This window comes from Nicotiana tabacum, chromosome 21 (genome assembly GCF_000715075.1).
Source record: "Nicotiana tabacum cultivar K326 chromosome 21, ASM71507v2, whole genome shotgun sequence".
NCBI lineage: Eukaryota > Viridiplantae > Streptophyta > Magnoliopsida > Solanales > Solanaceae > Nicotiana > Nicotiana tabacum.
The window spans coordinates 5,939,677-6,011,765 of record NC_134100.1 but is presented as its reverse complement, the minus strand read 5'-3'; the positions used below and the strand labels follow the sequence as shown (position 1 = coordinate 6,011,765).

General features: G+C 37.0%; 2 protein-coding genes across 2 annotated transcripts; both read right to left on the bottom strand.

Annotated features, from left to right (window-relative positions):
- Positions 1–37,630: 37,630 nt before the first annotated feature.
- Positions 37,631–43,910, bottom strand: LOC107809323 (uncharacterized). The gene is made up of 5 exons (XM_016633925.2): positions 43,658–43,910; positions 40,912–42,244; positions 39,695–39,964; positions 38,353–38,508; positions 37,631–38,232 (listed from the first exon to the last, which is right to left on the bottom strand). Exons 1-5 carry the CDS (start codon positions 43,663–43,665, stop codon positions 38,113–38,115), a joined length of 1,887 nt encoding a protein of 628 aa, XP_016489411.1. The 5' UTR covers positions 43,666–43,910; the 3' UTR covers positions 37,631–38,112.
- Positions 43,911–66,763: 22,853 nt separating this feature from the next.
- On the bottom strand, positions 66,764–68,499 carry LOC107809322 (transcription factor MYB102-like). The gene is made up of 4 exons (XM_075242400.1): positions 68,367–68,499; positions 67,781–67,910; positions 66,961–67,429; positions 66,764–66,865 (listed from the first exon to the last, which is right to left on the bottom strand). The coding sequence occupies exons 1-4, from the start codon at positions 68,497–68,499 to the stop codon at positions 66,764–66,766; spliced, it is 834 nt and encodes a 277-aa protein (XP_075098501.1).
- Between the last annotated feature and the right edge of the window lie 3,590 nt (positions 68,500–72,089).

Here is a 72,089-nt window from a genome sequence, read left to right as displayed (position 1 = left end):
ATAATGTACGCCAACCCTTTTGTTAGATCACTTGCTTCTACATAGTTTTGATATGGGCTTCAATATAGATTCATTGTTTCGGAATAATGCGATGACTTTCGAGGAAAACTAATAGGCATTCTCAAATCCAATTAATAGTAGTTTTTCTTAATAAGTAGCCGATTTCATTTATCAAGCCTAATTATAAAGTTCAAATTTAAGGTTTGTTTAATGTTAAACTTAGTATGAGTTATTTGTTGCTTGCAATCTCTCCTATCAAATTAACAAAGCTTATTCACTCTTTGAAGACGAGGCATGAAATAATTCTCACCTCATAAACAACCAATCAGGCAATCAAGCAAAATTCGGATTCGTCACATATAGTAGAGATTTAGTATATTAGTTTGCTTAAATAAGTAAGTTTGGTATTTTCTCTTTTGTTTTTTAGAGACAAATGTAATAGAAATGTAGTCGCTTCAGGATATCCTTTTTCTAAAATAATGAGACGAGCCTCGTCAAGTAAGAATGCGAATTGCGGGGCCCTCAATAACTAACCATAATAAATATTTAGAATCCAGGACAGGCCGTTTAGTGAATCTCACGGCCTTATCCAAAAATAATAACGCATTAGACTTTTTTAGGCACGGTTTAATCAAATTATATTCTTAAACACGGGTGCACATTGATGTGACCCAAATTCAAATCTCAACGGAGTCAAAATGTGTCGACGACCACGGGTGCATTGATTGTGACGTGGTTCGAGATGCATTTTCACAACGTTGCAATTCTATAAAAATAAATGATAATAATAAAAGCGGTTTAAACTTAATAAAAGCACATAAGTCACAATATGTATTTAAATCAGATATTTAGCCATTATAACAATTTAAGCGACCGTGCTAGAACCACGGGATCCGAGGGTGCCTAACACCTTCCCTCGGGTTAACAGAATTCCTTACTTAGAATTTCTGGTTCGCAGACTTAACTTGGAAAAGTCGAAAATTTCCTCGATTTGGGATTCAAGATAAACCGGTGACTTGGGACACCAAAAGCCAAACCTTTCCCAAGTGGCGACTCTGAATTAAATAAATAATCCCATTTCGAATATTTTCACTTAAATTGGAAAAACTCCCCTCGCGCATTCTAACCCTTCGGGGGCGGGCGCGCAAAAAAGGAGGTGTGACAGCTCTGGCGACTCTGCTGGGGAATTAACCCAGAACCACTGGTTCAGGGTTCAAGAATTCGAGCTTAGAATAATTGTTATATTTGGATTTATTATTTGATCTTTATTACATGTTTTGCATAACGTGCTAAATGTTGTCTTTTACCGTTTTGATATTATCTGAACTGTATATAAACTGTGCCGAAACCCTTCTCTTCTTACTTCCTGGGAGAAGCTCGCTGGTCGAGACTCCCTATTCTGTTAGTGTCAATACCTGAAATAAGAAAGAGGTCGGACAAGTTACAAAGCCGGACGATCTCGCGGGTCCCCGGTACGTAGCCCCCTCCTCAACTCGAGTTGTCCGCTCGGGTACACAGTCTAGAACAAATACCCAGGTTACGAACCTAGAATAACTTGACTTCATGCCGGATCCCTAGTAGGAACGCTTATTTGCATCATGTTGCATTTGACTTAGGGACTCAACACAGGGGTTGGGTCCGTCTAGGACTAGCAACCTGAAATGAAAAGACCATCCTGTTGCATCCTATTTGTTTCCGCGCATTTATTTGTCTCGGACATGCATGTTGCCTGACTTTGGAGTATTTGAAAAATATAAACAAAAAAAAATAAAAAAAAATAACAGTGTATTGGACTAATTTTCTACTTTGAAAAATAGCAATGCCCAATTACTGTCAAAACTCTATCGAAATTTTGCGATAATAAAAAGGGAAAATGTTTTGTCTTCAATAATTTGCTTTACTAAGAAAAAGAAAAAACAAAAAGATAGAAAAATAGTCTTTTATTTTTGGAAAGTTGTTTGTTGAAAAGGAAAGAATTTTGTTCTAAAATAATTCGGTTAATTTGACCGAACTACGCGGGTCTGATTCTCACCGGATGTGAGATACGTAGGCAAACCTCATCGGTTCCGGCCCCAATTTTCAAAAATCCAAAAAAATAAATTTCCCTTTAGTTCTTTCTTTATAAATTTTTCCTTAGAAAATATAAAAAAAGAAAGAAACAAAAAATAATATAGAAGTTTTCTTAAACTCAAATAAAAATAGTCTCCTTCTTTCTGAAGTCTTTCATGTGAAATAATGTAATAAGAATTAAGAATCAGCAATAAAAATCCAAAAAAAAATACTCTTTGCTTTTTAGTCTCTCTTTTGTAAAATGTTTTTTAAAAAAAAAAATATATATATATATATATATATATATATATATATATATATATATATATATATATATATATATATATTTGAAAAAATTGAATTTCAAAATATTTGGATTTTTCTTTAGAAGTGCTTTTGTAAATAAATAAAACTCAGAATTTCACATCATTTTCTTAAAAGTCCCTCTTTCAAAGGGGAAACATCATATACATTCTTTCTTCCGTAGAAAAGGTAAAACAAACGGAAAAAAAATCAACCAAACATATTTTCTTTTTTAATAAATTTCCAGAATTCAAGTCAAAAGCAAATAAATTTTAGAAGTCTTTCTTTAAAAAATAAAACAAAAATCAAAATAAACAAAATTTTCTTTCTTCTTTTAAAGTATTTCTTTCAAAAATTCCAAAAAAAAAATAAATAAAATTGAATAAGTAAATAAACAAAGAATAGTCAAATCTTTTGAGCCCTATGCTAAATGAGCACTTGCTTGTTTATTTTTATACTTGTTAGTTTCGAACTACGTAATGATCTGATTCACGTAGGCATCGTGATACGTAGGCAATCCTCATCGGATCCGGTCGCATTTCTTTTACTGCAAAATAAAAAATATATAATAATAAAAAAAAGGGAAAAAACTAATAAAGAGGAAAAATGCCGGAATGACGCATGCTCTCGTAGCAAACATGTAGTCATCCACTTAACTGTATAGGTGCATCATGGCCAACGTGAGATTAACTACCTGTTATTCGCTGCAAATTAACTGTGCGTTTGTCGTTGAGTATCCAGGGTTTTGAAAAAACGGTTGGTTTGGTGAAAGTCTGGCCTCGCACTCATACTTCACGAGGTCAAGGAGAAGTGTTCAACTACCTGTTGTTAAGACCAGAAGCAGTACTCACACTTACTTCACCAGGTCAAAAGGAAGTGTGGAAATGTCTTCAGAAATTCCATTGCAAACAATCTCTGTTTCCGAGGAGAGCACGATCTCAGCCGTCCTCACACCTGAGTCCGCAACTGCGGAGGAAAATAGAATCCTACGGCTCCGCATGTTGGAAATACTGGACGACTGGAATAACGGGAAAGAGCCGCCAAGTGTCGTCCCCGGATTCCCTGAATTATTCTCCAGGTCAAGTGGGACTTCTAATGTCCCCATAAATTATCCTGCTACCCCATTCGGGTACCCAGCCACCTTAGCCTTCTCTGCTGGATCGCCTTCTGACCCTCATCCCCGAGTGTCAGCCACCGATGCAAGCATGAACATCTTTACTGCATCGCCTTGCCCGATTACGGCACAGCCTGCCACGTACAAGCCAAGATTTGACTCATCCTCTTTTACATTCCAAGCACCATCGTTCTCAATGGAACCAACTAGATTCGCTACCAGCACTAATCCTCTACCGCCTCAGTGCGAGCTTGCACCCGGGCAGGATCAGAGCCCCAGAATTGCAGAACAAAATGAGATTGCCAAGAGAATGAGAAGCCTTGAACAAAGTTTGAAAAATATGCAAGGATTGAGCGGACAGAAGAGCGTCTCTTACGCCGACCTATGCATGTTCCCTCACGTGCACCTGCCAGCAGGTTTCAAGACCCCAAAGTTCGAGAAATACGATGGGCACGGTGACCCCATTGCACATCTTAAAAAATACTGCAATCAATTGCGGGGAGCCGGCGGAAAAGAAGAACTGCTAATGGCATATTTTGGAGGAAGTTTGGTGGGAGTCGCTTCAGAATGGTATATGGACCAGGACATATCTCGCTGGCATATATGGGATGATCTTGCCAGAGACTTCGTAGGGCAGTTTCAATATAATATTGACATCGCACCAGACAGAAATGCCTTGTCAAACTTAAAGAAGAAACCCTCGGAAAGTTTCAGAGAATACGCCATCAAATGGCGTGAGCAAGCGTCAAGGGTAAAACCTTCCATGGACGAGATAGAGATGGTCACTACTTTTCTCCAGGCTCAAGAGTCCGACTATTTCCAAAACATGATGCCGGCCATGGGAAAGCCTTTCGCAGAAGCGATTAAGATTGGAGAGATGGTGGAGAACGGTTTGAAAACGGGAAGAATTTTGAGTCAGGCAGCCATAAGGGCAACCTCCCAAGCCGTCCAAAGCGGGTCTAGAGGAATCGCAAGAGGGAAGAAAAAAGAGGAAACATCCATGGCAGTGTCAGAAGTGGGAGAATATCATAATCCCGGGCTTTGTTCTTCGGAAAGAACCTCGCAACATTATTTCCCCCACCAAAATGTGACCTACGCTCCTCAGCCCTACATGGTCATGAGCACCCAGCCTTATATCCAGCGGACACAACCAGTCAATCGGGGGCAGGCCCCACATCCTAGGAATCAGCCTCCTCACCGAAACCACTACAATCCTCGACCTCCTCAAAATAATTTCCGTCCTCGGGAACCACCCAGGAGACCCAACTACACACCAATCGGTGAACCCTATTCCACCCTATTCCCTAAGCTTGTCCAAATGAATTTGTTGCAGCCCATACCACCGAACGGGCAGAACCCGGGATCACCATCATATCAGCGGGGTGTCAGATGTGCATACCATTCAGGGGTAGAAGGGCACGACACCAACGACTGTTGGACATTGAAACAAGCTGTGGAGAATCTGTTAGACCAAGGGAAGATTGTGTTGAGAGACGAGGATATCCCAAATGTGACCAATAATCCACTGCCCGCCCACAACAACGGGCCGATAGTTGGGATGATTTATGAAGACGAGGAAGTTGATCCGGCACTTAAAGCCATAATTGCTATTGCTGATATAGAAAAAGGACCCAGGGTAACTCCGGAGCAAGAAAAAGGAATAAGTGATGTATTCAAGCAGGCCTCCATGGTATGGGGGACGATCAAACCACCTTGGCCGAACGAGCCAGTGTTTGTCGGACGCATACCACAGGAGCCAAAATACAACAAAGAGGGAGATGATAAGGTGTCCCCGCTCGACGAGAGTGAGGAAATATGTGAGGCGACAAGGGAAAAGCTATGCGAAATACACATGGTCCAGCCAGGAGAGGGCACTAGCACCGTTGAAGTATCGTACATGGGACCAAGCACCAAGCTTCAAAACTAGAAGGCTACGCCATTCTTGATCAAACGGAAGTCCTAATGAACCTGTCTTGCCACTTTCTCTGCATCACAAGTAACCCCAGAGGGTGACTCAGATGTTTTTCTTCAGTTTCATGTTTTTAATTTCCTGAATGTCAACCTTTTTCCTTATCTTCCCCAAAATGCCAAGAAATGAAATCATGCTTGATTACTCACTTTCTTCTTCTATGTTTTCTTTTGTGTTCTCTTCAATTCTGATAAATGCAGCTTTAAATAACATGACATGTTTGCGGACTTCATGCCCGGATCACGAGAACTCCGATCAGACTTCAAATAATGAGTCAAAATTTGAGATATAAAGAATTTGAGAAGTAGGAACAACAAAAGAAAATTGGTTCATGGTTTGGAAAATGTCCGTCACTGAAGCAGAGTTTGAGAGCAGCAAATGGGTTTAGACCCGTACAGAATGATAACCTTAATAACTGCGGTTTGTCATGAGCAATTGTACCCAGAAAGAATGGTCCATACGTCATTGAAAAACGTTACCAAATGGAGCATTTGTATCTGGGCGACGTCGAAAGAAACGACGTGAGCCTTGCTTGGAAAGCAGGTGCAGTGATATGTCTAAATCACTCTGGCGATATCTTTGCACAGTTTGAGATGACGAAGGCTTTCATTCTCGCTACCCAAACACTATTAACCCTTTGCAAACCCATTTGAGCAGGTTACTCTTCTTTGATTACCCTCTTTGGAATCTGAAAATATTATTGAAAAAAATGAATGAAAAAAAAAAGAAGAAGAAAGAATTGGAAAAAAAAGGAAAAAAAAAATTGGAAGAATGAGGAAATATATATAAAAAAAACGGTATGAACTACGTCTGACTTGATTCCGAAAGGATACGTAGGCAACCTCTCCTTGGGGTTCAGTCACATCAAAATAAAATCCAGGAATTCCCCCGAAAGTAAAACTGGGGCAGAAGTTATAACGATTCAGCAATAATCCCACCCAAAAGGTTCCAAAGTTGTAGTTCAATCCAAATTCTTTTCACCCCAAACCTTTTTCAAGTCCTTCTGATCAATCAACGAAGCATTCCAAAATAGGAAGATGGAATTATTTGGGTCCGATACAACAAATGAGGAGAATAAAGATAAGAGAGTCTTGTCGGTGAAAACCTTTGGGCATCGTGAGGCGATGCGAGAAGAGAAATTGAAAATGAGAGAGATTGTTTAGTAAAAAACTCGCAAAGAGTACTAGCAGGCGACAGTAAGAAGAGAAATGAGAGAGGTCGACTAGCGAAAACCCGCAAAGGGCGTTGTCGGCCAAAAAAGATGATTCCACCTCAGAAAGTCCTGGCAAGGTTCCCGGGTTTTGAAAAAAAAAATATAGATCTGTTTTGATTCATGAGGAAATGCAAGTTCTCGGAGGTCGGGAATCCAGTCCAAAAGGCATGTCATGTCAGTTTGAAACTGGCATACACTCCAGATAAGTCCTTCTTTTCTCCCCGAAAGGGGCGTTTCTCTTTAAACTCATATGTTCTCCTTTACATAGTATTCTTTGAGTTCTTTTTGATCTAACTCTTAATTCCGTAATAATCGCAAAGAAAGGTGGCAGGACCGGTTTTACAGGGCTCCGTTTGGCAAGAGTCAAATAAAATGTACGACCTCAGTGGTGCGTCAGTCCCATCCCGACTGGCCATGGTAGTTGATTTGCTTCCAAAATCGAGAAATCCCCACAGGGTATCCCTTGTTACAAATCCCCCATGGAGTCTCCCCTTGTACAATTCCCCAAAGAAGTCCACCCCAGCACATCCCCAACAAGTTTGCTACAAAAAAAAAATCCTCGCAGAGTTCGCATTGGACAAATCCACACGGAGTTTCTATTGTACAAATCCCCACAGAGTCTCCCTGATAAAATCCCCACCAAAATCCCCAAGTAGAACGGGACGGAAAAACCAAAGCCTTATAAGGCAAATCATCACAAAATCGGGAAACGCAAGTCTGAGTAGTCCAAAGGGTTTCGCATGTAAATCTAATCAATGGCAGAGTTTTTCAACAAGAATTAGGCTAAGACAAAGCAATTGGAACGGTCAAGGCCCCCAAAACCAACCGCCATTTTCAAACTGACAATGTTTTCTTTGTCCAGGAAATTGAGACAGGTGCGACCCGAAGCAGCCATGCATGAAGCTGGTGTAGCCCAAAAGAAATGGAGCATACAAGCATTGAAACAGCCTTGCAGCGGGAAAATGACCAATGGTAAGTTTCCCCATAATTCTTTCGTGCATTTCTGATAAAAAAAAAAGAAAAAAAAAAGAGAGAAAGGGAGAACCAAAGGAAGGAAAGAAGACAAGGAATAAAAAATGAACATCTCAAAAGAAAAACAAATCATGGTAGCATAGGACCTCGTTCCTCAACTATCCCGGTATAAACCCCGGATCTCCCTGGCATAACCCAAGGAACTTTTTCTACCCAAATTCCCGGCATAACCCGAGGACTCTTTTCCTTTTCGGCATAACCCGATGAATCTTCCCGGCATAACCCGATGAATCCCCCCAGCATAACCCGATGAATCTTTTCGGCATAACCCGAGGAATCTTTTCGGCATAACCCGATAAACCTTTCCGGCATAACCCGATGAACCTCCGGCATAACCCGACGAATCCCTCCGGCATAACCCGATAAATCTTTCGGCATAACCTGATAAATCTCCTCGGCATAACCCGATGAATCTCTCGGCATAACCCGATGAATCTCCCCGGCATGATCCGATGAATCCTCCCGGCATGACCCGATAAATCTCCTCGGCATAACTTGATGAATCTCTCGGCATAACCCGATGAATCTTTTCGGCATAATCCGATGAATCCTCCCGGCATGATCCGATGAATCCCCCCGGCATAACCCGATGAATCTTTTCGGCATATTCCGATAAATCTTCTCGGCATAACCCGACGAATCTTTTTGGCATAACCCGAATCTTTTCGGCATAACCCGAATCCCCTCGGTATAACCCGATGAATCTTTTCGGCATAATCCGATAAATCTTCCCGACATAACCCGATGAATCCTCCCAGCATGACTCGATGAATATTTCGGCATAACCCGAGAACTCTTTTCCATGCAGTCAACATTAGGGTTTTAAACCCTAAACTGAACTTTTTCCATTCAGCCAACATTAGGGTTTTAAACCCTAAACTGAGTTTTTCCATGCAATCAGCATTAGGGGTTTAAACCCTAAACTGAACTTTTTCCTTCAGCCAGCATTAGGGTTTTAAACCCTAAACTGAACTTTTTCCTTCAGCCAGCATTAGGGTTTTAAACCCTAAACTGAACTTTTCCTTTAGTCAGCATTAGGGCCCCAACCCTAAACTGAACTTTTCCCCAGTTGGTCAGTATTAGAGTTTCGACTCTAGGAACTGAACTTCTCCCCAGCTATTCGGTATTAGGGCTCCAACCCTGAACTGAGAATTTTTTCCTTCATCAATTTTATGAACTTTCTGGCGAATAATTCACGAAATTTTTCTAGTGAAACTGGGGCAGAAAATTTCGTTCGTTTGTTTGTTTTCTCCCGCAGGTCTAACCTTGAACCACACGGATCGAAATGACCCACAAGATGAGTCTCAACTCAGAATCTAAAGAAGAAAAAGACAAAAAGAAGATGTCCCGAGATATCGGAGTAAATGGAAGGCAGATCGACTCCAACATTTGATTAAGGTCCTGAACTCTGCCAGTCACGTCTCACTGAGTATCCCAGAGTGAGCAAGCACCTACAACTCGCAAGCATCAAGATTCGGATCGAAGTCTCCAAGCAAAATCAGCTAAGACCCATGATCAAGTCGCAAAAGAATCATAGATAGGGATCTTGTAACTAGCGGTTGACATGCATATAAGTATTTAGTTCAGTTTCAATTTTTCTTTGGTTGTAATAAGGCGGTCAGTGACGCAGCAGTGACAACAGCAACAGCAGTAACAGCAAGCATTGCAATCCCACGGTAGTCCCAGCTGCCAAAATTTTCCCGAACTACATTGACCTGATTCCTGTTTAGCCCAGGATATGTAGGAAATCTTTGAAGCAAGATTCGGTCAGATCTTTCAAAAACATGCTTCGCACGGAGTAGTCCATAGGCAAAAATCGCTCATACACGCTCACTTTATCTTTGCACGAAAACCCTTCGTGTTTCCGAACAAAGAGGGGCAGCTGTGAGCACGTGATTTTTGTTTCGCGCGACAATCGCTCCAAAAGAAATAAAAAAAATAACAATTGGTCCTGCTGTACAATTTTTGGATTTTTACATGGCACTTTGTTAATTATTTATGATTTTTGCCCATTTTATTTTTATTAAAACAAAATACAAAAAATGTATGTGTCATGCGTAATTTGAACCGTAATTTGGTTGTTAAATAGAAAATTAAATAGGCATCTTGGTCCGTGATTTTTGCTTTGTTTGATTTTACCTGCTTTAAATATTTTGATACATGTGTGCAAATAATTGTATTAAGTGTTTATGTAATTTTAATTTAATTTACTTGGGTTTTGTTTTAAAAATAAAATAAAAAAATATATAAAAAATATATAATAAAAAAAAGATGCAGAATTGGGTTTAAAATCAGTTGGGCCTATTTTCATTTTTAATTCAAGGCCCAAACTCAAACCCAAAACCCCATGTGTTACCCGGTCCAGTCCAGTTGATACCCAGGGTGTCCAAACGACGCCGTTTTAATCCAGTCTGATCTGGGCCGTTGATCTCAGATTGATCAACGGCCAAGATCACATTTCCCATACCCACGAACAAACCCGACCCGTTCCACCCAGACCAACCCAAACCCCGTTTAGATGAAACGACACTGTCTCTTCTAAACCTTCAGATCCAAGCCGTTGATCTTGATTGATCCAACGGCTGAGATCAACCCACCCATCCCATATATAACCTTCCAACCATACCCTACCCCCTATCCAATACCCCAGCTTCCGTCTTCATCTCCTTTCCCTTCAAACCCTAGTCGCCCCCATCTCCCTCCACCAGAAACCCGGCGACATGAACGCCGGTGACTTTCACCTTAACACCCTAGGACCACCTTGACACCCTGAGCATGGATCCACCAACCGTTCAGCTCGAATCTCATCCCACCTTCTCGAATCTTCATTTGAAGATTCGAGTCAAAACTCGATCTACACTATTTAACCCGAGTTTCACACCAGACACTCCCCAGACCCCCTCGTGACCAAACCATGCTTGGTTTGGTCCGAATCTAACCAGGGAAACACGAATCCCAGATCTAATTTTTGAACCCTAGTTTTCTCCGTGCATGTTCCGTGTCTGTTCAAGCCGAAGAGATTAAGGTCTAATGGACCTTAATCGAAGTGTTTCTCATCTGAGAAACACTTCGATTAAAGTCCGTTCAGCCTTAAGAAAGGTCTGTTCGAGTCCAAGTTAAGGTTTTGATTTTTCGAGATTTAAGGTGAGTTTTGCTTTTTCTTTTCTTATTTCTGTTAGCCATGTGATTGATTAAAGGTCTGTTCATGTTTTGTTTTAATTTGTGTCTTTGAATTTTTATCAACTCTTGTTTGTCCACTTTACTTGAACCTCTGTGTTTGTTTGAATCCCTCTCCTATTCTGATAATGCGTATGTATGTATGTGCTGTGCGAATAATTGAGCTTCAAATTTTGACTGATCAACTGATTCCTCGAGTACCACTTTGTTTAGTCAGTATAATTCAAATCATGTGTCGATACTGTTAAATGTCTGATTTTTGGTTACGATTGTATGTGTTATAACTAGTATAGTCGAGTCGACATATGTCGTCAATTAGTTTCAGTTGTCCGAACAATAACAAATCGACTTACTTCTGCTAAGCATTTGTTTGAATCAATTAGGAACTGAGTTTGCTTATTTATAATTGGTAACTTGAATCAGAAATGCAAAAATCAATGTTCTGTTTAGTCACAGTTTTGAAAATGGAGGGCATGTGCACTTATGCACAACATGTGCATTTTGTGCACAGCCTGTGCCCTGCCTAAGTGCTTTTGAATTAAATAGTTGGACAGCATGTGCTGTCAGACTACATCCTGCTGCCCATATTCTGCTTTAAGTTTCAGAAGTAATAAACATTACTAAAAAGTTTAAGCCTGCCAAGGGAATGTCATGGGTTTAATACTTAAATAGCTAAGTGGAAACTGAAAAGAAGATGACACATGGGAGGGGTGTTCTTTTGGTCTAACAGGCTGTTAAAGGGTTGGAACTTAGGCTTATAAAAGGCAGACTGCCATCAGTCAAAAAAAAAAAGAGACAGAAGAGAAGGGGATAGAGGGACAGATTTTGATATATACACACACAGAGACAGAAATAGGGAGAAACATAACATAGAAAAGGGACTGCATTTACATCTTGATCTTGATTTTCACTGGTCTGGATTTTCTTGTTTCATATTGTTTTTCTTCTGAGTCTTGATCGAGGTTACTGGTTGTGTGGTAGCATTAGTTCACTTCTGGATGTGTTCTGCCTAAATTCTGGTTCCACACTACTGGGAAATTGTTTCATTTTGCCATTTTTCCATCAGCTCTAACTGCATCTTACACTGGGATTTGTGCTATTGGTTACCTGCTGTTACTGCTGCTGCATTTGTTGCCATTGTTACTCTGCTGACTTCCCTTTTTCTTCAATTGTCAAACATTTCCAGGTACACAACTTCTGAAACCATATGTTGTAGAAAGTTTGAAGTTTGAACCAGAAATAAAAAAACGAAAGTCTGTTTACTTTATAATGCTTGTGATCAAAACAGGTTGAATGTTAGTCTTAGCCTGTATTTGTTTTAAACTGTAAACTGCAAATACTCTGTATAAATCAATATACATTCTAAGTTGAGACGAACAATTAGATAACATTTGCTTGTTAGATCAGATGTGTTTTGATGCATACAACCGTTAGTTTTGTTTCAATTGTGACATCATAACATAGGATCTTAGCAAGCATGCGTATGTATTTTTGCCTAGATCTCTGAACTATCGAATCTGCTACATTCAGTTTCATTTGACTTCAAGATAAGTGTACCCCAAACTAATTCTCATGCAGCGTTACGTTAACAGGGTGATAATGTACGCCAACCCTTTTGTTAGATCACTTGCTTCTACATAGTTTTGATATGGGCTTCAATATAGATTCATTGTTTCGGAATAATGCGATGACTTTCGAGGAAAACTAATAGGCATTCTCAAATCCAATTAATAGTAGTTTTTCTTAATAAGTAGCCGATTTCATTTATCAAGCCTAATTATAAAGTCCAAATTTAAGGTTTGTTTAATGTTAAACTTAGTATGAGTTATTTGTTGCTTGCAATCTCTCCTATCAAATTAACAAAGCTTATTCACTCTTTGAAGACGAGGCATGAAATAATTCTCACCTCATAAACAACCAATCAGGCAATCAAGCAAAATTCGGATTCGTCACATATAGTAGAGATTTAGTATGTTAGTTTGCTTAAATAAGTAAGTTTGGTATTTTCTCTTTTATTTTTTAGAGACAAATGTAATAGAAATGTAGTCGCTTCAGGATATCCTTTTTCTAAAATAATGAGACGAGCCTCGTCAAGTAAGAATGCGAATTGCGGGGCCCTCAATAACTAACCATAATAAATATTTAGAATCCAGGACAGGCCGTTTAGTGAATCTCACGGCCTTATCCAAAAATAATAACGCGTTAGACTTTTTTTTTAGGCACGGTTTAATCAAATTATATTCTTAAACACGGGTGCACATTGATGTGACCCAAATTCAAATCTCAACGGAGTCAAAATGTGTCGACGACCACGGGTGCATTGATTGTGACGTGGTTCGAGATGCATTTTCACAACGTTGCAATTCTATAAAAATAAATGATAATAATAAAAGCGGTTTAAACTTAATAAAAGCACATAAGTCACAATATGTATTTAAATCAGATATTTAGCCATTATAACAATTTAAGCGACCGTGCTAGAACCACGGGATCCGAGGGTGCCTAACACCTTCCCTCGGGTCAACAGAATTCCTTACTTAGAATTTCTGGTTCGCAGACTTAACTTGGAAAAGTCGAAAATTTCCTCGATTTGGGATTCAAGATAAACCGGTGACTTGGGACACCAAAAGCCAAACCTTTCCCAAGTGGCGACTCTGAATTAAATAAATAATCCCATTTCGAATATTGTCACTTAAATTGGAAAAACTCCCCTCGCGCATTCTAACCCTTCGGGGGCGGGCGCGCAAAAAGGAGGTGTGACAGCTCTGGCGACTCTGCCAAACAGTAGTTTGCATATTTAATGACTAAAGGCTTGGGAGCTACTCAGCATCATCTCTCATTGTCCAAGCCGGGAGTGTTAGATGTCTTCCACTCTCCAACTTGAGGGGGAGTATTGAAGTGAGAAATGTAGCCTCAAGTAGTTAGGGGTCTGTTTAGCAATATAGGAAAGTTAAAGGGGTCAATTAGTTCAGTTTGTTAGAGTTGGTTATAAGAAGTACTGTTAGGGCAAATGTAACTAACACAATTCATTTCCTAATACATGCTCATTTCTTCCTCTCTTCTTCCTCTCTTCATCTCTCAGATTCTATGCCCTAGATGGCTATGGTGATTGTCAAATCTGCATGCTATTAGATTTGTGTAGCTCAAAGCTCACTAGTTAACAAGTCAGTTCGACCGATTTCGATCAATAATTTTATAGTTTAATAAAATCGATGGAAATCGGTCGATTATTTTCGCACGAAAATGCAATTAATGAGTACAAATAAAATAAAAGATAGTCTTAAATCAAGATGTACCAATATTCTAGTGGTAGAATAGTATCCTACCACATTGAAGACCCAGTTCGATACCCAGACGATGCATTTTTTATTGCATACTTAAAATACCGACCGACTTCGGTCAGTTTTCTCAGTAGATTTTTTATTTTTTGGTCGCTTGTGAAATTTTATTGATCGACCGAAATTGATCGGAAATTGCGACCGACTTCGATCGCTATTTATTACCGACCAGTCTAATTTCGACGAATTAAAGTCGGTCTGTTTTTTAAAATATTTTATTTTTCAATTTATTTTTTACGAAACCGATCAAATTCTGTCATTTTCTTTTGCGCAAAAATGCGGGAAACTATTTTGTGTCTCATGAAATTTATTTTTTAAGAAACCGACCAACTTTGGACGGATTTTCATGTAAAATAAATTAAAATTAATATTCAAAAAATCGATCAAAATCGGTCAGTTATTTGAGTCGGTCCAACTGATTTCGGTCAGTAATTTTATATTTTTAATAAAACGGATTAGAATCGGTCAGTTATTTTCGCGTGAAAATGCAATAAATGAGTACAAATAAAATAAAAGATAGTCTTAAACCAAAATGTACCAATGGTCTAGTGGTAGAATAATATCCTGCCACATTACAAACTCCAATTCGATTCCCAGACAATGCATTTTTTATTGCATACTTGAAATACCGACCAACTTCGGTCGGTTTTCTCGGCAGATTTTTTATTTTTTGGTCGCTTGCGGAATTTTATTTACCGACCGAAATCGACCGGACATTGCGACCGACTTCGGTCGCTATTTATTATCGACCAGCCTAATTTTGACGAATTAAAGTCGGTCGATTTTTTTAGTTTTTCGACCTATTTCAATCGATATTTCAGGACGATTTTAGGCAGTTTTCTAGTTGTGATAATTTTTTCGTAATTTATTCAATTGAGTGATTATCTCATTTAAATTTTTACCTTCTTGAAATGAGGCACATTATTTATTTATTTATGTCTTCTTACACTTACAAGTCTAATTTATTTCTTTAGCCAAACACGTGAAATTTCTTTCTTTTTGTTTAAATGATAAAGGGGCAGTGGGACATGAATTCATGACTTCCATACACGGGCGTATGTAAGTATTAAGAGTTGGAACCCATAATGTTTTATGTGGAGCATAAATTTATGTGTAAAAGTCTATTAAAATTGGAATAAAATAGTAGATATCAACTCATAACTTTAAGAATATAGTGGACTAAAAATATGAAAGGTTGAATCCATAGAGTTTAAATTCTGGATCTGCTTCTGCTTATATATGAGTGCTTTGATAACATAGTAAGTTATATTACTGTACAGGGTAAAATTGGTTTATAATAAATGATCAATTAATAGCATGACGCGTGGAGTCGAAGACAGGTAAAAGGCTAATCAAGTAACAACCAATACCGAGAACAACAACTACGATTGACATCGGGTAAACCTCGAAGGGAGCATGGTCAATGGGAGCAGATTGAATATTTACCATCGGATAGTATTCAATGAAGAATATTCTCTAACATTAAAGGGGCAGTTGTTGCGTAGAATATTTGCATTTATGGCCTGTCATTATATATTCATCAATGACTCATTTATTATTATTATTTAAGTGGGCTTGATCCTAGGATCTTGTTTCTCTAGGTATAGCTATAAATAGCAGACTCAACAACCATTGTTAGGGACGTAATTTCTTGACAAAACATAAGTTGTATTTCATTTTCACTCTCAATTAAATAACTTTATTTGCTTTTTTATATTGCTCTCATTTTTGTCTTTGGAGACAGTGCGCTCAGAGCCAGACTTGTCATCTTCTTTAATTTCAATTGCTAAGTCTTATTTTTAATCTTATTTCGTTATCATTTTTGGATCAAATCAGTTCGTTTATCTACAAATTACGTAACAAATTTAGCTGTATCGTTTTACGGGTAAACAATTATCGCGTCTATGTAAAAACTTAAGAAAACTGTTAGGTAGGAAACACTTCTATTTAGTTGGTTAGTTCTTTCGCATGATTAAAGGATATGTTTCCTACACACAAACCGTAAATCAATGTCATTAAGTAATTGTTTACGGGCTAATTTGTAACCAACTAACGAAACTACGAAAGATGTATATTACCCCAGTATATGGTAATTAAGTAAGGTTTGGTGAATATACCCTTTCTTGTTTTCACCCCACGGACAGCATACTGAGCTAGTTTAAGGTAATTCTGAATTTTTCTTTACAAATCTTAAACATATGTTGTTAAATTAGTCTAGTACAATTAGAATTATCCCAGATTCCCAGTGTTTCTTAAGGGACCATTCCGTCACTTTTTTATAAGACATAATGATGGAGAAGCTGACCGAATAGAAAGCTCAAGTCAATAAACATGTCAATCAAAGGAGTTGGTTCGTTTTTACTAGCTATATATGACACGTGGATGTCCTATTCTCTTTAATTTTTAAGTATTTTTTTTGGGTTTTCATCTAGTTTACACTGGACTCAGATTCGTGTCGTATAAGATCCATTAAATATGAGCGACTAAATTATGCTAGATATTATTCTTTTTAAACAATTGTTTATTTTTTGACCCCCTTAGAAATAATTTTGAGAAAATATTCAAGCATCATAATTTTAAAGCAACAGAAATTTTGATGATCACTACAATTTTCAACTAACAATACAGAAAAATTTTGGTGATTCTGCACCAGAATTTTGATGATTACTAGAATTTTTAGTCACTACGCTAAAAAATTATGGTAATACGCCTGGATTTGTGAGTGGTGATGGTTACAAAGATTTGACTAAAAATTTCTGACAATAGTCATAGCATGTTGTGTCATTTGCCTCTGAATTTCTTAGTGATTAAACCAAGACTTATAATTAAGAATGAAGAATCCTATCTATTACACTATAATCCTTGGTTATACTGATACATTTGTGATGTCTTGTCGTTTTACCATTGGCCTTTTGATTACGTAATAAAGATATATTTTTCACTTATGTACTAAATGAATACGACCAGAGGCGAATTTATAGTCTCAATTATGGAGCACGTAAATCCATGGTCTTTCCGTCTAGGTATTTTATGCATGTATTTTTTAGAATTAGTTGGTACCCATGCTCCATAAATATTGAATGGTGCATTTGGTTCAATATTTAATTATTTACTCAAAGAAACAACGATCAATTTGCACTAAACACTTTTTACTTCTCCTTTCATTAGTGGTGCACCGATATTCAAGAAAGGGAAAAAGGCCAAAATTGCCCCTATATACTATCGCAAATTAGTCACGTTAATACCTGTTTCTACTTTCGGTCCAAATATATGCCTACCATAAGTAAAGTATACAAAATCGTCCCTAACTCTAATAGATTTCCAACGTGGCAGTAGGAACCCTCACTTAATGTACCAACTGGGCAAATACCAACTAGAATTGTTGCTCATTTTTTGGGTAAAGTGTACGGTTAGCTACTAATAACACATGTATTTACTTTTAAGTCACTGTTAAAATGTCTTTATTCTTTAGCCACTGCTTTAATAAACTTTACCTGCCCGAACGAAAACACCCTTCTGCTCATAAAGTTCAGGACCAAGTGTCCTTAACTTTTGAACTTGCAAACTCTAAGTTTAGGACTACATGTCCTTAACTTTTGAACTTGCAACTCTAAGTTCAGGACTTCAGGACTACATGTCCTTAACTTTTGAACTTGGAACTCGAAGTTCAGGACCACCTGTCCTTAAGTTTTGTGCTTGTAACTCTAAGTTAAGGACTATTTATCCTTAACTTTTGAACTTGTAAGTCTAAGTTCAGGACCTATTGTTCTTAACTTTTGAGCTTGTTAGTCTAAGTTTAGGACCAAGTGTCCTTAACTTTTGAACTTGTAACTGTAAGTTCAGGACCAAATGTCCTTATCTTTTGAGCTTGTTAGTCTAAGTTCAAGACCTATTATCCATAACTTTTGAGCTTGTTAGTATAAGTTCAGGACATATTGTCCTTAACCTTTGGGCTTCTTAGCCTAAGTTCAGGACCTATTGTCCTTAATTTTTGAGCTTGTTAGTATAAGTTCAAGACTTCAGGACCTATTGTCCTTAACTTGTGAACTTGTAACTGTAAGTTCAGGACCAATTGTCCTTAACTTTTGAGCTTGTTAGTCTAAGTTCAGGACCAATTGTCCTTAACTTTTGAACTTGTAATTCTAAGTTCAGAATCAAGTCTCCTTAACTTTTGAAATTGGAACTCGAAGTTAAGGACCAATGTTCGAGGAGTAGGCCTTGTATTTTCCTTTGACTCAATCTCCCATTCTCCATTAACTACATACTCTGGCATAACTTTTCTGAGATCATAAAAAATGAGTCACTTTTCAACGACAAAGACAAAGCAAAATATACAGGAAGAAGACGATAACGAAAAAGAAAGAAAATAGAGGTTGGGAATGGAAGAATAATATGCAAAGAGAATAACCCAGAAAGAATATGCAGGGAGAATAGCCTAGAAAGAGAATCTGAAAATGGCGTATCTAACCACTTGTGATACCACTGTATTTCCGCTTGGGAAGGAAAGGATAACAACGCACTTTCATATTAATTATAATAAACTAGTGGCTACTTTTGCTCAGCATTAAAAATGCTGGATAAAAAATAAAGACCACTTTAAATAGTGGCTACCCCATACAATTTTTAATTATTTTTTGACCCATGCCCATTTTTTGACCTCTCCCTTCCTGTTTATACTCATTTCTCTTTACAAACCCATACCGACCCACTCCCCTCAACTATTTATTCTTTATTCTTTTTATTTTCATCTTTTTCCATTACATCGTTCTCTTAGCACAATTCCATTCAAAATCAGAAATCCAAGGAAACTTTCTAGCAAAATGAAATGACAAGAAAGTCTTCACCAGAGCTCCAACTTTCCAGATTCAAAGCACAAATATTTAACCAATTCTATTTAACAAGTTGCAGCTTTGAATAGTTTCATCATTCCAATGTCAGATTCTTTATTCTATTCAGCCCAAAACAGATCAAAAATTCCAGAAACGATTCTCACCCGATTGATTCTAATAATTTTCAAACTACTACAAATCAATTGAAGATAGCTTCTAACAGAAATTTTCAGATTTGAAACTCTTCAAGCTTCAACTATGGCGAAGCAAATTGCACCAGGTTTAATACTAATTTTCCATTGGATTTTAAAAAATTTGAGTTCTATAACAGTTGGTCGGGCGGGTTTTTAAAATGGTTTCATATTTGCTTAGTTGACAAATTATTATGGGGTCCCAGGTGCTACGTTGGACATCTGTTAGGGTTAGGGATAATTTTATTTACTATGTTAATGTTGGAATCGAAGCTTCACAAATTTCAGAACTTAATGGTGATTCCATGAAGAATTGGAAAGCGAAGGAAGCTAAAATTGCGAGGAAGAAGACGGACACAAACGAGGTGAATGCCTTCTATCCAAACAAAGCAGATATATAAGAGATTTGGGATTTGGACTCTTTTCACAATGGGGCTCCAGGTGTTCTTTGGGCTCAAAGTGCTTGTACTGCTGATTGTTGATCTATTTTTATTGGGCCCAAATTTGTGTGAAGCCTCTTGGGCCTACTATAGAAGAAGACAAGACAACGCGTGCAGATTTCTTGGTTATTGTAGATAAATTATTCTTTATGTTTCTATCCAATAACTTTGTTATAGAATAGTTAATAGTCATAGGCCAAGTGGCATAGTTAGTTTATTTCTATATAAGGACAAGTTCTGTACAGATTTCACTCAATCAAAATATACAGAAAATTCTCTCAATCATATCTTCATTTTCTTATTCTTCTAACATGGTATCAGAGCTTTAGTGCTCGATCCTTCTTCAATCCATTTTTTTGTTATATCCTAATCAACCATGGGAGACCAAGTCGAGCTCCCTTCAGCATCTGTCATAGCAACCAGTTCTCCTCAGATGGGAACAACTGCTTCTGCACTTCTTGACTCCTCATATTCCTTTTACCTCCACCCTTCTGATTCACCTAGAATGCTTCTTGTTAACTCTCCTTTTGATGGAAGAAGATATGGGGGTTGGAGAAGGAGAATGCTCATAGCTTTGTCTACCAAGAACAAAGTAGGATTCATTGATGGAACATTTCTTCAGCCCAAAATCTCTTCTAATGACTTCAAGTCTTGGACCCGTTGTAATGACATGGTCATTTCTTGGCTATTAAACTCTCTTTCCAAGGAAATAGCAGAGAGTGTTCTGTACACCAAGACTGCCAAGGAAATCTGGGATGAGCTTGAAGAAAGGTTTGGTCAGAGTAGTGGACCACAACTTTATCACATACAAAAGGAGATCAGTGAGTCAACACAAGGAAATTTGGATATAGCAGGATACTATACTACGCTGAAAAGCTGTAGGATGAATTGGACAGTCTGGATATATGCCAACATTGTACCTGTGACTGCAGTTGTGGTGGTAAACTCAAAAACTACAAATCTCAACTGGATAACAGACTCATTCAGTTCCTTATGGGACTGAATGATACTTATGCAGCAGCTAGAAGCAATCTACTTCTGCTATCTCCTTTGCCTTTGCTGAATCATGCCTACTCCTTGCTTATCATAGATGAGAAGCAAAAAGAAGTACAGATCTCTCATCATCCAGCTGAAAGTGCCTTTGTTGTAGCTCAATAGTACTATGGAGGACAGAAAGTCACACCTGCTAAGAAGTTCAACATGGAAACAAAGAAGGGAACTCAGCTTTGCAACTATTGCAAGAAGCAAAATCATACTATTGAAAACTGTTATAGATTGATTGGTTTTCCCTCAGATTTTAAGTTTATCAAATCCAAAAGATTCAACAGAGCAAAGAGAAATGCAACAATATCCATGAACATCAGATACTCAGCCAAATAGTGCAGGAGACCAACCCATGACACAAGATCAGTTTCACAGCCTTTACCAGTTGCTTCAACAAGTGAAAGTTGGTTCTCAAATTGAGCAGACAGATAAGGAGACAGTGTCTACTAATTGTGCTGGTATACCTCATTCCTCTTACTCTTCTAAAACATATATCATTGTTTATCTTTAATCTATTTCTTGGATTTTAGATTCAGGTGCTTCTGAGCACATGACTTCTGATTTGCAGCTTCTATTTAATGTCAAACTCCTTCCTAAGCCAGTCTATGTAAAGCTTCCTAATTCGGCTAAAGTGTTGGTTTATCAGACAGGATCAGTAACCATTCTACCTGGCTTTACCCTTCATCATGTTTTGTTTGTGCCATGTTTTAATTACAACTTGTTGTCCGTACACAAGTTGTGTTTGCAATTTCATTCACTTTTGCTTTTCTCCTGTTTTGGTGCAACATTGCAAGCCCCTTCACTGAAGAGTCTAGTGGTGCTTGGTAAAGTCACTAGAGGGATCTATGTCTTCAATTCAGTCCACTCAAGCCAAGTTGGTCCATCCAAGTTTCTCAAGCCTAGAGTAGTTATGCCTAATTTAATCAAGGCTTTTATCCATTCTATTTGTAGTCAAAAGTCTAGTAGAGCAGTTTTCAATTCTAGCACATGTTTAGCATCTATTTCTAAAGATGTAAGTTTATGTCATAATAGACTGGGACATATACCCTTTTTTAATATGAAATGCATCTCTTCTATTTCTTATTCTTCTTCTCCTTCTAATTTTCAGCCATGTGATATTTGTGCTAAAGCTAGGCAAGTCAAATTACCTTTCCCCTCTAGTTCTATAACAACTAAACAGATTTTTGATCTTATTCATGTCGACACTTGGGGACCTTACAAAACACACACTTATGATGGTTACAAATACTTTCTTACTATAGTAGATGATTATACTAGAGGCACATGGACATTTCTTCTCAAAACTAAGTCTAATGCTTTCACAATGCTCAAATAATTCTTAACCATAACTGAGAGACAATTTCACACTAAAGTAAAGGTTATAAGATCAGATAATGCCCTTGAGTTGTGATCCATTTCCAGTACCACACAGTTCTTTGCTTCCCAAGGTATTCTTCATCAAACAACTTATGTTTCCTCTCCCCAACAAAATGGGGTTGTTGAGAGGAAGCACAGACATTTACTTGAAACCTGCAAGGCATTACTCTTTCAATCTAACCTTCCAGTCAAGTTTTGGGGGGATTGCTTATTGACAACAACCTTTTTAATTAACAGATTTCCCTCTGAGGTTCTAAAGATGAAGACCCCTTATGAAGTCTTATTTGTTCAACCTCCTAACTATTGTACATTAAGAGCCTTTGGTTGCTTATGCTATACTTCAAAACTACCTACACACAAATCCAAGCTAGAGCCCAGATCAATTAAGTGTGTGTTTTTGGGGTATCCTTCTGGCAAGAAGGGATATAAGCTTCTTGATCTACAAACTCACAAGGTCTTTGTTTCAAGGGATGTTGTTTTCCATGAACACATCTTTGCCTATACCTCTATCAAGCCCCTGTCACCTATATTTCCAGTCAAACTGTCTTCCCATTCCATTGACACTCCTGATCAAGCATCACCTGTACCTCCCTACTCTATACCTTCCCCATCTCTAACATCTAGACCTATTTCTTCTAGAATTGCCTCTTTACCACCATCCCCTCTTCAGTCTACTCCCTTACCCTTTACTTTTCCCATTTCTACTTCACCTACTTCAGCCTATAACTCTCCCCCTTCCCTACTTCCTCCTGCTCAATCTGATTCATCCCTATTTCCCACCACTCTACCTTCTCAACCTGCTCTCAGAAGATCCACCAGAGAACATCATCTACCCTCTTATTTGGATAACTACATCTGCAATTCAGTTGTTTTAACTAATCTGACTACCCACTGTTTTGCTTCCTTTATGTCTCCTTCTATCTTATCCTTTTCTGCCCTATCTTCCACCAACCAAAATATCCTAAACACCACTTCCCATATTTCTGAACCTACCTCATTTTCCCAAGCTTCCCTTCATCCTGGTTGGCAGGAAGCCATGAACCAAGAACTTGCAGCTTTAGAGGCAAACAAAACTTGGGATGTTGTGCAACTACCTAAGGACAGGAAAGCCTTGCTATGTAAGTGGGTTTATAAGGTGAAATACAAGCAGGATGGTTCAGTATAGAGGTTTAAAGCTCGGTTAGTCATCAAGGGTGACATACAAAGGGAAGGGATTGATTTCAATGAGACCTACTCCCCAGTTGTTAAGATGACAACCATCAGATGTTTATTTACAGTGGCAGTTAAGAAGCAGTGGGGTGTTTACCAATTGAATGTCAACAATGCTTTCCTCCATGATGATTTATAGGAGGAAGTTTACATGAAGTTTCCAGCTGGACTTACCCCTCCCACCCCTGCTCATGTTTGCAAACTGTGCAAATCTCTTTATGGTTTGCGTCAAGGCTCTAGGCAGTGGTATGCCAGGCTTATAGCTGCTCTAAATTTCAAAGGTTACTCTCATTCGCTCAACGATTACTCACTCTTTTTCAAGAAATCAGCAGGCAACACTACCATAATTGCTGTTTATGTCGATGATATTTTACTAACAGGAGATGACCCTACAGAACTTAATTCTCTTAAGGTGTTTCTAGACTCTAAGATCAAAATCAAGGATTTAGGTCAAGCACATTATTTTTTGGGTATTGAAATCATCGGGGAAACACAAGGAATCATATTAACTCAAAGGAAATTTACCTTGGATCTTCTTTCTGAATTTGGCTGTTTGGACTCCAAACCAGCTTCTTCTCCTCTTGATCCTTGTTTCCACTTGCGTATGAATGAAGGTGATCTTCTACCAGATCCTTTCATCTATCGCAAACTTTTGGGCAAACTCAATTATCTAACTCACACCCGTCCTGATTTGTCATTTGTTGTGCAACACCTCAATCAATTCATGCAATTACCTCGTCGTCCTCATTTTGATGCTGCTTTACGTTGTTTACGTTACCTTTTTTTGGACCCTGGTTTAGGGCTTTTCTCTCATCTAATCCCTCCTTCAAGCTTGTTGATTTTTGTGACTCCGATTGGGGCCGATGTCCGAACACTCGCCGGTCTATCAGTGGCTATTACATTTCCCTTGGTTCTTCTCCCATTTCTTGGAAGTCCAAGAAGCAATCTTTGGTGTCCCTTTCCTCCGCTGAGGTAGAGTACCGTTGTTACACCCTGTAATATTACGATGATGTTACATCCTGCAGTATAATATTACAATGATGTTATGCCCTGCGGTATAATATTACGATGACGTTATGCCCTGCTGTATTATATTACGATAATGTTACTCTTCGCAAAATTAAGTCACAACAATATTTCACCCTATAGTATTGTACGTTGAAATTATCGTAAGGTAATTGACATCATCCCAAGTAAAAGATTATTTGGAGATAAGGATTATGCTATTTCACAAGTGATGAGTAAATTCGTGAAGGTGAAATGGGAAGCAAGTCAAAGAAAATGAATTTTCGTCAAAGTTTGGCATTTTGGGGTAAAATACGGCCGATCTAAAATATCCGATATTTATAAACTAGTATCATACAAGGTACTACATGACCATGATAGTAAGGTGTATAAGTTATGTCAAAAGTAAGTAGTATTTTAAGTAAGTGGAAATAATTCTTAATTATGTGGGTAATTGGTTAATTATTGGTAATGGAGCATTACCTAGTTAATTAATAATTGGGTTGGATTAATTAAAGTCTTTGGATAAAAACTATTGCTTAAAAACGTGGCAGCCCTTGGAAATTTATGAAGTGACTCATAATTTGGAAGGAAATGTGTCAAATTAAGTTTCATATACGTGACAAATCTGTAAGATATCAAAAGTTTGTCCTTGGATAAACAAGTTCAAGTCCCAAATTCTCTTCTTTAGTTTCTCAAAGAAACTAATATCACATTCATTAGTCCTAACGCTGATTCTCTTCTTTAGTTTCTCAAAGAAATTAATATCACCTTCATTAGTTTTAGTCCTAATGACGTTCACGATAAATTCAAGCTGCCAGATTATAGTTTGGGTCGCTGCAAGAAATTGGAATTAAAAGGAGTTGTGAAAATTGTATAAAAGTGAGGTGCTTATGTTTGCTAAGCTATCGGATGAAAGCCATAAAATTTATACGAGAGTACGTAATATTAAGGCAACGGGATTTTGCGATTCTAAAGGAGTATGGTGCAATCTTTCGCAAGAATATCATATGAATTTTTTCCTACTCCGATCTCTCCATTTCTTGATTTGTTGAAATTAACGTATATTAGAGGGATTGACAAGAGAATCGGCTCAGGTATGTTAAAGCTATCCCTTCTTTCTTTTGGCATGATCCATACGATACGAACGGAACTTGCAAATGCACAAATTCCATGATTGACTCTATTCATAGAAGTATTAGAGATATCTGTGTTCTTGAATTTCCGTGTGTTATAATATCTTATCATCTGTTCATGGATCTCAGAAAAATACGAAAGTTGAAAAGAGTTTACTTTATAATGTTACTCAGAGGCAAAATGGTCTTATGACATTCCGAATGATTTTATTGACGTACTTTTTATGTACTGCATTCATATGCATTGACCCATGACCAGATAGGCGTTATATACGCATATATATGTAAATATATGTATATGGGATATGGGAAAAGGTTACGGCGTTATATACGCATCACCACCTGATCAGCTGGTATATGATGATGATGTTGCCCACATTGGCTGAAATATGATTCAAATGGCGTTATATACGCATATATATGTATGTACTCAAACGGCGTTATATACGCGTATATATGTAAATATATGTATATGGGATATGGGAGAGGTTATGGCGTTATATACGCACCACCACCTGATCAGCTGGTATACGATGATGATTTTGCCCACAGTGGCCGGTATGATATAATGGAATTCCCTCAGAGGCTGATGATGTTATGAAACATGTACGTACGCACGACATGACATTCATACGCACATGCATGACGCTAAAAGTAATTTATGATTTACAAAGTTATTCATACTTGCAGGTTGAGTCATGTACTCTATATTTCTTCCATGTCTCTGATGTACTTACTTATGTACCTTACATACTCGGTACATTATTCGTACTGATGTCCCTTTTGCCTAGGGACGCTGTGTTTCATGCCCGTAGGTCCCGATAGACAGGTCGAGAGCCCTCCAAGTAGGCTATCAGCTCAGCAAAAGATGTTGGTGCACTCCATATGCTTCGGAGTTGCTCGTTTGGTTAGTATAATTTAGACATGTATTGTTTGGTATGGCGGGACTCTATCCCGACCTTTATTACATTTATGTATTCTTAGAGGCTTGTAGATATATGTCTTGTATGTGAAAGATTGCACGGCCTTGTCGGCCTATGTTTTGAGTTTATAAAGGATCATGTTGGCCTATTAGGCCCATATGTCATGTGTATATGATGATGTAATAAGAACGATACGTTATGTTGGTACTCGGTTGAGTAAGGTACCGGGTGCCCGTCGCGGCCCATAGGTTTGGGTCGTGACAACCGTTCTATGCGCCGAGTCGTCGCAGAACTCACATGGCTTCTCCGTCTTCTTGAAGACCTTTCTCTTACTCCTTCTATTCCTGTACCTCTTCACTCTGACAGTCAGACCGCTATCCACATTGTCAAAAATCCAGTATTTCATGAATGCACCAAGCATGTCGACCTTGACTGTCACTTTGTGTGACAACAATACCTTATTAGTCTCATCTCTTTATCCTTTGTTCCCTCATCTTCTCAGATTGTCGATGCTTTCACAAAACCCCTTTCTGGAACGATCCACAAGACTGTTTTGGGCAAGTTGGGGGTTGTTTCATATCTCTCCAACTTGAGGGGGGAGTTGGAATCAAAACTTCACAAATTTCAGAAGTTAATGGTGATTCCATGAAGAATTGGAAAGCAAAGGAAGCTGAAATTGTGAGGAAGAAGACGGACACAAACGAGGTGAATGTCTTCTGTCCAAACAAAGCAGATGTATAAGAGATTTGGGATTTGAACTCTTTTCACAATTGGGCTCCAGGTGTTCTTTGGGCTCAAAGTGCTTGTGCTGTTGATTGTTGATCTATTTTTATTGGGCCCAAATTCGTCTGAAACCTCTTGGGCCTGCTATAGAAGAAGACAAGACAACACGTGCAGATTTCTTGATTATTGTAGATAAATTATTCTTTCTGTTTCTATCCAATAACTTTGTTATAGAATAGTTAATAGTCATAGGCCAAGTGGCATAGTTAGTTTATTTGTATATAAGGACAAGTTCTGTACAGATTTCACTCAATCAAAATATACAAAAAATTCTCTCAATCACATCTTCATTCTCTTATTCTTCTAACAGTTAATGGTAGGGACAATTTTAGACGGAACGTAAAAACGGGTATAAACGTGGCTAATTATCCAAAGTAGAGGAACAATTTTAGCCTTTTCCCTTCTAGAAATCCTAGATCCGCCTCTGAATCCGACCTGAATTTTATTAGTTGTCGCCTTCAATTGGGACTCATGTTAAAGACAACTCGATAGTCTTCTAAGCCCCCAGCAGTTCCGAGTCTGGAAATTCAATTACAGGACAAACCTAACAGGTGCACCGCACAGGTCTCTAGTATAGGTTAAGGACAATTAGCATAAAATCTTCTAATTAAGAGTAAAGTCTTAAATCTGAATCATCAATCCTCCCCTATATAACATATATTTCAATATTGAACTTCTCCAGTGGCGGACCCAGAATTTTGTGCAAGCGGGTTCAGGCAGAAAGTAAAGTCATCGACATTATTTGACAATAAAACCAACAAAGGCATAACAATAATCTTTCCTTCTGCTCTTTATTTTGCTTCATGACCTCTTTGTTCTGTTGGGCTCTTAAAAAAATAAAAATAATAAAAGTGAACAATATATCTATTTACTTTTTCGAATTTGACAACTTATTGAACCTTTTTTTTTTGAATTTTACATTACAAAATCAATTCAATCTATGCCAAAACAACCAACTCTATTTATTGATAAAATCTAACAAATTAACAACCGCTGAAATATTTATTATAATAAACAATTTATAAAAAAATAATAACAATAGAATAAAAATATAAACTGAAATAGAGTTATAATTTTAATAGTATCAGAATTCGAAACTGTGAAATTAGCTAAATTAAACAATAATTAAGAAAAGAATAGTGAGGGGTTACAATGAGGAGGTAAGCAAAACAGTTCAAATGAATTATACTCTAACATGCTTCTGGCAAAATAAAGAGCAGGAAAACATCAAACTGTAAGAGTCTAGATTCGACCTCACCTGCTTTCTGAACCCGCTTGACCCAACTCGACCAATTATTGTTTCTGTCAAGCGGGTTCAACTTAATATAATTATCTGATATTGTGTTGTTAAGAAAATATTTTCCCCATAAAATAATGAATTTTTTTTGCGAAGCAGGTTCAATTGAACCCGCTTGAATTAATGTGAGTCCGCCCCTAACCTCTCTATGTAGGTAAAATGGTTATATTTTCACCATTTATGTTTTTAATTAAATTAGGAGTGCTAACGGCGAAATCATAAAATAAAGGTTGAAGTTATAACTCACCTCGACCAAAAAAAATAATAATATATGCATCAGCAACGAAGCTACTACCGGCAAAAGTGATGATCGGTTGAACCCTCTTCGTTTAATACTTATATTGTGTATTTAGGTAAAATTATATATATATATATATATATATATATATAATATTTTTTAAAATATTATATATTCTATACCGCACATGAGCTTTTGGAGAGTCACTAAAATGGCCTAGAAACTTTATAGTAGTAGGATAGTAAGAGCTTCAGTCACACGCATGACCTACCAAAATTCTTTTTGCATGCAAGTTGTCCTAAAGAGAACGTACCTTTTTCATTGATTCGAGATAAAGCAATAAAGTACTGAATGACTGTCAAGTACATATGTTTTCTTGGTCGTACTCCTTAATTAATTATTTTTTTCGATCTAAAATAAGTAATTTTTTGGTTATTTTCATATATATTAAGAAATTCACCTTTTAACATTAATTAGTAATAAAATTGATCATATTAACCTTTATTGTCTCTTCACATAAACACTCCTAACATATACTCCAACATTAATTACTCCAAGAGCAATGTAAGAAAAAAATAATTAATTCATTTTTGATATCTGAAAAAATTACTTATTTTGGACCATAAGAAAAAAGCCAAAAAATCACTTATTTTGAACAGGAGGGAGTAATATCTTTGTTTCATTTCACATAAACAGTTTTTCAATATTTAGGTACTGATCAATTAATTATAATAATACAGTACTAAGACACTATACTAACTCAAATCATTTTCTAAATTTAAAGTTTACTGGTTAAATATAATTTACATGTAAAGTCTAAACGACCACTAACCAAATGTTGAGCAAAACCATTACAAAAAGCACCACTCTAAAAGGAAAATTTAAGTCATGTTGATATTTTTTACTTTCCTCTCCTAATCTGAAACAAAAGAAAAGGTTTAAATTGAAGAAAATATGGGTCAATATGCACATATGAAGCCAGAATTCAAAGTTTATGAGTTCTAAACTTGCCGTGGAACTCATAACTCGTTATAGTTATTGAGTTTACAATTGAATATTTATACATATTTAATGAATTTTCTAAGAGTCATTACTCAGATGGTCACTCAACTATCCGAAATTATCTAGCAAAGTCATTTTTCTTTCATTTATAACAACAAGGTCACTTAACTATACATATAACATTCAGAAAGTCACTCAATTAGATTTCTCAATCTTTTGATTTAGAAGAACTTGAGCTAATAATTTAAGAAAAATATATTAATTTTCAAATTATTTTCAAAAAGCAAAAAAAAAAAAAAAAAAAAAGAGACAGGAGGTTGAGGCATACACTCAACGGTAAGTGATTTACGTTCACGCTTTCACCCTATGAAGATGTCCAGGGGTGTTCATAAAAACCCGAAAAACTGAACCAAACTGAAAACCAAACCAAGTTGATCAAAAAAATCGATACTTCTTGATTTGGTTTGGTTTGGTTTGATTTTGGTTTTGAATTTTAAAAACCGATCAAATTTGGTTTGGTTTTGGTTTTAATTAGAAAAAATCGAACCAAACCTACTATAGGAGTAGCTATTTCAAATTTATTATTACACCTATATATATGTATATTGTTATACAAAATTTCAAAAAATTTATGGTAAATGTTAATAGTTTACACTTTTAATATAGTTCTTTACCTTTACATTCTAGTTTGATTGGTAGTTTTCTTTTGTTTAGTGTAAGAATCCATTTCGTGTTAAAAATAACATATTTTAATTGAGTCCTTAAATTATTCATCACTATTTGATTCAATTATCATCAATATATTTTGGTAAATAATAGATTTCTCAAAGGGCAATTAATTTGATAGTGTTACATTGAAAATGTGGTCGCCGGAATATGTGTTTGGTAGTATATGTCTTATATTTAAGAAAAACACGACAAATAACCGAAAAAACCGAAAAACCAACATAAACCGAATCGAGAAAAACTGACTTAATTGATTTGTTTTAGTTCTAATATTTGAAAAAACGACTTATTTAGTTTGATTTTTTTTAGGAAAAAATCAATCCGATCCGAACGATGAACGTCACTAAAGATGGCACAATCATAATCTTCTATTGGATCTCTTTCAAGTTGTTTGTCTTTTATTCGTTTTTATGGTTCATTTAGCTTTTGATGTATAAAGGTTATGCAATGATGATTTATTTGTACTTTTTTCTGTCATATTTTAGAATAATGAATACTTGATTGAATAAGGAATAAGTTTAATACGTATATGTTAAAATACCGATATTGGAAGAAAATGTTAACGTAATAATTAAAAAGTTTAATAGTAATGGAGAAAACATCACATCATAAATATATATTTAATGTGGTACTATTTTTTTTATCTTTTATGTTCTAAATATTATCATTTTTTATATTTAAGAATAATTTAATTTTAAATTTTTATTTTATTTTTAATATCATGCATATACATTCTAATTTTTTATATTTAAAACTATACATTTTAAAGTTTCACGAAAGGAGGGAAATGTAAACAAAAAAGACGAGGAATTTTCATGTGGCACCCAGTTTTGCGTCACCCATTGAAATTGCACCTACTGTATATAAAAAGTTTAATTGATACTCAATTTTTGAATAACATCAGATACATACACTTTTCTCTTCTTCTTTGTTGTTGTTTTCTTCTTCTTTCTGTTAAGAGTTTCTTCTGCTTATTCTTAGTTGTAAAATGGGTTTGTTAAATTTGTTGTTGTTTTGACAATTTAATAATTGAGATTTGTTCTTTATGATATTTGAAAATTCTGTTTTAAATTTGAGCTTGTCTGGAGTAGATTTGACTTTGAATCGTACGTATTGAATTTTTGAATTCAAAGAACAAGTTTATATATGTTTCAGAACTTAAGATTCGAACTCTAAAGTTGTATTCAATAGATTGAACTATTTAAGATTCGAATTTCTAAAGTTGCATTTAAAAGACAGAGAACTTCTTATTTGATTTCTGAAATTGCATTGACGAGATTGAACTACTTCAGATTCGAATTTCTGAAGTTGCATTTGAAATATAGAAAAACTTCATTTGATTTCTGAAGTTGTATTAAAAAGATAGAACCACTTTAAATCCGAACAGATATATTTTATAAAATTTTGTGCAATACGAATATAACTTCAATATTGGCCCCAAAAGTGAGTCTATATGAAAATGCCCCCAAAAAGACTCCTCGTAGTTCCCCAACATAAATCATGATGCTGCATGACTCCATGCTTACCTTATGCAATGTATTTGGGCCTTGTCGTGCAACCATTACAGGAAATTACGCTGGATTGATCTTATCATTGTTTATATTTGAAAATTTTACTTCAGCAAAGGCTTACACACTATTTATTATAAATTAAAATTATTTTAAAATATTATCTTTTATAGATACATTTTATATTTTATAGTAAAATAGGTATTTATGATATATACTATCATTGAGGCATAAAATACGTTACTTATATATTTTTTTTTTTCAATTAACACAAGATTCTCTTTTAGATTTTTTCTTCTTTCTCTCTCTCTCTTCCTACTCTCTCTCTCTCCCTACTCTATCGCTTCCTTATCTCTATCTTTGAGCAGCTCAAGCCCCTTGATGGCCGATGAGAAAGAAGAATCTCTCTCTTCGATTCTCTCTCAAATTTTTTCTTCTTTCTCTCCATTCCTTCTCTTCTCTTCCAGCAACTCAACCCTTAGTATTGATGGCTGACTTTCGACCAACTCAAAATACACGCTCTAGTATTGATGGCTGACGAGACATTAGAATAGAATAGAAGACAGCCAAGAAACAGAAAAGAGTGAATTTTTCGAACGCAAAGGAGCAATGTGATGAACTGTTATCATAAATTTGTTATACGGGTCCAACAAACTTTCTTCTCTTCTTGGCCGGAAAACGCATCTCCGACGAACTTTCTTCTCTTCTTTGTTATTTAGTCACATATAATGATACAAATACATTGTATTATGTACAAATTCACTCAAACACATTGTATTTTTGTATAAATATATTTTTTTGCATGTATTTATGTATTTCGAAGATCTATATTTTTTTAATACAACTGAATACAGGATATAAATATTGAAATACACAAACATTAAAATAGAACAGAATATAAACAATGAATATATTTAATTTTAAAATACAGTAAAATATACTGAATACAAATAGAAATACAGTGAATACAACTAATGAAATATACTGAATACAACAATAATAACATGTGTTATGAATAACTAAAATACTGTTAATATAAATACATTTGAATATACTGAATATAAAATAGCGAATACAGTAAATACAAACATTAAATCTAATTCTGAATGCAACGGTAAAAAAATATTGAAACACAATAAATACAAAAGTTATATACAACTGAAAAATCATTCTAATTAATTAGGTTGATAATGAGGTATATTAGAATTGATTTTGTTGAGCTATATTAGGAGTGTATCACGCTAATTGATATTATTTTCGTTATTAGACAGCTGGACATACCTATTTTTAAGGTGATTGTTGTTACTGTATTCATGAATACATAGCGCAAATACATGTGAATACATGCGCGTACAGCTGGACTGCTCTGATTGTAGGCACTTTTTGCTCCTGTATTCATGAATACAATAGCGAGAATACACTGCCGTAACAACTGAATAGGAAGTAGTTATGTATATGGTAGATGTAGAAAGTTAATAGCCACTAAACAATAGTAGTTTCTGAAAATTCATCTTTATATTTTGACCTTGTTAATAAATTTTTTTTTTTGGTAAAGTAGCCTATATTATAATTTCAAAGTTTGGCGTCAGAATTTTAAAACACCTTGGCAGAATTTTCAGTTCTGGCATCATTTTTCAAAAATCTGGCAGCATGCTTCAAATTCTGGTAATATGCTTTAAAATTCTGGCAACATACTTAAAAATTCTGACAGTATGCTTAAAAATTATGATAACAAAGCTATTTTTCAAAAAGATTCTTAACGAGATTATTATATAAACGCTGGTACTAAATGATCCTATTTGTGCAAATATCCCCAACCATTATCCAAGTAATAGGGCCCAAGGCCTGAAGAGGAACCATTTCACACCGTGGGATACCCCAAATGAGACCTCGATGATCCATAAAGCCCAAATCTTTTCCTAGTTCATGATAAGCGGTCATCAATATATGTGTGAGTGAACTTCCTTATTTTTACTTGGTATTTGATATTCGCATTTAAGCTCCATACAACAACAACAACAACAACAACGACCCAGTATAATCTCACAAGTGGGGTCTGGGGAGGATAATATGTACGCAGACCTTACCCCTATTCCGAAGGGTAGAGAAGCTGTTTCCAGGAGACCCTCGGCTCAAAAAAAGCAACAGGAGCCGATATATTAGTACCATAAAAATGCATAATAAAATAACAGCAATATAAGAGATATGAAATACAGAATACGGAATACGAAATAGATGGCTGGTATAGTAAAACTAGCAGGTAAAACCCTGCATCAATAGACGACCAATGACATTCTTAGTCTAACTCCTAACTGGCTCGACCTCCATAATTCCCTGTCAAGGGCCATGTCCTCAGTAATCCTAAGCTCAATCTAAGGGAAAATAACATTGTATATCGCTCTCAAAATAATAGTCGAAAAATGTATATTTTGTATATCTTTTGTATATATACAAATTTTGTGTGTTATATACAAAAATTATATAAATTTTATACACTTTTTTGGTTATCAAATGTAAATAATTTTTAGCATGAGCTAAAAGTGATAATACCCTCCAAATAATTCGAATTTCTGCCGGTAGTAATTCAAATTTTGGTCACATGTGGCCTATTAAAAGGAGAAGCATTTCCTATCATTATTTTTTCTATTCCTAAAGCCCAAACTCGAGACCTCTAATTAAAGTTGGAGGGATCTTATTCATTCCACCGCAATTATTGGTGCTAAACTTTCATTATCTAATATGATCCAACGTTTCTTACAAGTTCTTTCAAACTCAACATATATATTTCGAAGTATTACCGTCATAAGGATAAAGTTATCTACTAATAGCTTTTGTTGCTTTCTCGTTATTATTTGTTACCACTGGATTGGGAACCATAGGAAGCTGTGTGAAATTCAAAATAGCTAGATTTATAAGTGGTAATTGAAAAATAGTCACAGTTTAAAAGTAATTAAAATTTAGCCACTTTTCATGTAAAGATAAATCTGAACAAAATATTATTCAAAATCCGGAAAATATTCCAGCATAATATGCTGGAGTTCGAATATTTTACATGTTAACTTCGAGCATAACATACTGGAATTTCATAATGTGCTAGAGTTCCAACATTATATGCTGGAAGTTCATACACAGGTACTCCAATCTCCAGTATATTATGCTGAAACTTTTCGTGTACTGGAGTTTCAGCATAATATGCTGGAAGTTCATACATAGATGCTCCAATCTCCAGTATGTTATGCTGGAACTTTTCGTGTTGCATCAAAATATTGACTTTGCAAAAGCTGGCTATTTTTCAATTATCAGCCCGAAAACTGGTTAGCCCATACTATTTTAACTAGGAAGCTCTCTATTTACCAAAATATAAGTAAAATTATTCCTTTAAAATAATTACCACTACCTTTTTAAATAAGCGTGAGACTTTTTGGCTGCATTCTTTAATTTATCACCTTAATTAACGCGTCCAATTTTTGAAGAATTAACCTAAATAGCTGTGCGCCCAACGACTTAAACTTGAAATAACTAGTATAATATATATATTTCATTTAAAATATATGTATAATCAAAATATAATCTATATATACCGACTAAAAAAAAGTAAACAATAAACCCACTAACGGCTACTTGTGTATGGATACCAAATGAATTGGATAATGTAAGAAATCTCCTAGTTTTAAGGGTCGAATATAGGTGAATGGTGATATATAGCCACCATAAACACAAAAATGAATATTCTTGATGCTTTTTTTCTACATCAGAGAATCAACTGTTTTTTGACAGTTAAAAGTAAATGGTAAAATAGTTCGTTGAAAACAAGTCCACTCAATATGACTGATGCATGGCTTTTACAGAATATTCATGCAAACTCTTTCAATAAAAGCTCATCTTTCTCTTTACGTATTCTTGGTATCAATCGTTGCCTTGCCTTGTTGACTGAAAAATGCATAATTTACCTTCCTTTCTTTGCACTCCAACTCCTCAATGCAAATTAAAAATGCATGTAAAAAACTTCATTATTGATTAAAATCTCATTTATCATCCTCCAAGTATATATCTTGATATTGCTCTCTCATGTGTTTTGCTCCATAATTCTTGTACGAGCTCCCGCGGGTTCATTCTTTTGACAATAAATTAGGGTCAACACTTTTGATTCTGCATTACAACAACAACATACCCAGTATGATTCTGCATTATTTTCTTCAATAATCGCAAGATTCATCATGACAGGAGCTTTCGCTCATGGAGCTATATTTTTCGTTAGAGATTAATTTTTTCCACCTTCACTTCTTCCAAATGATACCTCAAAAAGATACGCGATAAAGCAACAACAACAACAACTCAGAATAATCCTACAGGTGGGGTCTGGATACGCGATTTAAAAAAAAGGAGAGGAAAGGATGTTGTATATTTCTAGAATATTGGGATATGAAAGGGTGATTCATAAGCCATTTCAACGACTACTAAGGAATTGGCACAAGGAAAGATTAATTCCAGTAGCATGGGAAAAACCAAAAATAGGGTGGACAAAGTTAAATTTTGATGGATCATGCAAATGTAAAACAGGAAAATCAAGCATTGGAGGAATTTTCAGAAACCACGAGGCTGAATTTCTACTAGGCTATGCTGAATCTATCGGAAAAACCAATAGCACAATTGCTGAATTGACAGCCTTAAGCAGAGGTCTCGAGCTAATAATTGAAAATGGTTGGAATGATGTGTGGCTTGAAGGAGATTCTAAGTCTTTGGTTGATGTTATTGTAACAAAAAGAGTTGTTAGATGTAAAGAAGTGCAAAAACAAATTAGTCATATAAATTTATTAATTCCTGAAATTAAAAGTTGTATTATAACACATATTTTTAGAGAGGGAAATCGAGCTGCAGATAAATTTGCACAAATGGGACATCATTTAAAAGAGCCTCAAATTTGGAGAGATAGTCCTCCTAATCAAGTTCTTCGTATTGTAAATGAAGATGCTGAGGGCAAGACATTTTTTCGTAGAAGATAGGTTTTTGTAAAATAAAATAAAAATTAATAATTTGGGTGATAATTATTTCACCTTGGTTAATTGTATACAGTGATAATTTAGGTGCTAGCTGATGAATAAATCAGATTATTAGCAAGAATATAGAAAGGGGAATCTGTATTTAGTTATTTTTCTTTTCAGTTAGTTGTAAGATTTCCCCATGTATTTTGAGTTAGATTAAATTGGCAGAGTCTAATTGCTTATTGTATACTCTTAATTGTTGTAATCATAATTCTTAAGTGTGTATTAATTTAAGAACCATTCATTTCCGAGTACATAAATTATTACTCCCCTTTTTTTATTGTTATGTTTGATTGGACGTGAAATGCAGGAAAGAAAGAAAAACCTATTGCGTACATACCAAAAATACCCTTAAACGCTATATATTTTAATAGTTTCGGTCTATATGAGTATTAAAAATAAAATAAGATGTTTAAAGTTAAAGAATTTTTAAAAAATAAAAATGCGTTATTCTTTTTAGAATAACCTAAAAAGAAAATTTGACTTCAAATTCAAACAAATGTCATGAAGCGATCAAAAAAATTCAACTTCTTGTTAGTCTTAAATTTTAACAAATAGTGCCTTAATTTAGAAATAAAATTCTAATTATGTAAGTATAAAAGAGATTCACATACAAAATTCTGGTACAAAAAAACTATTTCTCTCTACCATCTTAAATATTTGATTGTCAGTAGTCAGTACAATATCAATAGCTTTCATAATGCCAATTAACCATAACAATCAACAACAGACAGCTTCACTCAAAATTTTCTTTTTTTTTCCCCTTCTAATAGAAAAATAAGCACAAAAAAACTATAAGAATTACATACATTAAGGGGAAAATTGTAGTGATGAAAACAAAATCTAATATCTTCAGTCTTCTTTTCCCCAGAAAAAACTAAAACGAAAGAGAAAAATCAATGAATAACTTAGGAAGATTTTACTTTCTTCGCCATTGTTGCCGCACAAGTGTCAAGCTCTGGAGGTCAGCATTATTGGATAAAAATGTACAAAATCTTTCACTTCTAACAAAATTTTGTGAGGCCGGGTATGAGGCTACTAGCTAAGTGGTTAAAATTAAACTAGACATGATATTGGTTCTTTTTCGGCTAAATATACATTTGTGTGTTGTATATAATGATTCGCGACGCAATTCTTTAGCAGTAACAAATGATTTCTGAGGGACTTTCATGGAGCCATGAGCTGCTCAATTGTATAGGAAAGATCCTTTGCCCAGTCGGCTTTAAGAAGCAACGTCTGTAGCGTGTGCATTATATTATAATCAGGATCAAGTTTCCGCTGCCAACCCTACAACAATATGAACAGCGTTAAGTAAAGTAAGCAATAGTATTCATTAGGTTTCCCTTTGTCGCCCACAGAATTTTACGTTCAATTATAATTAGCTGCATTGATAACGGAAGAAACTACCTCCAAGACTAAAGTTGTCACCATAGCGGTGCACACATTGCCGTCAATGTTAACTCTGTGACGCCTAACTTGTTCAAGTAGTTGCATCATACAGTCCGCAGGATGGACTAAATCTCCTTCTGGAGTCCCCCAAAAGTCGAAAGATTCTTTCACTTCCTGTTTAGCAATATAAGACTAAATATATTCAGGAACAAAAACGAAGGCAGGAAATATTCATATTACCAAATCTGAGCAATACAAAGGTACTGGCAGTGGTCATAAAAGGGCCATTATACCTGCATGCTTAACCAAAAAAGGCTATACCCTCTATGAATTATTGAATAAAAATGTTCCATCATATATATCTAGAAATATGAGAACTAAAAACACTTAACCAAGAACAATCAAAACCATGCTTCTGATTCTGGAGGAAGGTTATTTTTCTCATAACTAAGAGAGTGGCTGGTTGAAGGGAAGGGGAGCAGAAAAATCTAGGGATTCGATATCCCCAAAACAATTAGACATTCAAAGAAGAATTAAAACCCTTCTTGGAAACTGGAATAGCACATAAGCCAACTATATTACGAGCGGAAAATGAACTATTTGACCTCTTAAAAAAAGAAAGGGGCGTTGCACAAGGGAATGCTGGCAGATCCTGCTGATAGGAGCAAAGGAAGGTCTCTTTCGTCTTCAAGCATTAGTACTAGAGAGGAGTCTGTTAGGTTAGAAAGAAGGCATTTACTTATTTCGGGTGGGTTAGTCTGTATCTGTTAGGGTGAGGGCAGACAATGACAAAGACCGAAAGTTTTCTTGAAATATTCAAAATTCTATGGGGAAGGAGGAAATGAAGAGTTTTTGGCAAAAAAAAAAAGAAGTAATTTTGAGCTTTTATTTCTGGCGGTCAATAGATTTTATTCAATAACTTTGGACACAATCTCCCCTCCCCCCCCCCACCCCCCCTCCCAAAAAAAAAAAAAAAAAAAGACCAGATCCGTAGTTTCTCATTACAATATGTATCAACTTCTCTTTTTAAAATTGCCTAGATGACGTACAACTTCCCTTTGACTTTTTCCTTCTAATTAGTGTAGCATCGTCTTCTATCAATGTTGAACATTCTGGCCAATTCCCCAATGTTGTCACCTAAAAGGCTCATCCATATAGAGAAAAGGGGAACCATATTTCCACACCCATAAATTAGAGATTCAGCCCAATTCCCAAATGTAGTAACAACCAGCATAACAGTTCTAAGTGGTATTGCTACATCGAACAAAAGTCGCTGGGTAAATAGAAACAACCATATCCAAGTTTTCTAATTAGTCTTTGAGAATGGCCAAAAGAAATTTTGAATGAATAAATAATTCACCTTAATGAAGGCATCAGGATCAGGGCAGTTCTGCTTCTTTGACAGATTTAAAGTGCACTGAGCTGCAGTCATACCATCTCGACGAGCAACAGCCTTAAAGAATTCAAGCAAATTCAGCTTGTCGTTCTGAGAAAGTTCAGCAGTCATGCCTACATCGAGGAAAATCACATGGGGCTTTGACTTGAATATACGTTTCCGAGAGGATTTATGCTGTGGTACACGGACAAGAATATTTCCTGGATGCATGTCAGCATGCATAAAGTTGTCAACCTGAAAGAAAGAGGTGTATCTTAGGTCCAGAAAAATCCCTGACACACAGAAATGTCACTTGGATTAACATCTAAGCTTTCACATAATATTACGAAATAGCAAAGATCTTGGCACTCTGCCAGCTCTCAATACCGAGTAGGTCGCCGCCTCCCAGTACACAAGTTACAGCCTAGATTTCATTTATTTGAAAGCAACATTCAGAGCATTAGTGTGAAGCCAGTTATTACTTATTAGTAAGCTGCTTCTTCACCTTAACATATTGGAAGAAAGTTAACTTCTTGATGTGAAGGAAAATGATGTTGACTATGTTGTGCAGAAGAAACAGGAGACAAGGACAAGAGAATAAATTTGAAAAACCAATTATATATGCACATGCATAATGAATGAAGACATCAAAGCAAAACCACATAGGTTATCGTGCCACAAACATATAACATCCTTGCTCTAAGCGTGTGTAGACCTGTATCTGTGTCCAATGCTCTCATCTCAGTTTTATGTAGAAAAAGACGGACCCATAATACTAAGGAATATCAAATAATCTTGATTTACGTCATGTTCGAACAGAGTCTTCCACATGTGAAGAGTAATTGAGAATCTTATTGTTACTTTGAGCAAAATCCAATTATACTATAGAGTATAAACAAAAGAAGGATGGATCAAATTGGAAGTTTGAATCTGTAAACGTTTCTCAGCTTATCTAACTGGACATAGACCCTATTTTTGGGATCACATATAGTTTAATAAGCCCCATCCTCATCAAGAAATCTGGTGGATGGATCCAATCACAGTTAAAATTCTAGCTCCTTGCTTTGAAAAAATAATGTAACTGGCCGATAATCGCAGTAAGATGAATTTTAGGAAATAGAAATGAATTATTATATGATGAACCATAAAAAAGTGATGTCAATACAAGCAATTCGAACAAAGCAGATCAGAGAAAAGCTTACCAGAAGCATCTTGAGAAGTGCATGAGTCCCGATATGAGCAAGAGCACTCTTAAGTCGTTCGTGACCCACGAGTTCATCAACATAGTGGGCGACACTTTCACCTTCCTCAAAAGTTTCCACCAACACAGCAGGATGTACTAAAGGATAAACAGGCTTAGGGAAAGAGACGTCTTTCCATCTCCGAAAATTATAAATAAAACGACTTAGATGGGCAGCTTCTCTTGCAAGGTCAACTTGTGACATCATAAAGACAGCAAATTGCTGGACACTTTCCTCCAATCTAAGCCACTTAAGTGATGGTATGAACCCTGATATTTTTGCAACGACATTGATAATCTCAAAGTCTCTTCGAATTGATTCACCAACTCCAGGGTGTCTAACCTTCACTGCCACTTTTATAGGTTTGATCTCTCGACCACGGTATCTATACTTCAAGGAAGCACGATGCACTTGAGCGATACTTCCAGATGCTACAGGGGTCTGCTCAAACTCATCAAAAATCTCCGAAAGCTTGCGACCAAAAGCTTTTTCAACAACTTTTTTCGTGTAGGCAAAGCTATGTTCAGGGGCTTTCGAGTGAAGCTTTGACAACTCAGCACACAAGTCTCTTGGGAACAGATCTGGCCGTGTAGCCGCCCATTGGCCCCATTTTATAAATGCTGGACCTGCTCTTTCAAGAGTCCGGTGAACAACCTGAAGCCATATTTTCCTGAACCTAGGTCCCAGAACTTCTGCAAATGGAGCCATTGCTATGCTTGGAGAAAACAGGATTGCCAAATAAAAAGCTCTCACCAAAAGAATAGCACCTTCAAATGCTGAAAGGATTACTCGAGTAAATAAAGCATGACAATTTTGTGCACGTAGATAAAAAGAATTCCTTGGCGGGGAAAGGTCCATATCTGGCAGAGCTTCTGCGACTGCTACATTTTTTCTACATGTTAAGGCAAATATACCAGGAACAACAACGGCAGAGCGGCACAAGGCCAAACTAACCGCTTGAGCAACTCTACTAAGTGGAACAAAAGTTCTTCCCTTGTACAAAGAATTCAGCAAGAACCTCTTCCAAGCAAGTCGGGCGTGATGTAATTTAGAATTACTTGATGAAGTGGCTGACTGTATCTTGTGAAAATTGTTATAGACACCATTTTGCAATCTGTACCCAGTAAATGAAGCATATCCTCTAGAGGAAGATGTGTATTGCCCATAATATCTGTATCGAGAAGAACATATCCCAACCCTAAGAAGCAATCCGTGTTTCTCTCCTGAATAGACACTTCTCTGACTTTTTTCAAGGGATTGAACAATTCTTTTAATACTACCAATTCTAAAGAATCTGCATTAGCAATCAAAAGTACAATTACAGGTTACAAAATGCATTCAGTGATTACAGAAGACCAAGGCATTCAAAAGCAAACTAGCAAACTAAGTACAATATAAATAACCAACTATCCTTTCTGCAAAACACTGGGTTGTTGACAAACATATGTTGTTTATGCTTGTGTTGTTTAAGGATGTGTACTCGTTATCAAGGTTTCTGGAAAAGAAAAGACGAGTTCCAGATCATGAGATTAACATTGAGCTTTAGGATTTTGCTTTTCATTTACTACCTTTCGTTTCTACATTACCATATTTTCTTGATGTGTAGTGAAGATATTGTATTAACATAATTTCTACATTATCATACTTCTGCTCAGTAAGCTAAAAAAGTTCAAACACGAATACTATAATTAAAGAGGGAAGCTTCTTCTAAAGCCAAAGCCCACAAGAATCTAGAAAGAAGAAAAAAAATTCCATCTAATTCACTACCTCAGCTAGTACCTAGTTGGGTCTCCATATAGCAGAACTACAAAAACATCCAAATAACCAAATGATTGATGTGGTTATCTGATGACTAGAGGCGGAGCCAGGATTTGAAGCTTATGGGTTCGGAGTTCAAGTCCGTTTAAGTTATTGGATTCTAAGTTAATGCTTTATACATATCCAATGAATTTCATAAGACAAATGCAAGATTTGGACCCAAACTATTAGGTTCGACTGAACCCGCATTCTGCGTTCTAGCTCAGCCCTGCAGTGATGACAATCCCTTTATCTACCTCATTCGTTTGCCCAAAAGTAATCTGCCTTAAACTTCACAAAGTAAATCCAAATCCAAACCAAATAAGGAAGGAAGCTTGCAATAGATTGACAACCATAATAGAAACACTCAAATTATGATGAATTTTCTGAAGGGAAAAGGTCCAAATTTATCTGAAATATCTCAATTTTACCCTCCGTTATACTTAGGTCAATCACACCCTTTAACTAGGGTCCAAGGGGGGAGCTATCGTTCGAATTACAGGATCGGTAGAACCCAGTAGTTTTAACTCAAACCCTATATTTTGTGTTAAAAACTCACTTAGTATGTATAAATAATTCATCTAAAGCCCAATAAGTTACCTTTTCTAAAATCTAAAACTCATAAACTCAAAAGCCTAGCTCCGCCTTTGCCCTTAATGTTAACAAATCGTCTCGTATTTAGCCTTGACCTTAAAGGAGCTCCAGCTTAGACTTCGGGCAAAGGGTCCAAAATTACCCCTCTACTTTTGACTATGGTTTAAAATTATCATCATTCAAACTTATATTCACTAATTTAGGATTTAAATTAAAGAAAGCAGCAGAACAATATCAAGTAATCAAGTAAATATTCAAATAGGTCAAAATCCTTAAAATAGAAACCAATCAAACATTGAAAAGAGAAAAAAATTACCTTGACATATCGATGCAAAAGGAGAAATTAAAAGGATTTATATGCGTATGGTGGCGTTGTCTAACGTGCGCAGGAGGTGGTGAATGGCAACGAAGACGAACATTTAGGAGAGATTGCTGAAGAGCAAGAAGAAGAAACCATTGTTTTGTTACATAAAAGGATTTTTTTATTTTGGGTTCTTTCTTGCTTCTTCGGACAATTATTTTTGATATAATGTTTTTTCTTTTTTTTTTTGGGTTAAAACCTAGGCGGCGTAGATGAAGAAGAAGAAAAGGAAAAAAATAGGAAATAATAAAAAGAAAAAGAAATTCTGGTTTAGATCTTGTGGTGGGGGCAATTTCTTTCCCACTTGGGGTCAGATTCAAGTATGGGGTGTCTAACGGGCCGGGTCAGCCCGTTTTCGGACCGGCCCATACCGGTTAAAGTCGGAACCGGTCCGGACCGGTATAAGGGGGCCGAGTAGGGCTGGATTAAAGGGGTAGGGGGATTTGGTCCGTTCATATTTTGTCAACTGGTTAATCGGACCGGTCAAACTCGGTCAACGTAAATTAGTGTTGAACCGGTTAACCAGCCCCGTTTAAAAGTTATATTTCATTTTTATTTTATTTATTTTTTAAGGTTTTAGAGTCTAAGGTAATGCAAAACCTTTGAATTTGCTCTTTTTCGTTAATTTACTTGTTGTTAAATGTAAACATTTCAATTTGTAAGTTTGAATTTTGAAATAAATGTAGAACTTACAATTTATAAGTGCAATTTTTTTCCATCTACATTGTATTCTTTATATTTTTACTTTATATTAATATAAATTACAATAGTTATATAAAATACAAAAAAAATAAAAACTAAAAAAAACACTAACCCGGCCCGGTCCCTTATACCCGTAACCCTTACGGTTATTTTTTATCCGGATAAACCCGAACCCGTTAAACCCGGTAAGCCCCAACCCGTAACCGGCCCGGACCATAACCCGTACAGTTACTAATTTTCCCTATCCAGCCCGGTTCGACCCACCCGTTAGACACCCATAGATTCTAAGTCCATATCAATTTTGACCATATTTATTTATCATTACCTTTTTTCAATTTAATAATTTATATTTGAGCCTCGCTACTAATTTCAAACATGAATTAAATCTATTTTAAAAAATTTCATTCACAAAATTTATATTCGAAATCTTTATTAGTTATTTTTAACTTACACTTTTTTCAATATTTTCTTGGTCATTATTTTGTTTTATCTTAACTTTTTTTTCAATATTTTCTTGGACTAAAATCCATTGAAAAAAATAAGAGATGTATGTTATTTTTTTGGGTACAAAATAGAGATGTAATTTATATGACCATTGATGAAAATATCTATTGTATGAGCTGTCACTTTTTGATGGCCAAAAATGTAACACACGAGCTCATAATGCAAGACAAAGTGAAGCTTGTTTTCCAAGTAGATATTTACTAAATTAATCAGTACAGAGTTAATTTTAACTTATCAATACTTATCTTAATATTTGGTGGTGAAAATTTTCTCTACAGATGAAAAAGGGATTAAAGTGAATAAAAAGCAATAAATACATATTGAGTGAATTTTATTCTTTTTTCAACTTATGTTGGTAATGTTTGGTATATAAACAAAACTTAAATTTTTTATTCATATGTTATGGGCTTAATTTATAAGTAATCAACAAACTTAATTTTTCTTTAATATTTTATAAACAATACTTAATTTTTCATTGACTAGAACAGTGTCAACCCTTACCTTTTTCGCCAAGCAAACTGAAAAATATCTTCCAAGAAAATAATAAAAAAAATTAAAAGGCCTAGGCTTGTTTAAGGGAAAAGGAAACGAGAAATTGAACACCTCTTCTTCATCCTGTCTATTATTATTCTTCTTCATAACCCACGCTTGTTGTGAGGAGGCAAGTCAAATGACAAAGTATTTTATTTTTTTGGGAGGGGGAGGGGGCGGGGCGGTTTACCAAATCGTATTTGTATTGGAATTTGATTATATCTGAATTCTTATTGTGTAAAGTTTATTTAAGGAGTAAACGATCCCCAACAGAATTTTTTTCATACCCAGAATTCGAACCTGGGACCTCTAGTTAAAGGGCGGAAGAATCACAATCATTCCACAGCAATCTATGTTGCTGTCAAATGACAAAGGTGACAAACACTTTTGATAGCAATGCTCAACTAATACCGACCACCCCATGGGATAGCATGGCTCATGAGTCATGATCCAGGAGAAGAGATCTCTTCTTCTTTTTTCCTTTGTAGTGTTCAATTTTTATTTAAAGGGTAAAATCAATTTTATATATCTTGTGAATAATTTTATAATGAATAATAAATAAATAAATTTAGATGTGAACCCATGATTTGAAAAGAGGGGAGCACCAAAGTCTAATAAAAACTCAGGCAACACACAAGAAGTTAAGTTGTGTCTCCTAAATCGACCAATGAAGTTGTCTAAGCTCCGCGAGTTTTAGAATACCAATCAAAATATATATTTGTTATTTAAGGAATATATACATATATTCTTTCCGAAGTTATCGGGAGCCGATAACCCCTACTCTAAGGGTAGGTCCGCCAAGATATATAAGTATTGTGTTACCACAAAAGCAACATGAATCTTGATAGCTGAATTGAATATGGTATACACATGTCTATCTAACTGACCTACTATAATTTTATACTACAAACAATTCCTTTAAATTCCAGCTAATAGGATTTTGGGACAACATACCCTCAAATCAAAATTGTTTATAATCTTTTTTCCCCTTTTAAGTAATATTTGACTGTCTCAGCGGCAAAGAGATTATATTTCGACTTAATCGCCGTGATCTCAAATTTAGTGGGTCTTAGTGGGTGTTTGGATATAAAAATTGTAATTTTTGGAAAAAATGTAATATTTGGAGTTAAGTTGAAAAATAGTTCTATTTAAAATATGAAATTATGTTTGAACATGCATTTTACTGGGAAAAAAAATATTGCAGTTTTGTGAGTGAGGAAAATAATTTTTTGAATATTTTGAAAAAAAGTGGTCAAAATCGCTTTTTGGTTTTTGAAAACTCATTTTTAAATTTTTTTTAAAAACTTACAAAATTTTATGGACAAATATCTTTTCGAGAAAAAAAAAAAATTATGAACAAACAGGATAGGCCTAATTGTATAGTTCGAACTTCGAAGTAGGAAAAAGTTTCCCACATTACTGGTTCTTCTAGTTCTATCTAAGATATGTACATAGTATTTACCATTAACACAGCTAGAAAAAAATAGGATAATGTACGGTGCAATATACAATTATAAGGTCCTACTTAATGAAGAGGAAATCATGTAACAAGATCTGGTCAAATTTTGTAATGGTTGCTTGTCTCAATTCCACTATACTATCACTTTTAGTGTCATTTTTTTGTTCATATACACGGCTACAAAGTAAAGAAATTTGTATAAAAATGTTTTTGGAATTTCACCAAACGTGCTACAGACACACATACGAAGTAGGTTGTAGGTGGCCCAAATTCGAAATAAATTGTAAAAATAGCACGGGTTAGCCAGTTTTTGGACCGTTATTTAAAAATAGTCAGCATCTGTAAACTCATTAAAAACTAGCCACTATTTTGCTGCAATACAGAAAGTTCCAACATAATATACTGGAGATCGGTGCACCTATGTATGAGCTTCCAGCATATTATGTTGTAACTCCAACACGCGGAAAGTTCCAGCATAATATACTGGAGATTGGAGCACCTGTGTACGAACTTCTGGCATATTATGTTGGACCGATATATTATACCGGAACTCCAGTATATTATGCTGGAAGTCTAGTATATTATTATGGAACTCCAGTATATTATACTGGAGTTCCAATATACTTATGCTGGAGTATTTTCAGGATTTTGAACAGTGTTTTTGTTCAAATTTATCTTTACATGAAAACTGACTAAATTTCGATTACTATTGAAATTGTGACTATTTTTGAATGACCACTTGTAAATCTGGCTATTTTTGAATTTCTCCCAAATAAATTTCAATTCTGTCAATACCTTAGGCTAGCAGCTGAATGAATGGGGTCCCTTCTAATTGGGAGTTTTTCCTATATATACTATGATAGGAACATATTAATTTATTTTCTCTAGGTTTTGTAGTTTTCAAACAGTATCTAGGTTTTTCTTACAAATTATATATATTCCTCCCTTAAAAATCTCTCATCCCATTATTAATGCCTTTAATTAAGGAATTCAATTATATCTTTTCTTCTTCTTTTTTTCACACTTTTCCTCATTTCATGCTTCCTAATTTTTTCAATACGAGATCTCCCCTTTTCTCTCTTTTCAATGGTTGCACGTCTTCAGTAAGAAGCTACTAACTTTGCTTCAGCTGTTTAATAGGATAATAGCTCATAACTTACAATTGCTCATCACTATATATAATTATCATACATTTGTGATACAATTTTTGCAACAATTATAATACAAATACAATTATGATACAATCGTGATACAATTTTGATCTTCCTCATCTTCTTTATCTTCTTCAAGTTTCAATCACAACTCTAAACTTAAATTCTGAAACAATATTGTATTATAATTGTATTAGGTATTATTTTAGGTATTGATATATCAGATAAAAATCAAATACAACTTTGATATAATTGTGATACAATTATGAAACAAATATGATACAGTTATAATACAATCGTGATACAATTCAGAAACTTTTCTTCTTCGAGTTTCAATATGAAATTTCACCTAAAAACAACTCTAAACTTAACCAATCTTCCTCAAAATAGAGATATAAACTCCAAGTTATATTCTCAATCGTTTGCAAGAGCACGATTTTGGGGTGGGTCTCTTACGGTGAAGGGATTTGGTAATTGCAAACAGAGGTGATGATTTTGCGTGGGTCTCTTACGGTGAAGGGATTTGGTAATTGTAAAGAAAGGTGATAATTTTGGGGTGGGTTTCTTACGGTGAAGGTATTTTGGGTAAGTATTGATTTTGGGTATCTTAAATGTAGGATATTTTGTGTAACTGATACCCACTATTTAAGGTATATTTCATTTCCTCTCTTTTTTAAGGTTTTGTATAAAACTAGTAAATATAGGTATATAAAGTAATTAATAAGAAACCTAAATAAAAGTAGTAAATATGTTTCTATTATAGTATAGCTAGGTAAAAAGCCCCTTTCCAATTGGTATTTGCGAAGTCAGCCCATGACAACTTTTGCTGGTCCATGGACGTAAAGCAAACAGAAAATTATAGGAAATTTTACATAAATGTCCCAAAAAAGTTTAAAGTGAGCAATCTATAGCCATTAATCATAGACTTATCAAAAGTAGCCAAGTACATATAAAAATTAAAAACCCAAATAAACAAGCTTCTTTCTCTCCAAGAATCACACGCAAAGATCTCCTTCCATATTTTAAGCATTATCAGCAACATCAGATGCAAGACGGAAAGAAAATTTAATGGATAAGGTAGCAAACAAGGTGATGAAATACAAAAAGAAATATATACAAAATTTCAAAAATCTAAACAAAAAGGGACCTTTTTCAATGGGTATGGTTGAAATTAATTGAAAACATATAGATGAGTCATGATACAAATTTTGAGTAAGATTGGAAATGATTTATATCAAAATCCGTAGTTAAGATCGAGTTCAATTTTTTTTTCTACGACACATGTATCACGCACACAGATATACATGTGATACACATTTGATACAAATATGATACATATGTGATACACAAATAATACACAGTATAAACATATATCATTTTGTTTCATGTTCTTCGAATTTCAATTCAAACCACCTAAAAACTCAGCCAAATCATCTCAAAACTGCGATTCAAACTCCTTAAGATGTATCCAATCTATTCTAATAACACCAACTAAAAAGAAAACAACAATTTGACCTTTTTTGGCTACAAATAGCTAATTGGCTAATATTTGTAACATTTGGCTAATATTAGTAATATTTAATGAATTGACCAATTTTTGTAATAAGTTACTTATAAATGGACATAGCTGGTAGTTTCCCAAAATTATACTTAATAATCTTGAAAATAGATGGTCTTGATCTTTTTGCTCTTGCTTGCCCCATAGATAAACATTTATGGTCAAAAGTCAAAAGTGCTATCCATAGAACAAGCGGGGCAACACTTGTTAAAATTAAAGTTGTACCCATAAAATAAACAGGGTAAAAAAATCAATAGTGACACTTAAGTGTCTATTTGTGCAAATCACCTAGAGCAAATGTAGGCTCAACTGAAATGAGGAGCAAAAAATATTTACTAATAGTTTGCTCTTCGTACTCGTAATTATTCTTTGGTTAGTAGATTTGAGCCATGACCACAAGGCGAAGCTATAATTTCTATTAGGAGCATAGAATTCTTAAATTATTTTGTATTTTCTTGTTCAAGTAATAAGCTGTCAACTACAAATTTTATACGAGCAGCAAAAAACCAACACCCTTTTAAAAGGCGAGGAGGGTACTCACTCTAGTGAGAAACAAACTCAGAAGAATTAACCCAAATTACCTTTTATTTAAAGCCATTCAGAGCCTGTCGCCCGAAATCATGAAAATGGTGTGTACATTAAGGTATGAAAAATTAGAAATCATCTTGAATTCCTATTTTATCATCCTAAAACGTCAAAAATCGATGAACAATCACGAAAAATTAGAAATCATCGTAAATTCATGTTTTATGTTCCTAAAATGCCAAAAATAAGGAATAATCATGGTGGAGAGAACTATCGTTCATTAGGTCATTTCTGATGGGGCACAAAATTTTAGGCGATTCAGAGCCCATCACCCGAATTCATGAAAATGGCGTGGACATTAACACATGAAAAATTAAAAATAGTCATGAATTTATGCTTTGTGCCCTAAACGCCAAAACATAAGAAGCAGTCATGGCAAAGCAATGACTAATATTCATTTGGTCGTTTCTGATTGGCCCACAAAATTTTAGGCGATTCAGAGCCCCTCGCCCGAATTCATGAAGATCGTGTGGACATGAGCACACAAAAGATTTGAAATCATCATGAATTCTTGTTTTATGGCCCTAAAATGCCAAAAAACGATGAACGACCACGACAAAGCGATGAGTATTATTCATTAGGTCATTTCTAATGGACCCACAAAATTTTAGGCGATTTGGAGCTTGTCGCCCGAATTCATTAAGATGGCGTGGACATACGGAAAATTGAAAATCGTCTTGAATTCCTATTTTAAGGCTCTTAAAGCGCCAAAAATAAGGAACGGTCATGGAGAAGCGATGAAAATTATTTATTAGGTCTTTTCTAATAGGTCCACAAAAGTTTAGGCGATTCGGAGCTCGTTGCCTGAGTTCATAATGATGGAATGGACATTAGCATAGAAAAAATTGGAAATCCTATTTTATGCCCCTAAAATGCCAAAAAACTAGGAACAGACATGGCGAAGGTGATGACTATTGTTCATTAGGTTATTTCTGATGGACCCGTAAAATTTTAAGCGATTCGGAGGCCGTCGCCCGAATTCATGAAGACGACTTAGATATTAGCACATGAAAAATTGAAAATCGTCCTGAATTCCTATCTTATGACCCTAAAACACCAAAAAATGATGAACATTCATGGCAAAGCGATGGTTATTTTTCATTAGGTTGTTTCTGATGGGCCCACAATTTTAGACAATTCGAAGCCCTTCCCTCGAATTCATGATGATGGTGTGGACATTAGCACACGAAAATTTGAAAATTATCCTGAGTTCATGTTTTATAGTCCTAAAACGCCAAAAAATGAGGAACGATCACGACTAAGCGATGACTATTGTTTATTAGGTCATTTCTGATGGACGCATAAAATTGTAGGTGATTCAGCCCGTCGTCCGAATTCATGAAGATGGCGTGGATATTTACCAATGAAAAATTAAAAATTATCCTAAATTCCTATTTTGGGGCCCCTAAAATGCCAAAAAATAAGGAATGGTCATGGCTAAATGATGACCATTGTTCATTTATGATGGCCCACAAAATTTTAGGCGATTCGAAACTCGTTCTCCGAATTCATAAAGATGACATGGACATTAGCACACAAAAAATTGGAAATCGTCTTGAATTCCTGCTTTATAGCTATAAGACGTCAACAAAACGAGGAACAATCATGGCGAAGTAATGACTATTGTTCATTAGGTCGTCTCTAACGGGCCATAAAATTAGGTGAATCGGAGCCCATCGCCCCAATTCTTGAAGACAACGTGGATATTTGCACACAAAAAATCAAAAATCGTCCTAAATTGCTTCTTTGGTCCAAAACCTTTACTTAAGGATGGGCAGTTGGTCAGATCTAGTATGGATCGTACATGGACGGTAGTTGTAGTCGGCGACTCTCCCAGGGTTCCCTCATCTGAGATCTCTGGGGAAGAGGATCAAGTTGGCCCTTGCGAACAGCTTGATGCACTATCTCCCTTCAACCCTTTGAGCGAAATGCGGCAAAAGAAAAGGAAGGAAAATCCATGGACCGACCCATTTCAGCAGCAATTGCAGAAAGCCTGTTTGCAGTATCCATAGCCATACGTGCTAGTACTCAATTTCTTTGAAAAGAATTTGATGAAGTGAAGACACGCAAAGTCATTTTCCAATTTTACTAACAATCCATGCAATTATTGATTACTTTATTTGTATGTGAAAGTCAAGAAAATAGAACTAGTGTCACCTTCCTAATCGCCCGCCGTCATAAGCAGCGACACTGTCACCGGTAACTTGACTGTTGGAATCTAAGCAACCACCAACTTCACATTTTTGCGTTGTTTTGCCGTTATTCATATAAATATGATTTTAAACTGTTGAATTTCACTGAATTTGTTATTGTTCTTGTTGTTTTATCTTGTTTCTTGTGGTATTATCTGTCTCTTGGATGTCTACTGAATGCAAAAATATGTGTGCAAGGAAAAAATAGGTAGAGACAACGAATGATAATTAAAATATAGCATTCCAAACTTCTAATTTGAGAGAGCTTAAATAAAATTGGAAGAATAAATTAAATGTCACGATCCAAAACTCAATATGTCTTGATGACGCCTATCATGATACTAGACAAGCCGACATCTCATACATACCAATATTTTTAAAATTTCAAATATACGAAAATAGGTTTAAATAAGTAAGAATCTCGTAAAAACTGGACATAAACATTGAAACTCAATACAAAATTCTCCCTAAAGATCTGAGTGTCACGAAGTACACAAGCATCTACATAATAACACAGTCTAACCAATAGAACACTGTCTAGGAAAGTAGAACAGTATAAACAAGAAAGATAAAAGAAGAGAGTCAAGGCCTACGTACGCCAAGGCAGCTACCTCGATGATCTTCGAACTGATGGAACGCCAGGAACCAACAACCGCGATGCCCGAAAATACCTGGATCTGCACACAAAGTGTAGGGTATAGCGTGAGTACAACCAACTCAATAAGTAGCAAGTATAACCTGTGGTCTGACGGTAGTGACGAGCTCACACAATACAGTAAAAATACAGAAAGTAGACATGCTTCTAGGTTCAACAATTAAGCTCAACATAAATAAAATAGGTGAAGTGTGACCGATAGGAAGAGTATGACATCTCTATATCTATATGCCAAGATGAATACAGTATGTGATGTAACACAGTGAAATCTTAAGTACTCACACTCTCTGAGTGCTCAATCTGGTTGTCTCAACCCTCGCTTGCCACACTCATTCACTCAGCACTGTATAGAGCCATAAGGCTTATTGCGGCGTGCAACCTGATCCACATATGTATAGCCATAGGGCTCATTGTGGCATGCAACCCGATCCACACACACACACACACACATATATATAGCCATAAGGCTTGTTGCGACGTGCAACCCAGTCCACATATATATAGATATCACTCACAGTACAGTACTCAGGCCCCAACTCAATCACCAATCTCTTCAGTCTCTCGGGCTCACCATACTCATGCTAAACATCCCTAATCAATGATACGAGATGTGACAATATATATAATAGAGATTGAGATATAACACAAAATGATGAATTTGACTGAGTACACAACTGCAATTAAACAGATAACCCAACAGCAAAGAACGACCAATGTGGGTCACATAACAATAATTAAGCAAGTCACATAACAATAATTAAGCATAGAATGAGCAGTAAATGGGGGAACGAGGCTATAACTCTCAAAACGATCGGTCGGGTCGTTACATCCTCCCCCTCTTAAATAAATGTTCATCCTCGAACGGGTCTAGAAACGTACCTGGAGTCTCAAATAAGCATGGATATCTACTCCGCATCTCACGCTCGTATCCCAAGTATCCTTCTCATCTGACTGACCTCTCCACTGCATATTCATTGAAGATATGTCCTTTGACCTCAACTTTCGAACCTGCCGACCCAAAATGGCCATCGGTTCCACGTCATAAGTCAAATCATCATCCAACTGAACCGTGCTAAAATCCAAAACATAAGACGGAACGCCGACATACTTCCGAAGCATACAAACATGAAATACTGGATTTACACTCGACATACTAGGTGGTAAGGCAAGCTTGTAAACCACATCTCTAATCCTCTGAAGCATCTCAAATGGCCCAATATACCGAGGGCTTAACTTGCCTTTTTTCCCAAACCTCATAACACCTTTAATGGGTAAAATCTTTAGCAGTACCTTCTCCCCAACCATGTAAGCAACATCATGAACCTTCCTATCGGCATAACTCTTCTATCCAGACTGCGCCGTGTGAAGCCGATCCTGAACCAATTTAACCTTATCCAAAGCATCCTGAACCAAGTCAGTACCCCATAGCCTAGCCTTCCCTGGTTCAAACCAACTCACCGGAGATCGACAATGTCTCTCATACAAAGCCTCATATGGAGCCATGTGAATGCTCGACTGGTAGCTGTAGTTGTAGGCAAACTCCGCGAGCAGCAGAAACTGATCCCAAGAACCCCCGAAATCTATGACACAAGCGCGTAGCATATCCTCCAATATCTCAATAGTGCGCTCGGACTATCCGTCCGTCTGAGGGTAAAATGATGTGCTCAACTCAACCTGGGTACACAACTCTCGCTGCACGGCTCTCCAAAACTGCGATGTAAACTGCGTGCCTCGATCTGAAATGATGGACACCAGCACACCGTGAAGGCGAACAATCTCGCGATGTAAATCTCAGCAACTCGCTCTGAAGAATAAGTCGTCCCAACTGGAATGAAGTGAGCGGACTTGGTCAGCCGATCCACAATCACCCAAATAGCATCAAACTTCCTCGAAGTCCGTGGAAGCCCAACTACAAAATCCATGGTGATATGATCCCACTTCCATTCCAGAATCTCAAGCCTTTGAAGCAATCCGCCTGTTCTCATATGCTATACTTCACCTGCTAACATTTAGGCACCGAGCTACAAACCCCACTATATCCTTCTTCATTCTCCTCTACCAATAATGTTGCCTCAAGTCTTGGTACATCTTCGCGGCACCTGGATGAATGAAATTCCGGGAGCTATGGGCCTCCTCAAGAATCAACTCACATAGCCCATATACATTAGGTACAAAAATCTGAACCTGCATCAGCAACACCCTATCATCCCCAATAGTAACATCTTTGGCATCACCGTGCTGAATCGTGTCTTTAAGGACAAGCAAATAGGGATCATCATACTGGTGCTCTCTGATGCGATCATATAAGGAAGACTGAGAAACCACACAAGCTAGAAATTGACTAGGCTCCGAAATATTTAATCTCACAAACTGGTTGGCTAAGGCCTGAACATCAACTACAAGAGGTCTCTCACCAACAGGAATGAATTCAAGGCTACCCATACTCACCATCTTCTACTCAAGGCATCGACCACCACATTGGCTTTTCCAGGATGATACAAAATAGTAATATTATAGTCCTTTAGCAGCTCCAACCATCATCGTTGCCTAGAATTTAGATTCTTTTGTTTGAACAAGTGTTGGAGGCTCCGATGATCTGTAAATACCTTACAAGACACACCACAGAGATAGTGCCTCCAAATCTTCAATGCATGAACGATGGCAGCCAACTCCAAATCATGAACGGGGTGGTTCTTCTCATGGGGCTTCAACTGACATGAAGCATAAGTAATTACTCTACCTCCCTGCATCAAGACATACCCAATCCCAATCCGAGAAACATCACAATACACTGTATAAGAGCCTGACGTTGAAGGCAAAACTAGAACTGGAGTTGTGGTCAAGCCAGTCTTGAGCTTATGAAAGCTCTCCTCACACTCATCCGACCACCTAAAAGGAGCACCCTTCTGGGTCAATTTGATCAAAAGGTGATGCAATAGACGAGAAACCCTCCACAAAGCGACGATAATAACTGGCCAAGCAGAGAAGGCTCCGAATTTCTGTAGCTGAGGATGGTCTGGGCCAACTCTAAACTGCCTCTATCTTCTTCGAATCCAGATTAATCCCCTCACTCACACCACATGCCCCAAGAATACCACCGAACTAAGCCAAAACTCACACTTGGAGAACTTGACATAAAGTTTCTCCTCCCTTAGCCACTGTAACACAATCCTCAAATGCTGGAATGGTCCTCCTGGCTACAAGAGTACACCAGGATATCGTCAATGAAGACTATAACAAACGAGCCGAGATAAGGTTGAAATACACTGTTCATCATATACATGAATACTGCTAGGGCATTGGTCAGCCCAAAAGACATCACAAGGAACTCATAATGACCATAACGGGTTCTAAATGCTATACTTATAATATCCGAGTCCCGAATCTTCAGCTGGTGACACCCAGATCTCAAATCAATCTTAGAGAACACTTTCGCTCCCTGAAGCTGGTCAAATAGATCATCAATGTGTGGCAAAGGATACTTGTTCTTGATTGTAACTTTGTTCAACTGCCTATAGTCAATGCACATTCGCATAGTACCATCATTCTTCTTCACAAACAGAATCGGTGAAACCCAAGGCGCCACACTAGGCCTAATAAACCCCTTATCAAGAAATTCCTGAAGCTGCTCTTTCAACTCGTTCAACTCAACTGGTGCCATACGATACAGAGGAATAAAAATGGACTGAGTGACCGACACCAAGTCAATACCAAAATCAATATCCATGCCGAGCGACATGCTTGACAGGTGTACAGGAAACACATCCAAAAAATCTCGTACCACTAGGACATAATCAATAGTAGGCGTATCAACACCAACATCCCTTATAAAGGACAAATATGCTAGACATCCCTTCCCAACCATCCATTGGGCCTTCAAATAAGAAATCACCCTGATGGGAACATAATCTAGAGAACCTCTCTACTTGATCCTTGGAAACCCCGACATCGCCAATGTCACAGTCTTAGCGTGACAATTCAAAATAGCATGACATGGAGACAACCAATCCATACCCAAGATCACGTCGACATCGACCATACTAAGCAATAAGAGATCAAATCTAGTCTCCAATCCCCCAATAGTCACTACACACGACCGATATATATGGTCCACAATAATAGTATCACCCACTGGTGTAGATACATGAACAAATGACACTAATGGCTCATGAGGCATATCTAGATAATAAGAAAAATATAATGATACATACGAATAAGTGGAACCAGGGTCAAATAATGCAGAAGCATCCTTGTGGCATACTAAGACAATACATGTGATCACTGTGTCTGAAATAACGACATCTGCCCTAGAAGGAATATCATAGAATCGGGCCTAACCGCCATCTGATCGGCCTCCCCCTCTAGGGCGACCCTTAGCTGCCTGAGCTCCACCCTGAGCTGGGTAGGCGGGTGGTGATGTAACTGGTGTTGAAGTCATAGCCTGGACCCTCTGGTGAACTAGACCTCCCAAGAGATGGGGACACTACCTCCTGATATGACCAAGCTCCCCACACTCGTAGCAACCCTGATCCGACAATGGTGGTGAAGACTGGATCGGGCCCCGAGAACCATAATACCTACTAGAAGAACCCGGTGCAGATGAACCCTGAACTGAAGGAGCACGGGAAGAACTATGAGCTGAGAGATGACTGACCTGGACGGGCATTGTATGAACCATGGATGGATAATGCCCCAAGATGAACTGGATGGGCCACCTGAGCCTATAAGGACGACCCCTGCTGTGGTGGAACTGCCCCCAAAAGAAACACCACTGAAACCGCCCAAACCACGAGGCCTCTTGGCCTCCCTCTCCTCATGCTCCTGACTACGAATCATCTATATTTTCTGAGCAATATCAACTACCTCGTCAAACGTAGCATCGAATATCCTTTTCCGAGTCATAAGCAATCGCAACTAATAGGTGAGGCCATCAATGAACCTCCTAATCCTCTCCCTCTCATGGGAACCAACCAAACTGCATGACGAGCCAACTCGAAAAACCTCATCTCATACTGGGTCACAGACATGCCATCCTGACGTAGCTGCTCAAACTGTCTGCGCAACTCCTCCCTACGAGACTATAACACAAACTTCTCCAATAAAAGAATAGAGAACTCATGCCATGTAAGTAGTGCTACACCAGACCGGTCTGTGCCTCTCATAAGCCTCCCATCATCTGAAGGTATCCCTAGTAAACTGAAAAGTAGTAAATGAGACCTTATTGGTCTCCAGAATACCTGCCGTGTGAAGAATCCACTGGCACCTATCAAAGAAGTCCTGGGTATCCTCAGACTAAGCCTCACTGAAAGAGATGGAGGCAGGAGTCTCCCAAATCTCTCTAGTCTCCTCTGCTCATCATCAGTCAAAACGGGACACAACTAGGCCTGGGCAACTGAAACTAGCTGGGCTGGTAGTACCCCCAGTGTCTGAACTCCCTGTATCACCCGCTCTAGAGTACGGGCGGTGGGATTCTGAGTACCTCCCCCTGCCTGAGAATTGGCTACTGCGGCTAGAACTGAGACCGCATGAGCAAGGCCAGTGCAAACAGCCAATATCAAGGTCAGAGCCTCCTAAAGGCCTGGAATCACAATAGGCACAGCTGGTGCCTGAGCTAGTCCCACAGGCTCACCCATATCTGGAACCTTCTCCTGAGCTGGGGCAACTGGTGGATCTGCAGGTGCTGCTCTAGCTGTTGTACGAGCTACACCTCTATACCTATTGCGTCCCCTACCGTGACCCCGACCTTTCGTAGCCCTAGTCGATGGTACTGGTGGCTATCCATCCTGTCCGGTAGCACGTGTTTTCACCATCTATGAGAGAATAGAATAACAGAAATTTAGTTCCCCGAATCAACAATAAGCACGAATGTGAAGTTTTCCTAAGGGTTCTACAGCCTCTCAAAGATAAGTACAGACGTCTCCGTACTGATCCGCAAGACTCTACTAAACCTTCTCATAACTCGTGAGACCTATGTAACCTTGGCTTTGATACCAACTTGTCACGACCCAAAACCAACATGTTGTGATGGCGCCTATCATGGTACAAGTCGACATCTCACACATACCAACATTTTTAAAATTTCAAATATATGGAAATAGGTTTAAATAAGTAAGAATCCTGCATAAACTGGAAATAAACATCGAAACTCAGTACAAAATTCTCCCAAAAGATCCGGGTGTCACGGAGTACATGAGCATCTACATAACAACACGGTCTTACCAATGGAACACTGTCTTGGAAAGTAGAATAGTATAAACAAGACTAAAAGATAAAAGAGGAGAGTCAAGGTCTACGGACGCCAAGGCAGCTACCTCGATGATCTCCGAATTGATGGAACGCTAGGAATTAACAACTGTCATGCTCAGAAACACCTGAATCTACACACGAAGTGCAGGGTGTAGCGTGAGTACAACTAACTTAATAAATAACAAGTCTAACCTATGATCTGACAGCAGTGACGAGCTCAAACAATATAGTAAAAATACAGAGTTTAACTATATAGAAAGTAGACATGCTTCTAGGTTCAACAATTAAGCTCAACATAGGTAAAATAGGTTAAGTGTGGCTGATAGGAAGAGTATGACATCTCTATATCTACATGCCAAGATGAATACAGTATGTGATGCAACATAGTGAAATCCCAAGTACTCACTCTCTCAGAGCGCTCAATATGCGTGTCTCAATCCTCGCTCGCCACACTCAGTCACTCAGCACTATATATAGACATAAGGCTCGTTGTGGCGTGCAACCCGATCCACATATATATAGCCATAAGGCTTGTTGCGGCGTACAACCCGATCCACATATATATAGCCATAAGGCTTGTTGTGGCGTGCAACCCGATCCACATATATCAATAATACCTACTGCGGCGTGCAACCCAACCCCCCCATATATATATATATATATATATATATATATATATATATATATATATATATATATATATATATATATATATGGGATATGGTGGCATGCAACCCGATCCACACACACACACACACACACACACACACACACACACACACACACACATATATATATATATATATATATATATACCACTCACAGCACGGCTCTCAGGCCCCAACTCAATCATCAATCTCTCTAGTCTCTCGAGCTCAGCACACTCATGCTAAACAGCCTAATCAATGATACGAGATGTGACAATATATATAACAAAGACTGAAATATAACACGAAATGATGAATTTGACTGAGTACACAATTGCAATTAAACAGATAACTCAACAACAAAGAATGACCAATATGGGTCACAATAGTATCAACATATAGCCTAAACATGATTCCTAGCATGAATCACAGCTCAAGTGCTCTAACACATAAAGTCAACAAAAGTGTTCAAATAAAATAGCTATGCGGTTCCAGGGAAATGAATAAATCACAATTTCTATGGTGCACGCCTACAAGCCCGTCACCTCAACATCAAGCACATAGCACGAAATTTGGGGTTTCATACTCTCAGAACCAAGTTTAGAAGTGTTACTTACCTCAAACCATGCAAATCTCTACTTCAATATGCCCTTGCCTCGCGAAACGGCCCTTGAATGCCTCGAATCTAGCACCAAACAGTTCGATACAATCAACACGATCTAAAGAAATCAATTCCATAAGAAAATACAAAGTTCTTAATCAACAGTCAAAAAGTCAATTCAAAAGTCGATCCCCGGGTCCATATCTCAGAATCCGATAAAAGTTACAAAATCTGGAAGCTCATTCAACCACGAGTCTGATAACTAGGGATTTTGATATATTTTATACTCCTTCTTGCTTAAGTTTTGATTAGAAATGCATACAAAATAGTCCCAAAAGCTCACAAGTGTGCTTGATTGCAGGTTTGATCAACAAGGTGACAAGATGTCAAAGATCATCTCAAAAGGAGTGAAACTTGCACAAGTATCAAGACAAGACAAAGCACAGACAAAACAGGGCCAGTGCGGCCGCACACCATTCTGAGCGGTCCACACAAGTGAGGTTCAGAGAGTATGATATTTAGGCAAAAAGAGCAATATGGCCGCAATACGCTTTGTGCGGTCCGCACTGGGATCAATGCGGACACACTCGATTTAGTGCGGTCCGCAGTAAGAAGGATCAGAGAGTTGCCAGTTCCGAGTTTCAAGCCAATGCGGTACGCGCTCCATTTCATGCGGACCGCACTAGAAGCCTCCGGTCGCACTCCATTCTGTGCGGTCCGCATTGCCTGAGTTCAGAGAGATGGATTTTTATGTCAAGAGCCTTAGTGCGGGCGCACGTGATTTTGTGCGGTCCGCACTAGCCCCACATGCTTATTTTTGTCCAGATTTTTTAGCTTAGTACAAATAGCTTCTTTTCCTATTTTTAGGCCATCAGATAGTTTTAGCTAAGAGCTGCGCTCGTGGGTTCGAATATTTTAGCTATTTTGGGCAATTTTATCTACATTTCAACATCGAATCTTCTTGTTTATCTTAGTAATTAATTAATATGAGTTGTTCTTCATCTATTTCTTGCTTTTCTTCTTTAATTATGAGTGGCTAAACCCATAGGCTAGGGCCTAGTGTGGGCAATTCGGGGGTTTTGTGTTTTAGGGCTAGATTGACTATGGGTGTTTGATATTTGGGCTAATTTCATGTTTAATTACTGAATTAGTGGTTGCAAACACTAGTTTGTGTTTAGTTGACCTAATCTCTTCTTGAGAAAGAGAGCTTGAGTCTCTGAAATTGGTCCAACAAGGAATTGGGGCGTACTCAAGAGATTGATAGCTCCAATTAAAGGGTTAAACCTCGAGAGAGTAATACCCGATTTGAACCTTGATTGCTTGTGCAAATTTGCATACCCAATTGGTCTTGAGAAAGTCAATTCGGGCAAAATCACTTGAACCACCGAGAGGTGTAGAGTGGGTAAAATCGTGTAACGGTTATATCATACTCCCCAAATATATCAATCATGCCTTAGACTCAAGTATCCGTCAATTGACCACCTAGGCGAAAGTCACTACCCTAGTGCCTTTTAAACCATTTGAACAACCTGCAGCATTTTACTCTTAGCTTATTCTAGTTTTATTTACCATTGTAGTTTGATAAAAGTAGAAGTAAAACAAAAACCCAAAAATGTTTAGAAGTGTAATTTGGAACACATACACGACTCCAAACTAGATAGATACCCGACTCCAACTTCTAGCTCTCTGTGAAAATCGACCCGACCCTAAATCGGGTAAAAGCTGCTTCGACCCTCTCTCGCAACTCAATAGTAGTGCAGGGTAGGCTTCGATCAGAGTCCAACCATACCAAATTTACCAAAATCCGATACTAATTCGTCACTCAAATCACCAAATTAGGCTCTCCAAATCCCTATCCTCTAACTCCCAAAATTACACCTAAAAAATACACAAATTATGTGGGGAATTCAATGGGAAAACATAATTATTGGATAAAAATAACCACAAGTGTCTTAGCTCAAGAAATCCCTCGAAAATCCTCTCAAAAATCGCCTAATCCTGAGCTTGAAATGTCCATAATGATGAAAATCACGAAACCCTCGAAATTAATACTCTGCCCAGTGCTTTCGCACCTGCGGCCTCGCAGGTGCAAGAAATCTCCCGCATCTGCGGTTTGCCAAGATTCCACTGCCTCCGCTTCCGTGATCACCCACATACAGGTGCGTGCCTGCACCTGTGGAAATTCTTCCGCATCTGTGCTCCATTGTCCCCTAATCAAATCCCGCTTCTGCGCTCCATTTGTCACACATGCGATGTCACGACTCGGATTTCCCACCCTCAGGAGTCATGATAGAACCTAAACTTGTCACGACCCGGATTTCCCACTCTCGGGAGTCGTGATGGCGCCTACTCGTGAAAGCTAGGCAAACCGAGTGTTATAAATTTATTACCCTTGTTATTAAGAATTTTCAATAGTTCAATATAATAGGAGATCAAACAGCGGAATAATTAAAATAACCAGAAATGCGGAAGACGAAAACTTAATAGTTTAACCAAACATTTCTACATGAATCCGAAATACAACACTACCTAGAATTTGATGTCATAAAGTCACGGACCATCTACGAATACTACAAATAAAGTCTGAATAAAAATACATGAATTTGTCTCTGAATAAGTAAAAACAGAAGGAAATGATAGAAGGAGACGCCAAGTCCTGCAGACACCTGCAGGACTACCTCGAGTCGCCTGTTGGACTGAAGACAACAACCTCACTGCGGTCCAAAAGCTACAGCTCCGGGATCTACACATAGTGTAGAGTGTAGTATCAGCACAACCAACCTCAAGTGTTGGTAAGTGTCTAGCCTAACCCCGGCGAAGTAGTGACGAGGCTAGGACCAGACTACCAAATAAACCTGTGCAGTTAAATCATATGCATCGGAAAAATAAAAGCAGATATTTATAGTTAAAGATAGGAGGGGGAAAGCATGCTGCGGGGAGTATAAGAAAAGAACAGAATACCAAAGAGGAATGTAAAGAACCCAAAATTCAATTACTAACAATGATAAGGAAAACAAACACAGTATTCACTTTCATTTCTTCCTTGTTGCATGCGTGCAACCCGATCCCATTTAAAATATTACCGTGGCGACGTGCCACCCGATCCTATTTTATATATCTTGTTGCAGGCATGCAACCCGACCCTATTTTATATATCTTGTTCAGGCGTGCAACCCGACCCCATTTCATAAATCATCGTGGCAGTGTGCCACCCGATCCCATTTCATATATCTTGTTGCAGGCATGCAACCCAATCCCATTTGATATATCTTGTTGCAGGCGTGCAATCCAATCCCGTTTCATATATCACCGTGGTGGCGTGCCACCCGATCCTATTTCATATATCTTGTTGCAGGCGTGCAACCCGATCCCTTTTCAAATATCACTGTGGCGGCGTGCCACCCGATCCAATTTACAATTCAACACCAATCATACAAGAATCCCGGCAAGGGAACAAGAGTATAACAACAACATCCCGGCAAGGGAGACAATATCAAAACAACACATCCCGACAAGGGAACAATACTATCAAAACAAACATCCCGGTAAGGGATCATTAATATCAAACAAACATCTCGGCAAGGGAATAATGGTGATAATAACATATGAAGCGCAATAAACCACAACAGAGTCATAACAATTATAATACAAGACTCACGGGCATGCTTGACACCAACGTATAGATACTCGTCACCATGCCTATACGTCGTACTCCACAATTAACATGTAGCAAATAAGACACAACTCCTAATCCTTCAAGCTAAGGTTAGACCAAACACTTACCTCGCTTTGCAACCAATTCAAAATTTTAACAAGCCTTTGCCTCTTGTTTCCACCACCGATTCGTTTGTATCTAGCCACAATTTACTTAATTATATCAATAAATGCTAAATGAATCAATTCTAATACATGAAAATAAGTTTTCCAATGATTTCTCCAAAAAGTCAAAAATCGACCCGGGGCCCACATGGTCAAAACCCGAGGTTCGAACTAAAACCCAATTACACATTCACCTATTCACCCAAATATATAATTTGTTTTGAAATTGGACCTCAAATCTAGGTCCAAATCCCCAAAATTTGAAAAACCTAAGTTCTACCCAAAACACCTAATTCTCCCCATGAAAACCCTTGATTTTGAGTTGAAATCATGTGAAAAGATGTTAAATATTAAAGAAAATGAGTTAAAAATGACTAACAATCGATTTGGAAGAGTAGTTGCCTTTGAAAAATCGTCCAAAGATGTTTAGGTAATGAGAAAGTTTGAAAAATAAGGAATTTTTGGAAAGTTTGAAAAATAAAGAATTTTTGGCTAAGTTATAATTTGCACGGGTACAGATATCGCATTTGCGAAGTCAGGTTCGCAATGCGAACTCGCAAATGCGGCCTAGGCTTCGCAAATGTGAAGGTAGGGCGAATCGTGCTTTCTTCGCAATTGTGAATAGTTGTTCGCATTTGCGGTCCCTGTTGAAGTCGAATTTGCGACATAAGCCTCGCAAATGCGAGGGTTCCTGCCCCAGCCCATCATCGCAATTGCGATGGGTCTTTCGCAAATGCGAGCTCAAAATTGCGAGCCAAGCTTCGCAGCAATTGCGAAGCCTGCAGACCTGCAACACACAACAGTTGAAAATCTGAAACTTCCTAAGTTCAAAACACTCCGTGGCCTATCCAAAACTCACCCGAACCCTCAGGGCTCCAAACCAAACATGCATGCAAGTCCAAAAACATCATACGGACTTACTCGTGCGATCAAATCATCAAAATAATATCAATAACTATGAATTTAGCATCAAAATCAAAGAAAAATATCATGAACTCTTAAGTTCCATAACAACCGAGGTCCGATTCACGTCATTTCAAGTCCATTTCTTACCAAATTTTACAGGCTCAACCTAAATACCATATAAGATCTGTACCGAGCTCCGGAACCAAAATACGGGCCCGATACCATCAAATTCAAACTCATTTAGATTGCTGAAAACTCTTATAATTTCAGTTAAACAATTTTCTTCAAAAATTCATTTCTCGGGCTTGGGACCTCGGAATTCAATTCCGGGCATACGCCCAAGTCACATATTTTTCTACGGACCCTCCGGGACCGTGAAATCACGAGTCAGGGTCCGTTTACCCAAAATATTGACCGAAGTCAACTTAAATTTATTTTAAAAGCAAAATTTACCATTTTTCATAGATTTTCACATAATGTCTTTCCGGATACACGCCCAGACTGCACACACAAATTAAGGTGAGACAAAAGGGAGGTTTTAAGGCCTCGGGACACATAATTTATTTCCAAAATAAGTGATGACCTTTTGGGTCATCACATGCGACTACTGCTCACTCAACTCCAGGCCGCATCTATGCTTTCCCCGCTCACACCTGCGATCACCACTTTGCAGGGGCAATTGCACCAGAGCTGGTGAGCTTCAGCAATCTCTCAACTTCCAAACTTGATCCGTTAACTATCCGAACTCCTCCTGAGGCCGCTGGGACCTCAAACAATTATATGAATGAGTCCTAAAAAGCGATATGAACTTAGTCGAGCCCTCAAATCACATCAAACAATGTTAAAACCATGAATCGCATATCAATTCAAGCCTAATGAACTTTTGAACTTCTAACCTCTACCTTCAATGCCGAAACCTATCAAATCTTGTCCGATTGACCTCAAATTTTGCACATAAGCCACAAATGACACCATGGACCTACTCCAGCTTTCGGTACCCCAATCCGAGCCCGGTAACCATAAAGTCCACTCTCGGTCAAATTTCTAAATTTCCAACTTTTGCCATTTCAAGCCTTAATTAACCACGGACCCCCAAATCACTATCCGGACACGCTCCTATGTCCAAAATACTCAACGGAGCTAACGGAACCATCAAAACTCCATTACATAGTCGTTTACTCATAATTCAATATCCGGTCAACCTTTTCAACTAAAGTTTCCAACCTTGAGACTAAGTGTCTCAACTCATTCCGAAACCTCTCCTGACTCGAACCAACTACCCCGACAAGTCACATCCCAACAATTAAGCAGAGAATGGGCAGTAAATGGGGGAATGGGGCTACAACTCTCAAAACGACCAGCCAGGTCACATTAACGTGGTAGATATTTTCATGGTACAACATGTCCAAAGCTAAAAAGGCAAAAAAGAATCCCGATGAACTGTTTGCGTGATTTAAATTGACATTCAAAATATTTTTATTATCAAAATTTAACATGTTGCTACACTAACTTTCCCTCTCATCTTCAGTAGTTGTATTCAATGGAGTAGATGAAGGCGTCGAAAATCTTGATATAACATATTGGAATTTCATCATGTTACGTTGTTGCTGCCGTTGGATTGAAAAGTCGATGCATCGGACGGCGAAGGATCCATGACAGATTGATCTGGCTCATAGTAACCCTAGTTTTGCCAATCATTTACTAGTTGGTAATTTTGTGAGCTATAGCTTGAAATATTTAATGAAAATTGCTCTAAGTTTACTTGTTGCATTGGTTGAGCTTCACTAGAAAACGGAATACATGGAATATCTCGAGTAGCAGTTTGAGTTTGACTAAGTTGGACTAACGATGACCGTTGACTTTTTTGGATATTCTTTTGATCTACGGATTCGGGTGGTTTCACTGTATATTGTGATGATAAAAGAAAAGTGGATAATATTTTCAAGACTTCTCGATTTACCATAGGTTGCAATCCCATCAATCTTGAAATATTGACTTGAGATGAATTATAAGAATTTAGGATGGAGGAAAAATCAAGAAGATCAAGACGAGGAGAGTGTGTCACAGGGTCAATTCCCATTCTCATAAGCTTTTTTCTAATATAAGTATTCCAATAATTCTTGATTTCATTATCTGTCCTTCCAGGCAAGCTAGCAGCAATTGCTGACCACCTACGGTAAAAAGAAATTTTGATAAAAGTAAGTAAAACAAACTACCAAAGATAGACATAGAACTCTGGAATCGAGTAACTTATGTATATTAAAGGAATTTTTACATTATTAATGCAATTTAACATATTATATATAGCAGGCTATCCACTTTATTTTTAGCCACAAATTCTACTAATTATCAGCCGTTACTTATAGTTATTTTTTAGGTTACCTGATAATATAAAACATCGTTTTCAATTAATGTTTAGAAGTTAAAATATGTAAAATATATGACTCAAGTAAGTCCAAAGACATAGAGAACAAGAAAAAAGTTCATATATACTACTTTCTATGATTAAACAAACAACTTACTTGTTGCCTAATATACTATGAAGTTGAATGATTGTTTCCTCTTCTTCAAAAGAGAATTTTCCCCTTTTAATATCTGGCCTTAGATAGTTGGTCCAACGTAGCCTGCAACTCTTTCCACACCTTTGAAGCCCTAAAGTTTAAAGAAAATTTATTACTTCATGCATGCAAAAGTTTAAGAATGATTAATGAATTGGAGAGAAAAGAGAAAGAAAAAGGGCAGTCCGATTCACAAAGCATCTAGTCTTTATGCATGATTCGGAGAAGGCCCGCACCTTAAGAGGTATGATGTTAAATACAACCAATCGTCAGTGGCGAAGCCAGGAATATCATTTAGGGTGTTTAAACTTGAAATAAGAAAAAAAAATCTCTGATAAAGGGTGTTCAATATATGTTATATACCATTAAAATCAAAAAATTTTCTTATATATACAGTGTAATTTTTCGACCAAGAGCGGTCAATTGACCACCTATGTAGCTTCTTCACTGTCTACCGTAATACAAACATTAGTGGTTGTTTCCACTGCTCGAACATGTGACCAATAGGTACATAGAATGAACTAAATAGAGAAAATGTAATGAAAAATACCAGCATTTTTGGGAAGTAACCTCCAATTTCCACAACCATGCTTTTGAATGTAATCAATGAGCTTTTGATCTTCTTCTGAGGTCCATGGACCCTTCTTAAGTCCATTTTTTTCACAGCAAGGAATTCTTCCCATGTTGAGTAGTTTTAGTGTTTCTTCTTTAAGATTTATTGTGTACAAAATAAAATAAAATTATAAGACAGTGCAATAGAGAGATTTATTCTGTAATGGAAAGTATTAATTTGGGTATATATAGGGTAAGAAAAAAGGAAGAAAACAAAGGGAAGTCAAAGGGATTCGGTACCGTCCTTTGTTTATCACTATGAAGTTATGACTACGTGTCCATATTCTTTTTGAGACAATGAGAATTAATCAGCCATCTAGAGAATAGTCTTTGTGTCAATTTTCCTTTGAGAAAAAGAAAAATAAGTACCTTACTAATAGATAATGAATTAAAATTTTATATACAGACTTTGACACCCTAGGTGAATTCTACATTGACAAAATACGGAAGAGATGTTAGGTACATAAGTAAATATATCTTAGACCCTAGTGACGCATTTTAAAGTCGTGCGGGCCTATGTCCAAAACGGACAATATAACTAGTAGGTTGGGCTGTTATACAGATAGTATAAAAAATACAACTTTAAGTTCTATGAATTAATGATATTAAAAATATATTTATACAATTGGATGGATAACTTAAAATATAAGTATACGTAACTCTCTTTAATTGTGATGACCCGATAGGTCATCTTATGTTTTTGAACCTAATTTTGCGCTTCAAAGCCATAAAAATCTTATTTTAACCCTCCTGTATTTGCGTGCACAGTCCGGACGTGTTTTCGGAAAGCTTTTATATTAAAAACTGTGAAAAATATGAAATTCTGCTTTGGAAACCATTTGAGTTGACTTTGGTCAATATTTTGAACAAATAGATCCGAATTCATATTTTGACGGTCCTGGGAGGTCCGTATCGTGATTTGAAACTTGAGCGTATGCCGAGATCGAATTCGAAAGTCTCTAGCCCGAGTTATCGGACCTTATTGAAATTTGAAAGTTAAAGGCTTAATGAATTTGAAATGTTTGACCAATGGTTGACTTTTTGGATATTAGGTCCGCATTTTGATTTCGGAATCCAGTATAAATCCAATACCATATTTATGACTTGTCTGTAAAATTTGGTGATAAACGGAATTGGTTTGACGTGATTTAGACGCCCGGTTGTGAAAATAGAAGTTTCAAAGTTTTCTTGAAAATTTCAATTGATTTGGTGCGCAATTCATAGTTCTAGGTGTTATTTTGGCGATTTGATCGCGCAAGCAAGTTCATATGATATTTTTAGACTTGTGTGAACTTTTGGTTTAGAGCACCGAGGGTTCGAGTGAGTTTCGGATAGACTATGAAGTAAAAAATTGGACTTAGAACATTGCTGATATTTCCAGTTCTGGTGCAGCCCTCTGATCTCGCATTTACGAAATCACATTTGCAACCTTTGAGGGTTTCACATTTGCGAGCTACTCCTCGCATTTGCGAAGAGTAGCTGGGCCACATAGAGTTTGCATTTGCGAAACATTCTTAGCATTTGCAAAGTGAGTCAGGAGAAGGCAATGATCACGCAAATGCGATCATATGGTCGCAATTGCAGAAGGTCAGGTTCGCATTTGCAAATTGTTCTTCGCATTTGCGAAGAAAGCAGGGGTGTGAGGATCTTCACATTTGCAGGGTTCGCATTTGCGAACCCCATGTCGCAAATACGACACCTGCAACTGATCAAAACTTGACTTAGATGGGATTTTTGGTTCATTCTTCAAATTTTCAAACTCAAGAACCCTAGAGGCGATTTTCCAACGAATATTTCTTTCCCAAATCATTGGTAAATGATTCTAAACTAGTTTCTTTCAATCTTTCACTACTTTTTCTAAGATTTCAACTTAAAATCTAGAGTTTTTATGGTGGAAATTGGGGATTTTGGGTAGAATTAGGAATTTTTGTAAATTGGGAATATAGCCCTCAAATTGAGGTCGGATTCCAAAATAAATTATATAATGGGTAATCGGGTTTTGGTCCGAATTTTGGGTTTGGATCAACGGGCCCGAGTGTTGACTTTTTTAATAATGGCCTAAATTGAATTCTTTACAATTGTGGGTAGTTCCTAAGGCTTAATTTGAATCGTTTGGCTTGGTAAATTGCTAGATTCTATTGGTTCGAGGCTTGTTTGAAAGATAAAGTGGTAGTTGAGCTTTGAGTTTGGTCTTTGGAGCGAGGTAAGTGTCGTGGTTAATTTTGACTTGAGGGAATATGTCTTATATGTCTATTTTCTACATGTTTAGATATTGGGTACAACGTATATGTGAGGTGATGAGTAATTATGCATTGTTGTCGGTTTAAAGCATGCGGGTGAGACTTAGTTCCTTGTAATTATTGTTTTTCTTTGATCGTGATATTCATGTTTAGACTAGTATTGTTAAATTGATAGTTCTTATCATGTTTATGGATTTTTTTTGTGATAATTGAGTATTGATTTCAAAGATTAGGTTGGTATTGTGGAGCCAAAAGTTGAAGTAAGGCTTGTTCTCCTTATTTTGTCTCTCTGTTGTTATTTGTTCATTGCTTTATGGTAAGGGAGAGTGTTAGTGCACGAAGGGTGATGCCATGCCGTATTGTGAGTGTTAATGCACAAAGGGTGATGCCATGCCATATTGTGAGTGTTAATGCACGAAGGGTGATGTGGAGCCATGTTATGAGAGATAATGCACGAAGGATGATGCCATACCGTTTCTGTTGATTTATATGGTGAGGTTGAGAGTAAGCGCACGAAGGGTGATTCCGTGCACTTTTTCTTACTGTGTTTAGTTGTTTTCTTTGGTGTAAGGCATATTGGCTGTTATAATTATCATTGTTGCTGTGATTCTTTTATCGTATATTCCCCTCAGCATGATCCCCTCCCGATATTACTTGTCTAGCTTTTATTTCCTGTTATTTGTACATATACTGTTAGCTGTACATGTTCATTATGCAGGTGCCTTATCATAGCCTCGTTACTACTTGGTCGAGGTTAGGCTCGACACTTACCAGTACATGGGGTCGGTTGTACTGATACTACACTCTGCACTTCTGTACAGATTTTGGTACCGGCCCTAGCTGATCGTGAGGTTAACAACTGGATTTGCTCGTCAGGAGGACCAAGGTAGATTTGATGGCGTCCGCAGACCCTGGAGTTCCTTCCTAGTCTCAGTATTTTACTGTTTCTTTTCTTTCAGAACAATGTATTTTCTTTCAGACTCGTTTGTAGTAAATCGTAGTAGCTCGTGAGTTGTGACTCCAGATCCTAAATGTATCAGATGTTATGTGTTTTATGTTATTCCGCAAATCACTTTTAACTTCTGTTTAGCTTAATTGTTCCTGTATTGAAATTGGCTAAAGTTGACTTAAGAATCCTATAACGTTGGCTTGCCTAGCAAGTGAAATGTTAGGCACTACTACGGTCCCGAAGGTGAGAATTTTGGGTCGTGACATTAATAATATTGGTTGGTAACTTAGAATAAATAGTAAGTGACTTGTTAAAATGAAAAATTCAAAAGTTTGATTACCGGCCTGAAAACTTGATACAATTTTAGGTGATCGCGAGGCCATTTTGCCTAACATTAAAACAAAAAAACCTTATTAGCAAACAAGAAATTTAGAGAGTGTAGCCTATATATTTGATATTCTCTGAAATGTCA

Coding starts and splice junctions, on each gene's coding strand:
- LOC107809323 (XM_016633925.2), bottom strand. Junction 39,965..40,911: donor CACTTCTCAAGATGCTTCTG/GTAAGCTTTTCT, acceptor TCTTTCTTTCAG/GTTGACAACTTTATGCATGC. Junction 38,509..39,694: donor ATCCTGATGCCTTCATTAAG/GTGAATTATTTA, acceptor ATTGCTAAACAG/GAAGTGAAAGAATCTTTCGA.
- LOC107809322 (XM_075242400.1), bottom strand. CDS start 68,499: ATGGGAAGAATTCCTTGCTGTGAAAAAAATGGACTTAAGAAGGGTCCA. Junction 67,911..68,366: donor GTTACTTCCCAAAAATGCTG/GTATTTTTCATT, acceptor TTTAAACTTTAG/GGCTTCAAAGGTGTGGAAAG. Junction 67,430..67,780: donor CATAGTATATTAGGCAACAA/GTAAGTTGTTTG, acceptor TTTTTACCGTAG/GTGGTCAGCAATTGCTGCTA.